The 72,089-nt window shown below is 40.4% G+C and overlaps 1 protein-coding gene across 3 annotated transcripts; it reads left to right on the top strand.

The window, feature by feature from the left end:
* The first annotated feature begins 25,104 nt into the window (after positions 1–25,104).
* SINHCAF (SIN3-HDAC complex associated factor) lies at positions 25,105–54,705 on the top strand. Of its 3 annotated transcripts, none has more exons than XM_082850666.1 (6): positions 25,105–25,216; positions 39,419–39,566; positions 40,856–40,955; positions 42,567–42,693; positions 49,044–49,194; positions 52,640–54,705. In XM_082850666.1, the coding sequence occupies exons 2-6, from the start codon at positions 39,439–39,441 to the stop codon at positions 52,797–52,799; spliced, it is 666 nt and encodes a 221-aa protein (XP_082706792.1). In that variant the 5' UTR covers positions 25,105–25,216; positions 39,419–39,438; the 3' UTR covers positions 52,800–54,705. The 3 variants fall into 3 exon arrangements, with proteins under 3 accessions (XP_082706792.1, XP_082706793.1, XP_082706791.1); XM_082850667.1 differs by lacking the exon at positions 25,105–25,216 and adding an exon at positions 33,513–33,977; XM_082850665.1 differs by lacking the exon at positions 25,105–25,216 and having other exon boundaries at positions 39,400–39,566.
* The last annotated feature ends 17,384 nt before the right edge of the window (positions 54,706–72,089 follow it).

Here is a 72,089-nt window from a genome sequence, read left to right as displayed (position 1 = left end):
TCACAACTACAATGACCACCTCACATCTGAGGTGCCGGGATTTAGGGCTTCAACATGTCTTTTGGAGAATACAGTTCAGCCTGGAACAGGCAGCCTCACTATTTCTGCCTGAAACACAGCATAGTGGACACTCTGATGTTGCCTTCCACACTCTTATTCCTTCTCCTGCTAGGGTACCTCCCTCCTCCTGTCTCCAGGGAGACTTTTCTACCAGTCCAAACCTGGGATTCCACACCCCTGGCCACACAGGACTGAGATGTCACCCAAGAAGAGCATGTGGCCAGTCAACTAAAACCCTTCCCTCAGATTTCTCTAAGTAGAGTTGGTGGGGGAAAGCTCTTCCCCCTGGGATGCGGGACTTGGGCATGAAACCCTAGACCTGCTGCGCTGTGTCCCCAAATAAGTGGAGAGAACTTGTCTGCAGTACGAGCAAATGAAACCGCCAGAGGAGAGAAGATGAGAAGAAGTGCAGAGAACCAGAGCTTGGAGGTTCCTTCTCCCAGCTTTCTCCAGGCTCAGCCCTGGCTCTTCCAGGGTCATGAGAACTAATCAGGCCTTCTCTGGGCTCAAACTAGTTTGAGTTGGGATCTATCACTTGAAAGGAAAAGAGTCCCAGGAGAAACATGTAGCATAGAGAAGACAAAAGACACAGAGCATTAAGTGGATCCTTGAGGGCTGTGCCATTTGGGAAAGCCCTGGGGAGAGCCCCTTGGGAAGGATAACGTCCCCCTAGAGGAGCAGGGGGGCTGGCTGGAGAAAAGAAGGGGACCCTGAGAAATACTCGGGGACACTTTGGGGGCTGAGGTATGTGGCTCTACAGGGGAGCCACCAAATCAGAAATTTTGGTGTTAAAGCTCAGCTGGACTCAGTTATGACCCTGTGGGAGGGACCTGAATATATTTGAATTAGAAATGAAAAGGCAAGTTATCAAAAGATTGGTTGGCAAGCCTAGAATCCTAGCAAGAGGCATTGATCCGAGCTGTATGACTTAACTGTTGACTAGCATCAAGCTCCAATATCTGTTTTTACAATAGAACATGCCTGCCAGATGTATATTAATTTATTCATTATTCAACAAATACTTATTAAGAGCATATGGTGTCCCAGGCACTTCAGTAAGAATGAGTATATACTGATACACAAAAGACATGTGATTTCCCCTCCCATGGAGCTTTCAGTCTATGGAGAAAAAAGATACTTAATGAATAAATATAGTACTAAATGTATAATTACAAATGGTAGTAAATGTGAAGGAAAAGTTATAAGAATTATGAGGAACCTATTTTAGATCGGAAGGTCAAGAAAGGCCTCTCTGAAAAGAGACTATTAAGAAGTGAAAGTGAGTAGAAGTTAGCCAGACAACGGTATGGGGGAGGCGGTGGTAAGGCAAGGCAGGAGAATCCACGTGAAGGAAACAGTGTATGCAAAGGCCCTGTGGCCAGAAAGAGCTTGACGAGAAATGAAAGAGAGGCATGGCTGAAGAATAACTAGGGTGGGCAGAGAGTGGCTTGAGAAGAGCCTAGAGAGATGGGCAGAGGCCCAATGTAAGGATTCTAGAGTCTATCCCAACTGCAATGGAAAGCCACTGAAGAATTTTAATTAATGTTCCAAGGCACCTTTTAAGAAAGAGAAGTGATTGAAGAAGGACAGAGAGAAAAGAGAGACCAATTAGGAGGCTGTTTGCAATAGTTGAGATGAGAGAAGACAATGGCTTGGGCTGGGTGATGACAGGGACGTCTGCATTGGAGACACTTGCTGACGGTAGAATTGATGGCGTGGGCCTGGTGTGGATATGGTAGGTGACAAGAGGGAGGCACTGAGAATGACTTTCAGGTTACTGGCTTGAACTTTTGGTGGTTGGTAGTGCCATTAACTGAACTGAGAAATAATGAAGAAGGATGTCACAAGGAAACAGGCAAGCAAGATCAAAGAGGGATTTCACTTTTAACATGTTTGGTCTAAGATTCCTGGAGGACTTCCAGGTGGAGATAGTAAATACTAGTTGGATATGTGAGTCTCATGATATAGGAAAGATCTGGGCTGGTGGTAGAAATCTGCGAATCACTGTAAAAAAGCAATCAGAATAGTTGAGACTGCCTAAGAACAGAGTATAGAACAAGAGAAGAGGAGAGCCTGGGGACGGACAGGAACTCCTTGCACTGAGTTGTTGGGTACAAGCCAATGTGTTAACAAAGGGGACTGAGAAGGCACAACCAGGCAGGTGGCAGAAGAACCGAGAGAAGGCAGTGTCACAGATTCCAAAAGGAGGGTGTTATGAGGAGCCACTCGTCACATGTATCAACTGCTGAGAAGTCCAGTAGGATGAGGACTGAAAGATGATGACTGAATTTGGTGGCCTCATCAAGAGCTTCCTCAATGGAGTGGTGGGGGCATAAGCTAGATGGAATGGGTGGAAGGGTCAATGGGAGGTGGGCAGTGGAGTCAGGAAGAAGTGTAGACAGTGCTTTCAAAACCTCTATTTAGGGAATTCCCTGGCAGTCCAGTGGTTAGGACTCTGCGTTTCCACTACCAGGTTCAATCCCTGGTCAGGGAACTAAGATCCCACAAGCTGCATGGCCAAATAACAATGATATCAACAACAAAATCCTCTAATACCTCGGAGTCCTAACCATTGGAGCAGAGAAATGGTACAGTGACCAAAGAGGAAATGGGGGGTCAAGAGGGGTAGGATTTAAATATGAAAGATACTAGAGCATATTGGAATGCAAATGGGAATCATTCCAACCAACCAGGAGGATAAAGACCAGAGGAGTTACTAGATGGAAACCAGGAAGTAGCTTGAGAGGATGCACTCTCCTCCGGACAGGGTAACACCTGCCTCCAGCTTTGCTCTGCTTTTGTTGATGACCTTCCCTCCTCATCCCGTTCCTTCTGGTTGACCTAAGAATGCTTCATTTCCATGAATATTTTTCACTTTCTTCAGAGTCTTTAAAGGTGACAGTACATCTTTGTGTTAATTCCGCTGTGTTTTGATTTTATACTTTAGTTCTTTGGGAAGAATTTTCATCTTTCTTAGATACTATACTGATGAGACATTTATTGTCCCAGTGTAGCCTAGGTGGTGTGATCGGAACACCTAGTAAAATTTATCCTTGCCCCAAAGTATCCTTTAGTAAGAACTAATAATAATTAAGTATAGGAGTTACCTTTAATGAGCATCCTGATTTCACAGATGTTACCTCCTTTCATCTTGGTTTTTTGTTTTGTTTTGTTTTTTGAGGTTTTTTTTGGCTGCACCACACGGCTTGTGGGATCTAAGTTCCCCAACCAGGGATCGAACTCTGGCCCTCAGCAGTGAGAGTGCGGAGCCCTAACCACTGGACCGTCAGGGACTTCCCTCCTTTCTTCTTTTTTTCTAAATTTTTTTTTTTTTTTTTTTTGCGGTATGCGGGCCGCTCACTGCTGTGGCCTCTCCCGTTGCAGAGCACAGGCTCCGGACGTGCAGGCCCAGAGGCCATGGCTCACGGGCCCAGCCACTCCGCGGCATGTGGGATCCTCCCGGACCGGGGCACGAACCCATGTCCCCCGCATCAGCAGGTGGACTCTCAACCACTGCACTACCAGGGAAGCCCTTTTTTTCTAAATTTTTATCAGAGTATAGTTGATTTAGACTGTTGTGTTAGTTTCAGGTGTATAGCAAAGTGAATCAGTTATACATATACATATATCCACTCTTTTTTCTTTTTTTTTTAGATTCTTTTCCCACATAGGCCATTACGGATTACTGAGTAGAGTTCCCTGTGCTACATAGTAGGTTCTTATTAGTTATCTATTTTATAAGAATTCTGTGAGGTAGTTTTCAGTATCTCCATTTGGAAAAGAAGAAACTGAGACCAGGAGCAGTTAAGAGATTTGCAAGGTTACAGAGCTAATAAATGGCAGATCCTGGGTAGTCTAAACCCAAAATTTCAAGCAAAGCTCTAGTTGGATCTTTACACATGTAGTTTCATTGCTCTTGAGGTTCATATAGATGAAGAAATAATCACAGATATTCTGCCAACACTCCCCAGCTGTCAGCCTCCAAGAACAAGGGGCAGGGAGCCAGAGTAGAAGCAGAAAAGCACAGATTTGACGTTCAGGTCTGAAAATGCCTCGTGACTGCCCTGAACCCATCATGTGGGGTATCTTTCACAGATAACCGTCATTCCACAGAATTCAGCTCATGTCCTCACAAGTTAAAATGAGACTGAGAAGTAATCTGGTTCCTGTGGACAATCAGACTGGAACCATGCATGTATTAACTGCAATTAACCTGGAGGAGGCTTATATTGTTACTCTTGTTTCAGCACACAAAGTGGAGGGTAGAATAAAGTTTTCCCACAACTTAATTTTCTGAGAATGGTGTTTGAAGTTGGGATGAGATAAGGGATATGAACTCTCTTGAAAAAGGTACTGCCACATTACTGTGTGATGCATTATTTGTGGTGGTGGAAGGGAATTGGCAGTTCACGGTATTATCCCAGAGCTCAGGGCCTTGTGAGCCAATGACCCTACCTCCTACCAGGAGGCGATGGAGGCTACCGTGCCTCCCCTGCATCCCCCAACTGTAGTGTTCCATTTATTGAATGGCCCATTGCTCTTCCATCACACCAAAGAGATTAAACATGGAAGATGGACAGTGTCCTTTAGAAGCTGTAAGGACAGTTCAGAAGCCCAGATCGATTCTTTCTTGGTTATGCTAAGTAAGCAAAGGTTTTGGGAAATGTCCACCATGTCGTTAAGCTGTAGGACACCCCACACACACTTAGTGATAGACAAACTGAGAAAAGCCATCCATTTTTCAGAAAATTATCCTATATAAACTAAGAAGGTAAAATGAGAGGTGCACTATTTGGATTCAGAAGAACCAGGGTACAATCCCATTTCTGTAACTTATAAGATGTGAGATTTTCATTTCTCTCAAGCTCATTTTGCTCAGCGATAAATTGGGTCTAATAATAATGCTTAGTTCCCAGTGGCAGTGTGAAGTAAAGAGATAAAGTGACAGACCAGATAATGTCGGTAAAGTTCCTGGTGCTTTGTGTTACAGCCATTGGTCTGTAGCTGAAATGCAGGAAGGTGGGCTTGTAGACGCCCTGAGGAAAGTACAAGGAATCAAGTGAGGTTTCGAGAACAGTTGCTCCAGAGTGGAGGAAGTGCTGGTCTGGAGATGTGGGAGGTGGGTGTGCAGGAGTTTGGGTGCCCTGGGGGCTGCAGAAAGTGGTCTGCTGGCTTAGTCAGATTTGGACTGGAGGTTATAAAGCTTTGTCATTTCTGACACATTAAATAAAGTCTGTCATACTGACTTCTAAATTGGAGGTTTTATAATTCACCCTGGAGGGTAAAAAGCATTTTGCTGCTAGATTCACTGCTTGGTTGTATTCTCTTTCCCGAACTCATGTGATTTTCATTTCTCAGAACCAGTTTATCAAGACTAAAGACTAATGCCTATGCTGTTGGCTTGTCTGGAGAAAACAAAGCCATTAATGATAGTTAACATATTAATTGCAGAATGTGCTTCTTTAGGTTTCTGTTGGCAACAAGTTACCAGTCTAACAGAGTAAGTGAAGTGCATCCAGACTCAATTTAAAACCTGGCCAGGCAGGGCTTTTAATCTCCACGCTTCAGAATTTCATTATTAGAGTTGCCAGAATGCCAAGCTTATAATTTACAAGTAGTACCCGTGTGTCACTTAGAAAGAAACCCAGACCTGAAAATAGAAATGAAACTCAGGAAAACACCAACCCAGATAAATGAATCTTATGTCAAATGCAGAAAGCTTGTAAACCGTGCTCAAGGTTACACTAATTGCTTAAATTTCGATGAAAGCAGGTACATTAACCAGTTAGTATGTCACTGCCCAGAGGAAAGTGGCAATTCGAGAGAATTATTTCAGAAAATTTTCTCACATCATTTCTTGCTCTTTTTTTCTTCTCCTGTCTGACTGATTTTTCAATTCTTAGGCAACAGAATGCTCTTTCTATAACAGCCATGGTAATACTTCCATTGGGATTACTTTTACCTAAAGCATTACCCCTAAAGGGCCAAGGTCATGGGTGATCCCTATACAGAACTTTGTTATCTTGCCACACACTGTGTCCCTAACCCCAATCAGTTGTTAGAAACGTATATGCCATTGTTCAGGGTAGGACAAGAGTTGAGATTGAAGTTAAGGGTAAAAACAGAGTACTCACTGTTAAGGGTAGGAAAGATGTGAGAAGGATAGTTGCAAACCATTGTGTCCAGGGCTAAAACCTTGGACCTCCTTTCTCTTTACCCCCACATTCCAGCCAATCACCAAATCCTCCTAGTGTTTTCTCAATTTTTTGTTTTTGGGTCGGGGGGTGGGGGGACATTACCCATCCTTTCTTTCCTTTGTGTGGTGGTTTGTTTTATATGTCAACTTGGCTAGGCTATACTACCCAATTATTTAATCAAACACTAATCTAAGTGTGGGTTACTTTGAAGGTATTTTATAGATGTGGTTAATATCTTCAATCAATTGACTTTAAGTAAAGGAGATTATCTTGTTAATGTGGGTCGGTCTCATACAACCAGTTGAAAGCATAGGGGAGGAAAAGCTTTTTCTCTACTCTCTTAGGTTGAGCGAATGGGAGCTGCAAATTAAAGTGACAAAAGACTGATTAACAGGAAGAGAAAATGGAGTTTATTTATGCAATATGCATATAGCAGCAGAACTCTGTGAGAACTCAAAGGAATGGTTAGAATTTGGGGCTTATATACCATCTTAATACTAGGTGAACGGAAGATGGAGAAAGGCACTTACAGGAAAACATTTATCTTTGTAAAGATAAATGGGTTTTCAGAACAAACAGGAGATAAGAAAGTTGGTGATAATGTTTGTCTGTACAGGTATGAGTAGTCTTTCCGACTCCTTCAGGGCCATAAAAAAACCCTCCTCTGTAGAAGGGGTAGCTCTTTTTCACATTTTCCCTTCTGGGAATAGATCTGCCTTGAAGAGGAATTTATGGCAGCCTAATTTCCCAGAAGTTGCTGCTTTTAGTCAGATAAGGGGAGCTCTGAGAAGGATATTTTTCTCTATCTGTTGAATTTCAAGTATCTTCACCTTAAAATAATCTTTATACCAATATAGGATTCTGAGTGGCTTCCCACAAAAGACTTTAGGAGCAAAAATTGAAGTTTCCCAGAGAGGAAGTAATTTTGCCTTAAGACGGCAGTCTCAACTCCTGCCTGAGTTCTAAGTCTCCAACCCGCTGTCTTCCCTACACATTTCAGTCTTGTCAGCCTCCACAATGATTAAGCCAATTCCTTAAAATAAATCTCTTTATATATACATATGTAATATATAGGCTCTGTTTCTCTGGAGAACTCTGAAAGATATACAGCGCCACTATCCCTAATGAAGGCCCTTATCTAATAATCGTACTATTGGAAACTTAACTAGTCTTCCTATTTGAAGTGTTTCTCTGCTCCAAAATCTTATACATCAACTTCTTCTTTTTTTTTTTTTGGCTGCATTCGGTCTTTGTTGCTGCTCGTGGGCTTTCTCTAGTTGCGGCGAGCAGGGGCTACTCTTTGTTGCGGTGCGCAGGCTTCTCACTGCGGTGGCTTCTCTTGTTGTGGAGCACGGGCTCCAGGCACGCAGGCTTCAGTAGTTGTGGCACGCGGGCTCCATAGTTGCGGCTCACGGGCTCTAGAGCGCAGGGTCAGTAGTTGTGGCACACGGGCTTAGTTGCTCTGCGTCATGTGGGACCTTCCCGGACCAGGAATGAAACCCATGTCCCCTGCCTTGGCAGGTGGATTCTTAACCACTGTGCCACCAGGAAAGTCCTATACATCAACTTTAAGTTTATCTTTCATTGGTTGCTCCCCCAGGCCTGCAGGCAACTGGCTCAACTAGTTCAACTCATTAAGGAGGCAGTCTATGCCCTCAGCACTTGGCGGACTCCACTGATTCAGCCTCATTTTCCAGCACTCTTTTTCTTCTAGTCTCCAGTTCCTGAGTATGCTGTGGGCATTGTCAGCTTCTCGCTATCTGCATTTTTTATCACCCATTTCCCCATTCCCTTGTCTTTGTTTATACATGTTCTACCATTCCTCCAAGGTCTAGCTTTTCTGACAAGTCTTTCGCTGCTTGTATTAGTTTCTTATTTCTTCTGTAACAAATTATCACAAACGTAGTAGCTGAAAACAACACATATTTATTCTCTTACAGTTCTGGAACTCAGAAGTCAACAATCAGTTTCAGTAGGCTAAGGTCAAGATGTCAGCAGAGCTGGTTTCTTCTGAGGGGGAATCTATTAACTTGCCTTTTTCAGTTTCTAGCAGGCCCCTGTATTCCTTGGCTTGTGGCCCCTTCATCCATCTTCAAAGTACATCACTTCAATCTCTACACCTGTCGTTGTCAAATGGATTTCTCTCTCTCTCATAGTAAAATTTCCTTCTGCCTCCCTCTCATAAGGACACTAGTGATGACATTTAGGCCCCACCCAGATAATCCAGGATAATCTCCCCATCTCAAAATTCTTAATTTAATTTCATCTACAACCTCCCTTTTGCCATACAAGGTAACATTCATAGGTTCTGTGGATTAGAATATCTATGGGGTCCATTATTCAGCCTACCACACTGCCCCATCTTTCTTACTTCCTTAACTCCAACCAGCATGGTTTATTGTTTAAAGCACTCTCTCCAACGTCCTCTACTTCTTTGTATTCATGTCTTCTCTCCCACCTATCCAGAAAGCCATTGTCTCTAGAACTCCTGAGTCCTTCTAGGACTTAGGCAAGTACAGATCAGCACCACTGCAAATTCATGATGTCCAATCTCAGCTAAACCCCTACACCCCCTTGACAACACTTTCATTTATCCTTTGAAAGCACTCTCTCCCATTCCACTCAGCAACGGTTCCCTCACGATTCTTCTCAATCACTCAAGCACAGGACTTTCCATCTCAAACTGACTAAACTTACTTCCATTTCACTGACAAAATCAAGGTCATCAAGCAACAGATATCTGAGCTTCTCCCACTCCTAGAAATGTGGCTTCATTTTCCACCATGGCTACATCCTTCCCATGGGTCTCAGAGGATGAGATATCCTTCTATTGCTCCAGACCAACTCATCTACTTCTGTCCTTGAGTCTTCTCTGTATTCTTTTCCCAGGACCTTGCTTTATCAGACATACTCTCTCTTTATCTCCAATGTCTTCCATCTCAACTCATTCTTTTCATTTCTTTCAACAAATATTTATTGAGTACCTACTATGCAGCATAAAATGCAATGCTGGGTCTCAGCCTACAAGTATGATCAAGTTATTCACACACTAAAACATAACAAAACATATAAACAAAAAACTTCCCTTGAACTTTCATTCCTCTTTAGCTTCTGCTCTCTCCTTCCCTTCCTCAAATCAGATCTGTTCATCTATTCCTCTAAACATGTTGATTTACCAGTTTTCTCAATCTCACTTCATGTGACCATTATCCAAATTAGAAAAAAAACACTTATTCTAGACTCCATCCTCTCCTTCATGTACATTTAGTAAAAACCAAGTCCATCTTATTTCCCTCCTTGAAATCTCCCAATCTGTCCTCTTCAGTTAGTTCATTTATATCCAATTATGGACCTTAATGATATATATTTTTTAAGCTAAAAAAATTTTTTTTTGGCTGTGTTGGGTCTTCGTTGCTGTGCGCGGGCTTTCTCTAGTTGCGGCGAGGGGGGCTACTCTTTGTTGCAGTGTGCGGGTTTCTCATTGCGGTGGCTTCTCTTTATTGCAGAGCACAGGCTCTAGGCACATGAGCTGCAGTAGTGGTGGCACACAGGCTCAGCAGCTGTGGATCACGGGCTCTAGAGCGCAGGCTCAGTAGTTGTGGTGCACAGGCTTAGTTGCTCTGTGACATGTGGGATCTTCCCTGACCAGGGTTTGGGCCTGTGTTCCCTGCATTGGCAGGCGGATTCTTAACCACTGCGCCACGAGGGGAGCCCCACCCTTAATGATATATTGCCTAAACTATAGCACTATAATCTTAAGTGATCAGTCTGCCTCCAATCTGATTCCCTTTTAATCTGTCCGCACTGAACCTAGAATTAGATAGTTAAAAACATGAATCTGGGACTTCCCTCGTGGTGCAGTGGTTAAGAATCTGCCTGCCAGAGCAGAGGACACGGGTTCGAGCCCTGGTCCAGGAAGATCCCACATGCAGCGGAGCAACTAAGCCCGTGTGCCACAACTACTGAGCCCGTGCACCACAACTACTGAGCCTGTGCACCACAACTACTGAAGCCCGCGTGCCTAGAGCCTGTGCTCCGCCACAAGAGAAGCCACCGCAGTGAGAAGCCAGTGCACTGCAATGAAGAGTAGCCCCCGCTCGCCGCAACTAGGGAAAGCCCGCATGCAGCAACTGAAGACCCAACGCAGCCAAAAATAAAATAAATTAATTAAGAAAAATAAAATCAAATTAAAAAAATAAAAACATGAATCTAATTATGTCATTTCCCTGTTTAAATGCTTTTAATGGCTCCCATTTCTTACAGCTTAAGTCCAAGCTCTTTATTAACATGGCTCACAGGCCCTTCATGACCTGACCAAACTTATCCCCCATTAATCCCAATCACGCACTTGACACTGTAATAATTCTGCATGTTCCTTCAATATGGCATGCATTTTCCCACTTAAAAGCTTCTGTTTATGCTGTTACTGCAACTTGGGAAGCACTGCCCATGTTTGTTCACCTGTCAACCTCACATTCATCCTTCCAGATCCACTCAAGCAGCATTTTCTCCAAGCCTTCTCTGAACACCAGGCTGTGCTAAATATTCCAACTTTGTGTTTCCTTGGTACCTTGTGCATACTTTATCATGTTATGCTGAAATTATCTATTTACCTATCTGGGATCCTTACAAGCTCCGTAAGGGCACAGACCATGTGAACTCATACAGCAGTAATGGGGAGTATGTTTTATTTAATACAGAGCTTGTATTATTTTGAGTATTTGGGTAATTACTTTTTATGCAACTGTTATGTCTCCCTTGTGAGGCTGGAAGCCCATTAAGGATAGGAAGTATATTTTATAACATTGTGCATCCTTACCAAATAGCAAATGTCCATAAAGATATTAAATAACAATTATTATTGTGAATATTATGAAAAACAACTCAAGTCTATACTCTACTACTTGTGGGTTAGCGCTATCATTCCTACATAGTAAGAGAAGTCCATTTGAGGTAAAATCTAATTACAACAAATTCCAACAAGATTTCTAAATTCTCATACTGATAGTTAATATAAAACATTGAGAGGAGTGAAGTGTCAGTTAATATTACACATACACACAAATTTTTTTTTGTTATTGTAAAAGTATCCAGCTAACAGGCAGAGATATCAACACAATTTGGCTACCTTAATAGATAATTCCTTAGGTAAGGAACACCATATTTTACACTGCATATGTAGACAGTCCTGTTCAACCACATTCTTGCTGTGATACCTTTAAGTCCCCTTCCCCACCCCAGATAAATTCACCTTTTTTCAAAGCACTGCCAGAATGATCTAGTCCTCTTTTGCTTTCTTACAATTTCAAGGGAATTTGGAAGAGTCAAGGCAAACATTTTTTTCTGTCAAAATATTTATTATTTCCACTTGGCCCACTGCTTGGGAGAGGGCTCCAGGGTGGTTAAAAGCTGCCTAGAGCACATGAAAAGACGCTCAACATTGCTAATCATTAGAGAAATGCAAATCAAAACTACAGTGAGGTACCACCTCACACGGGTCAGAGTGGCCATCATTTAAAAATCTAGAAATAACAAATGCTGAGAGGGTGTGGAGAAAAAGGAACCCTCCCACACTGTTGGTAGGAATGTAAATTGGTGCAGCCACTATGGAAAACAGTATGGAAGTTCCTCAAAAAATTAAAAATAGAGTTGCCATGTGATCCAGCAATCCCACTCCTGGGCATATATCCAGACAAAACTATAACTCGAAGAAATACATGCACCCAAATATTCATAGCAGCACTATTTATAACAGCCAAGACATGGAGAGAACCTAAATGTCCATCAACAGATAAATGGATAAAGAAGATGTGGTACATATATACAATGGAATACTGCTCAGCCATTAAAAAGAATGAAATAATGCCATTTGCAGCAACATGGATGGACCTAGAGATTATCATACTAAGTGAAGTAAGTCAGAAAGAGAAAGACAAATACCATATGATATCACATATGTAAAATCTAAAATATGACACAAATGAACTTACCTGTGAAAAAGAAACAGACTCACAGACATAGAGAACAGACTTGTGGTTGCCAGTGGGGAGGGGAGGTGGGGGAGGGACGGATTAGAAGTTTGGGGTTAGCAGATGCAAACTATTATATATAGAATGGGTAAACAACAAGGTCCTACTTGTATAGCATAGGGAACTATATTCAGTATCCTGTGATAAATCATAATGGAAAAGAATACGAAAAAGAATGTATATATATGTATAACTGAATCACTTTGCTGTACATCAGAAATTAACAAAACATTGTAAATCTACTGTACTTCAATAAAATAAAATTTTTTTAAAAAGTTGCCTAGTGGTTGCAGAGAGAATCTTCAGGCCAAAGGCCTGACACAAGGCGGATGCCAGAGGGGCTCCTCACAGGCCACCAGGCTCTGTTCTGGAGGTTCCTAGACGTGCTTGAGGGTAAGCTCTTTTGAAGAGATTCTCGCCCAGCCCAGTGTGGGGGCCTGCAGCCTGTGGAGCTTAGTTAGGTGGTGGCCGTTTCTTGATGAGTTTCACCTTTTCATCTAGGAAGTGGCTCTCCAGGAAGTCACAGAGATGGGGGTCTGCATGGGCAGAACCCAGGGCATGCATATCCAAAAGGCTGGTTCATGAGATGGTGGCTTTCCTAGTGTCCTGGGTTTCCCCACTCATCTTGGGAGTGCTTCTGCTTGTCTTGGAAGAGGGCTTAGCCGCCGTGTAGGCTTTGCATTCTCAAGAGATACTCACACTTCTGATGAATCTGGGAGTTCATCATGGTTGATCAGCAGTAAGGAGCTAAGCTCCATACTGTTGGCTGGTCCCAGAGGTTGAGGATGGCTGAGTGGTTGATTCTGAAGGTTGTGACTGGAAAAGAGGGTGGAGGGTGATAGGAGGCTAGAAGAAAGGGTGTCCCTGGGCCTTTTCTGTCCAAATACTGTTGAAGCAAGAGACAGATCCGTGGGACCAGGAGAGCAACGAAGGTAAACTCTTTATTCTTCCAATATAGCATAAACATTTTTATGCAAGTGTGATCTGGATAAAATAAGGATACCTTTCAAAGAACATAGCCATCATAAAAGGGCAGCATGTAGGCTGAGGGAATGACCTAAGAAGCCTGTTCTCCTTATTCCTTATGGCTATTTCCTTCTTAATACTTCAGGTGTGTTTGAGCACACCTTTGTGCACCAATTGTTTTACCCCTTAACCTCATTGTCCACTACTTCCCTAGAGCTTACGCCACTTGATCCTCACAGTGTTTGTATCACCCAATCACTTGGGCTTTTCTTCCTATAGAGGTATCTCTGATTCTACATTTGAATTTACAAAAATTATTAATGATTATGAGTAGCTTAACAAGTATTCTTAGGCAACTGCTTTTCACAAAGCACAATGGAAATTCACAGACAAATCAGGTGTGGATGATCCTGTGGATGTGCAGGGTTTTTTTTTTATAAATTTATTTATTTTTGGCTGTGTTGGGTCTTCATTTCTGTGCAAGGGCTTTCTCTAGTTGCGGCGAGTGGGGGCCACTCTTCCTCGCGGTGCACGGGCCTCTCACTGTCGCGGCCTCTTTTTGCAGAGCGCAGGCTCAGTAGCTATGGCTCATGGGTCCAGTTGCTCCGCAGCATGTGGGATCTTCCCAGACCAGGGCTCAGACTCGTGTCCTCTGCATTGGCAGGCAGATTCTCAACCACTGCGCCACCAGGGAAGCCTTTTTTTTTTTTTTTTTAAATATGCAGGCATCAAGGGCTTCCCTGGTGGCACAGTGGTTGAGAGTCCGCCTGCCGATGCAGGGGACACGGGTTCGTGCCCCGGTCCGGGAAGATCCCACACGCCACGGAGCGGCTGGGCACGTGAGCATGGCCGCTGAGCCTGTGCGTCTGGTGCCTGTGCTCCGCAGCGGGAGAGGCCACAACAGTGAGAGGCCCGCGTACCGCAAAAAAAAAAAAAAAAAAAAAAATGCAGGCATCAACTGCAGAAATTCTGATTCCATTGGTTTGTGGCCTAATACATTTTAAAATTTAACACTTCTGTTGATACCAAAATCAGACAAAGACACTGAAAGAAAAGTAAACTACAGACCAACTTTCCTTATGAATGTTGATGCAAAAATTCTCAACAAAATTCTAGCAAAACAAATTCAGTAGCATATTAAAAGTACCATGACCAAGTGGGATTTATTCCTGGAATGCAAGAATGGTTCAACATACCAACCCCCCCCCCCCAAAAAAAACACCAAAAAAATAAAACCACTTATATGATTATCTCAATTGATGCAGAAAAAGCATTTGGTAAAATTCAACACTCTTGTATGATTAAAAACACTCAACAAACTAGGAGTAGGAGGAAACTGCCTCAACATAATAAAATCCATGTGTGAAAAAACCCACAGTGAACATCATACTCAATGATGAAAGATTGAAAGCTTTCTCTCTAAGATTAGGAACAACACAAAAATGCGCACTTATGCCACTTCCATTCAACATAGCACTGGAGGTTCTATCCAGATCAAATAGGCAAGAAAACTAAATAAAAGACATCCAAATTGGAAAGGAAGAAGTAAAATTATCTCTGTTTGCAGATGTAAGGAAGGAAAAGATTTTCCTGAACACTCTTATCCCTGGCTGCGTCTGAATAGTAAATGGACAAAGACAGATTAACAGGAGAAAAGCATACAGATTTATTTGTTTTACATGACATGAGAGCTTTCATAAGGAAATAAAGACCTGAAAAAACAGTTAAAACCTAAATATTTTTATGCCAGATTTGATAAAGTGTAGACAGTTGTGAAAAAAAATGATAGGTCAGAATATGAGGGAAGGGTAGTAAACTGAGGGAAACTTATCAAGGCCTGTTTGATTGGATTTTCCTTGGTGATCCTTTATTTTTGGAGATAAGGATGCTCCTTTTCTCTCGGTAAAGGCAGGGCATCTCTCACATGAGATGAAACTTGTTGATGAAACAACAGGACTTGCTTCAGGGGAAAAGGGTTGGGGGGAAGGTCAAAATGATTTTCATGTTTCTGCCATTTTCTCAAACTTCTTCAGCTTAAAATATCTAACATATCAAGGTGCCATATTATGGGGTAGCATGTCTTGAATATCATCACAGATGATATGACCTTATATGAAGAAAACCCTAAAGATTTCACAAAAAGAACTGTTAGTACTAATAAATGAATTCAGCAAAATAGCAGGATACAAAATTAACCCACAAAAATCAGCTGCATTTCTATACACTAACAATAAACAATCTGAAAAGGAAATTATGAAAATGATTCCATTTACAATAACATCAAAAAGAATAAAGTACTTAGGAATTAACCAGTGAAGGAAAATTTGTACAATGAAAACTGCAAAATGTTGTTGAAAGAAATTAAAGAAGATATAAATAAATTGAAATGTATCCCATGTTTATGGATTGGAAGGCTTAATATTGTTAAGATGTCAATTCTACCCAAAGTGATCTACAAATTCAATGCAATCCCTATAAAAATCCCAATGATGTTTTTTTCTGAAGTAGAATATCCCATCCCCAAATTTATGTGAAATTATAAGCGGTCCTGAATAGCCAAATAATCTTGAAAAAAAACAAAGCTGGAGGACTCCTACTTCCTGATTTCAGAACTTACTACAAAACTACAGTAGTCAAAAGAGTGTGGTACTGACATAAAGAGAGATATATAGACCAATGAAATAGAACTGAGAGCCCAGAAATAAACCCATGCATATATGGTTAAATGACTTTTGACAAGAGTGCCAAGACCATTCAATAGGGAAAGGACAATCTTTGCAACAAATGGTGCTGGGAAAACTGCACCCACAGTTTTCCACAAGCAAAAGAATGAAGCTGGAACTTACTTAACACCATATACAAAAATTAACTCAAAAGGGATCAAAGACTGTAATATCTAAAACGTAATACCTAAAACTATAAAACTCTTAGATGAGAGAATTCCCTGTTGGTCCAGTGGTTAGGACTCGGCACTTTCACTGCCGTGGCCTGGGTTCAATACCTGGCTGGGGAACTAAGATCCTGCAAGCTGCATGCAGCCCCCTAAACAAAAATGGCCACCAAAAAAACCTCTTAGATGAAACATAGGGCAAAACCTTCATGACACTGGATTTAGCAGTGAATACTTGGATAGGACACCAAAAGCACAGGCAACGAAAGAAAAAATAGCGAAATTGCACTTCATAAAAATTAAAGCATTTTCTGCATCAAAAGAAAATATCAACAAAGTAAAAAGGCAACCCAAAGAATGGGAGAAAATATTTGCATACCATATATAAGGGATTAATATTCAGTATATAAAGAGAACTACTAAAACTCAACAACAAAATAACCTGATTCAAAAATGGGCAAAGAACTTAAATAGACATTTTTCCAAAGAAGATATACAAATGGGGCTTCCCTGGTGGCACAGTGGTTAAGAATCCGCCTGCCAATGCAGGGGACAGGGGCTCGAGCCCTGGTCCAGGAAGATCCCACATGCTGCGGAGCAAGTAAGCCCGTGCACCACAACTATTGAGCCTGCGCTCCGGAGCCCACGTGCCACAACTACTGAAGACCACACATCTAGAGCCCTTGCTCTGCAACAAGAGAAGCCCCCACTCGCCAGAACTAGAGAAAGCTCGCGTGCAGCAATGAAGACCCAACGCAGCCAAAAATAAATAAATAAAATAAATAAATTTATTAAAAAAAAAAGCTATACAAATGGCCAATAAGCATATGAAAAGATGCTCAGCATCACCAATCTTCAGGGAAATGCAAATCAAAACTACAATGAGGGGGCTTCCCTGGTGGCGCAGTGGTTGAGAGTCCACCTGCTGATGCAGGGGACACGGGTTCATGCCCCGGTCCGGGAGGATCCCACACGCCGCGGAGCGGCTGGGCCCGTGAGCCGTGGCCGCTGAGCCTGCGCGTCTGGAGCCTGTGCTCCGCAAACGGGAGAGGCCACAACAGTGAGAGGCCCGCGTTCCGCAAAAAAAAAAAAAAAAAAAAAACCCCTCCCACTTTCTTTCTCAATTCTATCTTCCTCAGAGATAACTGTGATTAAGACTGTGCTATGTCTACTTAAAATCACTTTTTATGTATGTACAACCACATTATATATATATATATTCCTTTTGGCCCCTCAAATGAAATCATAATTTACCTACTGTTCAGGAAACTGCTTTTTATCCACTTTAGAGTGCTAATATCTTCCTATGTCAGTATATATAAGGCAACCCTATTCTTTGAAATAGCAGCATAAGATTCCATTTTATGTATTTCATCATTTCTTCAATCAGTTACCTATTGATGAGCATTTGCATTATTTCCATTATGAATAATGCTGGAATGAGTATCTTTGGACGGACCTTTGTGCTTTGTATAAATATATCTTAGGGGAAATTCCCAGAGTGGAAGCAAACAAAATTTTCACATATCAATAGATAATGTTAAATTGGTATCTTAATGGAATGAATAATTTATACTCCCAATAAAAGAATATGAGAGTTTCTGTTTTCCTACATGTTCATCAACCCTGGATATTATCAAACAAATGTATTTATAATCAAATCTAGATAAAAGTGGTTGATTTTCCTTACATTAAAATTATTAATAAAGTTATAAAATTTATAAATAAAAATCTTATTATAAGTATGACTAAAGTTCGGCATCTTTCCACATGTTTATTGCCATTTATATATTTTTGGGTGAATTAACTTTTTTATATTCTTACTCTATTAAGAAATTATCTTTATTTTGCAAGATTTTTTCAGTTTGACTTTTTTTCATTGATACTATCATATTTTTACCCATGTACAAATTTTTAACTTTTATGTAGTTAAATTTATTAATCTTTGAAGTCTTTAGAGTCCCCTCACTCCAGGATTAAAAAATTATTTGATATACGTTTTAAATTCCAACATTTAATTGCAACATTTTTAAAAAATAATATTCATGATATGACAAACATAGGGAAAAGTTTATAAATTTTATCTTTTGATTATATTGCATCAATTATGGTAAAAGTTAACAGGAATATGTTTTGTTTATATTCAGTTTTCCAAATCAAGAATTTGGACAAAAATACCTAATTATTTAAAATATGGAGGCTTCCCTGGTGGTGCAGTGGTTAAGAATTCACCTGTCAATGCAGGGGACATGGGTTCGAGCCCTGATCCGGGAAGATCCCACATGCCATGGAGCAACTAAGCCTGTGTGCCACAACTACTGAGCCTTCGCTCTAGAGCCCACGGGCCACAACTACTGAGCCCACGAGCCACAACTACTGAGCGTGTGTGCCACAACTACCAAAGCTCACGCACATAGAGCCGTGCTCCGCAACAAGAGAAGTCACCACAATGAGAAGCCCTTGCAATGCAACGAAGGTAGCCCCCGCTCACCGCAACTAGAGAAAGCCTGCGTACGTCAACGAAGACCCAACGCAGCCAAAAATAAATAAATAAAAATAAATAAATTTATTTTAAAAATATGAAATTTATTCTAGTGCTACTGGCAACTGTTCTGCTTTGAAGAAGTGTCAGAGGTAAAATTTCAAAGAATGCATTTTGGGGCTTCCCAGGTGGCGCAGTGGTTGAGAGTCCACTTGCCAATGCAGGAGACGCGGGTTCGTGCCCCGGTCCGGGAAGATCCCACATGCCGCGGAGCGGCTGGGCCCGTGAGCCATGGCCGCTGAGCCTGCGTGTCCGGAGCCTGTGTTCTCGGCGGGAGAGGCCACAACAGTGAGAGGCCTCAAAAAAGAATGCATTTTTTCAGAAGTAGTTTCAAAGATCTGGGATTCCCTTCCACAAAGTCTTATTTTGTAAATTATTAATCTAAGTATAGATTACATTATTGGCATTACAGTAGTGTTTTAGTTGTCAACAACTGAGTACTAACACCCTTCCCTATTTTCAACAAGCTTGAGGATATGTTTTAATTCTATTCCTGTAAAGAAATTTAAATTATATTCATATACTAGACCTTGCCTGCTAGCAAAACAGTATGCAATGTTTTACTCTCCTCTGATGCCATCTTCTCTAACCATTGCCACAGATGCAATATGGTACATTCATTACCTCTGTTTCAACTGCTCTGCCTTGTATTTCCATTTCTGGAACACTAAAGCACTGCGAAATTAACAATTTATCTAGATAAACTATTAAAGCTTATATCATCTGAAACCTTGAAACCAATATCTCTTATTTGTTGACCTAAGTTATAAGATTGCATTCTAGTTTTTAAAATTCAAGTACAAAAATTCAAATTCTTCAAAATATATATTTAAAAAGTTAAAAAAATTAACTGTGAGCAAAATATTAAATTTTTCTAGATTCCTATTTTATTCCCAAAGTTCTTAGAAATGGCAACCCAGAATGTTTCTTTTACTTTTCTGTATTGTGTCTGCTTCTTCACTTGTTTAACTGTTGGTGATGTACTATGCTTGTCTTCAGTAATGATTTGAATAATTAGAAAAAGGGTTGTTCCAGGAAGTGGATTCTATGGCTGGGGGATCAATTTCTTATTGACATTTAGAAAAATAAACTTTTGCAGAAGAAATATATATTGATTATACCAACTGTAATCTAATCATAGGGGTTTGTCTCTAGAGTCTCTGCACTTTTGTGGTGCAACTACTTCCAACTCAGTGTAGGTACCAAATCCGGAGGGTTTACATTCTGATTTCTCTTAGATTCCAATACCTGACATGATCTTTTCACTCGAACAAGATTCATGTGTGACTTTTATTCAAAGTCATGATGCTTCTAGTCATGTCTTTCCCCACCACCCCAAGTACCTGGCTGTCTCTAAGAACTTTGTTCCTGAAGTTGCCATTGGTTCAACATTCTTTTCACCCTCCAATCCTTCATCTAATCCTGCTGATAATTCAGCTTCACCTCTTCAAAGATGCTTTCTCTTACCTCCAGATTACATCAGATCCCCTTGCTATACATGGTTAGGCTCACAGTTCCTTTTCCCTTTCATTTCTCACAGTTTGTAATTATATTTGTTTGGTTATTTGGAATGCCTGCCTACTGCATTCCATGAGGAACTGTTTCTGCATTGCTCCTCATTTTATTGTTAGAGCCTGGCAATTAGTAGATACTCAATAAGTATTTGTTGAATGACTGAATGAATAAATTCATGTCCAAACTCAAATCTCATACTCTCCAAAACAACATTCCTAACCTCTCCAGCCACAGTGATAGAAAAATCCCTTTCCTGAACTTAAGGCTCCTATTGTTTTTAATATTTATTTATTTATTTTGGCTGTGCCGGGTCTTAGTTGTGGCACGTGGGAACTTCGTTGCAGCATGCAGGATCTTCAGTCGCGGCATGCGGACTCTTAGTTGCGGCATGCATGTGGGATCTAGTTTCCCAGCCAGGGATTCAACCTGGACCCCCTGTATTGGGAGCTCGGAGTCTTATCTACTGGACCACCAGGGAAGTTTCCTTAAGGCTCCTATTGTTGATACCACTCATTTATCCCATGGAATCATACTGATAGATTCACAGAGTTCAATAGGAGTTTACAGATAGCAAGGTTTCTACTGTAAATAATGTAACTCATTGAAATAAAAGTCTTGGTTTTATTTTTGTGAATGCCATCATTAATGATGGGGAGTTGCCTTCTGAAGTATCCTGGACCATCCTTGGACTATTCATATGTTTAGAAATATTTCTGATATTTAGCAAGACATTCTTGTGATTTTCAAGGCTAATTTTGGTTCCTAAGTGTAAAAAAATAAGCCCATTGGCTTTTCTTTTCCTTTTTCTTTGGCTCCGCTGGGTCTTCGTTGCTGCTCTTGGGCTTTCTCTAATTTCGGTGAGTGGGGGCTACTCTTCGATACGTCTCACTGCGGTGGCTTGTCTTGTTGCGGAGCACCGGCTCTAGGCGCGCAGGCTTCAGTATGCGCGGGCTTCAGTAGTTGTGGCACACCGTCTCAGTAGTTGTGGCTCTCGGGCTCTAGAGCGCAGACTCAGTAGTTGTGCCGCACAGGCTTACTTGCTCTGCGGTATGTGGGATCTTCCCTAACCAGGGCTCGAATCCGTGTCCCCTGCATTGGCAGGCGGATTCTCAACCACTGTGCCACCAGGGAAGTCCATGGCTTTTCTAATGATGGTCCTTCAGATAGTCAAAGATTGCTCTCTTGCTCAACCAAAACATAACCCTTCCATCAATTATTGCATTTATGCTGTGGTTTCCAGACTCTTTCATCATCCTGATTTCCTTTCCTGTGAACTCATTCTAGTTTGTCAATGTCTTTCTTAAAATAAAATTACTTTTGTTACCGATAATTTTATTTTTTAAAGTATGCTATTCAAATGCCATAAGACTTAAAATTTCTATAAATTCAGAGGTTGCTCTTTCTAAGAGTAAATTTGTGACAATTCTTTAAGTCTTTAAGTTCAGAAATTTGAAAAGTTCATTCTGATTAAGTAATAGATACCTTTTTCTGGCAGCTGTCAACAGTTGCTGGAGGATTGCTTAGATCACATAACCAATTCCATACTTATAGGTTAAAATTATCTGACTTGCCCTGAACCACTAGCTAGTTGAATTTCAAAAGGATTTAAACAAATAAGTAACAAAATACTGTGCTTGTTTAGGCGTGAGGAAAACGTTTAGTCTTATAGCTATTACCTGCTAAGGAACCAAACCCAATGTTTACTAATAATAATCAGCTCTTTCCTGGGCTCAACAAAAATGTTTTGATGTGGTTTGTACCAGTCTCTGATGAGGGTATCAGCCTTCATTTAAAAAACAATCATTAGTTTGAGTTGTCATTACAAACCTTTCTAAATTGCTGATAATATCCTTCACTACCAAGCATGAATTGTCCTTTTCAGTCCTTTATATATAATTTTTCCTCCATTCCAAGATTATAATAAATTGTAAAATTGCTGACAATAGTTAATCCTCAAAAGAAGACAACAAAAGCTACAGAAGAAAAAGTAGCAAGTAAAATAGAATTATATAGAAATAAATTAGATGAGGTAAGAGGGGCTTGAGCCTCCCTACTTCTGAAACGGTTTTACTATCTGGAAGTTATGATCATTAAATGTTTGCTAAATGAACGAAAACATTTGAGAAACAGGCATAATTCTACAGCGGGGACAACAAATTATAAGCAAGGTAGTTGGCTTAACCAGAGTATCTGGTAACTTATTTTCAATTTCAATTTTTATTACATTTTCAATTTCAATATTTTTGATAACTCAGTATGACTTCAAAATAGCACTATAGTCATTAAAAATATCCGAATATTTTCCTAACATGGTGTAATTCAATCTCTTATAATCCAAATTTACATATTATAAATTCCTTCCTCCCTCCCTCCCTTCCTTACTTCCTTATGAAAAAGTCACTTAGGCTATTCAGGAAATAGTATTTTAAAGTAGCTCATAAATGAAGCTATTGGCCCTGGATAGAACCAGATATAACAACACGCTCAAGCAATGAAATGAACAAAAGAACCTGTGGAATGCACCTGGTTGTTCAAAAATAGCAGGTGCTTTTTTTTTTTTTTTTTTTTTTAAGATTCTAAGGAACTCAAATTTCTCTTTAAGGATTTCGTTGCTACCTTTCCTACAAAAATTACCCAGATTGCTTCTTGACCCCTACTTTGAGAGTAGAGGAAGTCTTACTGTATGGTATTAGCTCAGTAGCATAGTATATCCAAAATACTGTAATTCCTGCATTCTTTGCACATTTGGACCTATTTCATCCCTGGATTACAATATATATTCTTTTTTTTTGTATTGAAGTATATAGTTGATTTACAATATATTAATGTCAGGTGTGTAAGATAGTGATTCAATATTTTTATATTATACTCTGTTTAAAGTTATTATAAAACAATGGCTTACAATATATATTCTTTACATAAACTTTCAAGAGGAAAGGCATTCAAGGTGTGTATTTATATTTTATATAAATATATATTTTATATTTAAATAAAATATATAGATATATCCTATAAGTAATAATTGAAGTTTGAAAAATATTACTATACTTGCAATTTCCATACTTTCAGAAGCATATACTAATGTGAAATTATTTTTGGAGTATCTGTCATAAACCATATAAGTACTTGAGACAACCAGGGCCAAACTTAAAAAATCCTCTTCAGAAAGAAGAAGGTAGAAGTTTGCTTAGAGTCCATTTTGCCACCAAGCCCCAGAAATGGTTATTAAGCCTATTCTGCTTTACTTATGATAAGGACAGGCATTATATCAATCAAGGTGATCACTGTAACTTCCAAACTCATTTTAAGTTGAACACAAAAATTCTAAACTAAAACTGTTTTTATGTGAGATAAGTCTATAATAAATTTGAAAATGTCCATTGATTTATTACTTACAAGCAATTAGTCAGAGTTTATTATGTACTGTGCACTGTTTTTAGGCACTAGAGTACAAAAATCACTACAACATTAAATTCTTGCCCTCAGGGAGCTCACGTTTTAGTGAGAGGTGTCAGTTTTTTTCTCCTTTGCAGGTATTTAATATATCGCTTTCATATACAGTTACAGAAGTAGTATGCTACAGAGCTTAAAGAAAAAAGAAGCATTAGTTGAAGAATTCAGAAGTGGATTTGTCTTGTATGTACTAGGAATTGGCTGTCCTATTAAATTAGCATTTCAGAAGTATCTATTTAAATCCATATTGTTGACACTACAGTGAAAGCAGTGAAACTTGTCAGCAGATGATTAAGTTTTATGGTTGATGTCCACACTTTTGTATCCTGGGACCAATATCAAGTTTCTGGGAAAAACATCCTTCCTCTCTCCCCATGTCCCTCTATCATTAAGTCAGGGTCTCAACCTGTTAGTGTTAGATGTGTTCTAGGAATAAAGGTGTATCACAGTCATTTTTCATTTTTCACTTACCAATTTGAGAAGATTTTTTTCAGTTTTTTTCCCCTCCTGAGGCAAGAAGCATGGCTACTTTTTCAATTCCCAAGACCACCAGTTGGTAGTATTATTTCTGGGTGAGTGGAACACACTTTACCAGCAGCTGGAGATGGTATGCACGTCCCTAGATTACTGGCTTTCCACTAACTAGTCTTTTAGGAAAGCGACACTGTTCCCACGGAAATTAACAACAGTTCAACTCAGACTTGAAATCTTAAGGCCAAAGTGGAGAAGAAAATTGGTTTGTTATGGGTTGGGTTACTGTTTGAGGAGGGCAGACAGGAGTTAGTGAATGGATAGAGTGTCAAAATGGGACTTTACTAAAAGACTCATTAAAGACAAACCTCTTCTGGCCCCAGAAAATTAAAAAAGAAAAAAGATTCAAAAACCCATTTTCAAACAAAATTTAGCAAATGTGAGAAACGTATAAACTCAGTGTGGATGCTTGCAAGACCACCTCCCCTGTCACTTCAGGCCAGAAACCGGGCACAGGTGTGAACATTTTGCAAAAACAGCTTTCAAAACTATTTTTCAACGCGAAACGGTGCGCCTGAAAAGCTTCAGAGTGGAAAGCACTTCACGCAGTCTAGTGTTCTCCCTGGGTTGCTAACCTTTCCGCCTTTCCCATCCCGCCACTCCCCCTTGGCCGCCGCCTCCAGCCAGGAGGCGTTTGTTTACGTGACGTCAGCTGTAGTAAGCAGTCCCCGCCCCCATTTCTCTCTGGCCGCCGCGTTTCCCGCGCCGCGGCGCTTCTCCCCTTAAAAGGACAATAGAGGCCTCGGGAGCGCGCGCGCCCGCCGGGCCTTCTCCCCTCCCAGCCATCGACGCGCGCGCGCCCGTATGCAAATAAGTTCGATTCAGGAGAATTTTGTACCAGGAGCCGCGCGTGCGCAGAGGGAAAGCGGAATCTACACCTTCCGCGCCAGCGGTAGCAACTGCAGAACTGCAGGAGACAATCTTTCTAGACAAGGCAGTTGAGGAGGAGGGAGCGATTGGGAGGTGGGCTTGGCTTGGCGTGCACTCCGCACCTCGGGAACGTTATTGCGCGTGGAACGTCTGCTTTTGGCAGGTGAGTGACTCGAACCATTACTGTGGTGCAAAACTGTCTCACGAGGCATTGATTTGAGAGTGGCTCTTTTTCTCTTTTCACCTAACCTCACCACCTCCCCCTTCCTTACACAGACACACACGCACACATTTATATACACACAGGAAGTTTTGTCTTGGAGATGGCATTGCTGGGAGCGCTGTTTTCGTGATCTTCAGACCTCAGATTCTTTTGTATCTGCATGTTTAGTGAGTGCTTTTCAGTTGGGGAGGGTATCTGAGGCAAACCGAAAGTCTTGAGGTGGGGGAAGTGAGTGGAGCCTGGAAAGGAGTGAGGAATCGCCGGAGGTGAGGGATCCACGTTGAAGGTGACAATGACTTTTCTCAGCCGCAGTGTTCGCTGGCGACAAGGAGTTCGGTGGCTGAAAGGCCCGAGCGAAAAGGAGTTGCTGGCGATTGCGGAGGGGCCCCGGGTCGGTGCACCCGCGTGGGCGCGCGCCCGGGAGTGGCCGGCCGCCGTTGTTGGACCTCGTGCTTTAGTTTCTTGCGGCCCCCGCGCGTGTTGTGATGAGGGTGGACAATGAACGCCCCTCGCTCGAAAACTAAGTTGCCGCCTACTTGCGAGCTGTCGGGCGGAGGGCGTTTAAATCGGCCTTTCGGGTCGGTGCCGGCGTGGCCCGAGTGCACGCGGGTGGCATTGTCCGCCTAACTCTGGAGGGATGCGGATGCGACAATGAGCAACACGCGGCTGCTCGGAAGCGGCCCCGGCTAACAGACGCCTCTCCCCGGGCCGCGCCCAGTCAGCGCGGGCGTCCGGGGTGTCTGTGGAGCCTCAACTTTGGTTCGCAATTTATTCACCTGTAGCGTAGATGTGGGCGCCGCGGCGCTCTCTAGGGCGACCGTGCGCGGCTTAAGATGGCCAGTCGGAGCCGAGTTGACTCCGGGATGGAGGCAGCGGCGTTGACTGAGCCGGAGGAGTGCGGCAACTCCGGAGGGCACTGCTTTTTGTGCCGAGCGTGACAGACCACGTGCTGGGGCTGCGACCCGGCTTTGGTCGGGGGTCCGGCTGAGCGTCCGGCTCGCGGTCAGCCGGGAGATGCGGGCGCTGTCGGGGCCGGCCGGCAGGACAATGTGACTTGCTGATGATGGCGTCTTGCCAGTTTAAAAAGCAGAGTGAAAGTCGCCAACTCTCGGCCGGTGCGGGGCGGGGAATCCGGGCGTTTCTTATCAAGGACATTGCAAAACTTCCGATTAAATGGGCCTGCTGCTAGGGGAAGACGTTGGGACTAGCCCCGGAGTCCCAGGGCGCAGGGTCCGGACCCTTCCCCTGGGCGGTCGTCAAGTGTCTCCCCCTGAGATACAATCCCACGTCCCTGAGGCTGCACGTAGGCAGCGCCCGGCTGGACAGAAAACAAAGAGCTGCATGTGCCGGTGCGGGCCCGGCCGGCGCTCAGGGCGGCCGCCGGGCGGGCTGGGCCCCCCCTAAGTTCGGACGAGTTTCGGGAGGGGCTTTTTGTCTCTCGGGCCCTCGCGGGGAAACTTTGGCGGCGCTACTTGTGCGCGGTGCGGTGCCGGTGCGCGGGGGAGGCGGCGTGCTAACGCGCGGCGGGCGGCCGAGGGGCGGCAGTCGGGGCCCGGCGCTGGAGCCCCGGCGCCGGGTGCCGCGACGGCCGAGGGCCCGGGAGAGCGCGGCCGCGAGGGTTCGGCCCGCTCCCCGGGGCCGAAGCCTGCGTCTGGGAGGTCTGTGGATCCGCCTTTGAAGTCGAACTGTTGCCATGTTTGAATTACGTCAGGGCAAAGCCATGAGGAGGAACAAGCCCCGGCAGCGCGGCGTGCGGGAGGCGCGGCCTGCGGGAGGCGCCGGGCCGGCCGGGTGGGCGGGCGGGCGCGGGGCCCGTTGTTCCGGCGCAGGTGAGGGAGGCGGCGGCGAGAGACGCGCTTCCCTCCAGCCGCCGCCGCCGCAACCCCCGCCCCGCCCCGGCGGGCAGCTCTCTGCGGGAACTTTTCCTTCCGACCCCAGTTGCTGTGTTTACCCACCGATCCGCCGGGGAGCGGTTCTCTTTGCTGCCTGGGTGCTTCTGTCTCGGCCGTCGCCGCCTGCCCGGGGTGGGGTGGGGGGAAGCGCAGCCTGGGGCGACCGCGGAGAACCGGGGCGGGAAGGGGAGGCATTTTGCTGCTTTCGGGGAAACCGGCGAGCGCGGCGAGCACCCCTCCCCCACAGCCGAGCCGCGGCCCGCAAGTGCAGGGGGCCCAGCCCCGACGACACCCGAAAAACCACCGCGGGGAAGTTCGGGGCTCCGGTTGTCCTACAAAGGGAAGTGAGGACTGTGGGTGAATCGTGCGTGCAGCTCTCGTCTTTGTGTGTTTACGTGTGGGAGGGGGGCTGGGGCGAGGGCTGGTTTGGTTGGGGGGGTGACTTCTTGGGGGTGGTAGGGCGGTGCAGAGTTTGTTCTCGTAACTCTGACCCTACTAGGTTTCTTTGTTTTTGTTTTCTCGCTCTAACGTTCGATTACTCCAGGCACCCGGAAGACCAGGAATTACTGTTCAGTCAAACATCAACCCGGGGCGAGACAGTTTCTCCCCAGCCGTCCTTCCCCCCTCACTTCTCTCTCACGTTGTCCTAAGGAAGCTTAAGAAAACTACACCATCTCCTTTCCTACGAATAATTAAAAAAATGAATTTGACCTTGTCATTAAAAGTACTCTGAAAGCACCTGTTTTTGAACTGGAGTTTGCCGGACTTGAAAAGCCCTTTAATAACTTACGTTGCAAAGCCGAACACGTTTATTAGTTGCAGAATCTAAATTAAATTCTGGGAGTTTATTTCTGGTGGACTTGGAGAAAAGCCCGATGGCATTTAAAGTATTTATATACTGGTTTGGGGAAGGGGGAATCTTCCTTGGCCCTAAAGGTATGCTTGGCTCAATGTTCCGGGCGTTATCTTTGGACGACCTTGAAGAAGCTAGCACGTAGGAGTTAGGCCTTTCTTGGAGATTTTCTCTGGGGGCTGGGGAGGAAGCTGCTCAGGGGTTGACACAAGGTGATGGCTAGCGATCCCCGCTAGCTGCTTCAGAGTTCCTGTGAACTGGGGTTGACCTTCTGGTTACCCCTCTTAGATTTTCTTTCCAAGCTAACTTTTTTTTTTTTGGTATGTGGCCCCAGGCATAGCTCAGAAATTATGCTGGTTTGACACATGGATGCTTCTTTGGTATTTGGGGTTTGCCTGCAGTCTAGACATCCGATAAGCAGCACCACGTCTGTTGCTTCTTTCCCGATTTCTCCTGCATTTTGACCATGTTTAAGGGCTAGAATCTAAAAGTGGTCATTACCGAAAAATAATAATATCCTGAGATGCCATGCCCACACAAACCAAAACATCCATACAAATTAAAATCAGTTTTGTGCTGTCATTGTTTTGTTATTAAATAAACGTTTTCCCCAGGTTTTGGTTGACTAAATTACAAATACTTAAAGGCTACCAGTATTAGTAACAGTACATTTCTTAAGTGAATAGAAAGATCTTGTCGAGAGAATGAGAAACTTTGGATTTAATAACTTTTTGGCTTTGGGCAGTTGTTTCTCTGGGTCAGGTATTTAAAATGCATATGAGGCAAGGCACACTTAAAGCAAGTTTTACTTTTGGTTGTATTTTCTTTGTATATTATAAACATTTATTTAACTTGTTGCAGTTTGAAGTAAAAAAATTTCCAATATGTATGTTCAACAATAATCATTAGAATGTTTGCAGCATAAAAATAAATAAAATGCGTATGAAGAGCTTTGCAAATACACTGTGAAATTCTTTGATTTGTTTTTCTTAATTAGTATTTTATAGCCGAGTTACAGCTAGAATTTCAATATTCTGGGAAATTTCAAATAAAATATCTTAAGGGTTTTTTTTTAAATATAAGATGAAATGTGCAGTAGAAATTTGGTTTATAAAGGTAAATGAGTTGAGAGTGGGAAAGACACAGACAAGGTCTCTGCTGTCTTCCCTTTTTGCATTACTTTTGCAAGAGATTGGAGTTGAAAAGTTCAATACATAGTATATTCTAGAACCTTTGTGGGCCTCAACGCTGCTGTTGCACAGTACTGTTAATTCTGTATATCTGGAACCTGGATGATCAATTTTTTCCCAGAGTTGTAATCAGGCCCTGGGAAAACCTGGCTCATGAGGCTCAAATTCAGGCAGATTTATGTCAAAAAAGCAATTTGAGAATGATTTTCCATGTAAAATAAGTTTTTCACTGGGGAAAGCTTAAGCTTATTTGAAATCTAAACCAACTTCATAAGCTGTTGTAAGGACAAATTAATTTACTGTGCCAGGCACATAGTAGGTTGCTTTAAAAGTATTATGTTTTCTTTTTTTCCCTAAGCAGTGTTGGGAATATAATTGGCTAAGAATGAGGGGAACACATTTGTTGAGGCACTAGGTTAGTTGTTCAAAAGCCTCTGGGGTTGAAATGCCTAGGTTCCAAAGACTTGATCATCTTAAAGATGTAAGTCATTTTGTAGTCAAATTTTGTCACCTGCAGAATAGCAATAATAATAATAATACCTGGTTCTTGGGGATATAAATAAGCAAATCATGTGCTTGGTAAATACTGACTATTGTCCTGACAACTTTGGGAAGTGGACATTTTACAGAAGACAAAACTGAGGCCTGGATCAGTTTCCTTGCTGGAGGAAGTAATTCAGTAAATGATGAGTGGAAAGAATGAATGTCTTTGGCCTCTCTCCCACCTTCAGGAACTGGTTCTGGGAGTACACTGCCTTCAACTCCTGGTTGCCAATCCAATTCTGATTCAACCACTTTACATCAAAAAGTCCTGTGGAAATCTAGAATATGCTATTTTCTTTCTTCCTGATTTCTCTTGTCCACAAGAGTGTCCTGTTATAAAGTGAAAATATTTTATTGTCTTTTGGTTCTCCAGTTTCTTTCTCTCTTCTTTGTCAGTTTCTCTTTTAATTGAATCTGCAGCTAAGGTTTTCTGTATTATGGAAATGATCTGGAAATGCAGCTAATGCATAAGAAGGGGGAGTGTATTTTCAAGGGAGCGAAGTTTTCTTTTTGTATTAGAAATACGGAAGTCACAGGCACATTTGCTATTATATATTCAAGTACAAAAGTTGCAGTTGAACTAAACTAATTCATTTCTAGCTTCATATTTAGTTGTTTTCACGTACTATAAGTTTGTTTGGATTAATGTTTTTTTAAATTTGGTTGGTGTTAATGTATGCTGAGTTTAAATAGCTCTCATTTTGCGATTCATTTCTCCGCACAGTATTCTCCTAATCTTCCCTTCCTCTCCACGTGCCTGCTTGAAATCAGCAAGAAATATTTCTTCTACCAGTTGTTATGAAAGCATTGACTTGTTTACTATTAATCTTTTCTAATTAAAGTAATTCATTTGGTTTACATTTCCTGGAAATCTTTAAAGCTCACAATTTTTTTCCACAAAAGTCAACAGACTAAATGTTAAAGAAAAATGACACCATTCAAAACATCAGTTTTTTAATACATGTTTTTATTATGGACACCATTCCTATTTCATGCCCTTAAAAACACTGTTCAACACTATTTTGGCCACCCCGCTCTTCTTAGCAAGTTCCACCCAGTTTTGTATACTTTGTACGTTCAGCACCTGGTTGTAATGTAAGACTTTCTGCCCTGTAACAGTTTATCATTGAGTAGAGGAAATAATACATTTAGTTTCTGCCCTGTAACGGTTTATCATTGAGTAGAGGAAATAACATATTAAACAAGTTCAGGTGTGTTTGTTAGCTATGGAAAGGTTTTGTAAAAAGATATAATCCTTAAAAAATTTCTCAGGTTAAGGGGATGGAGGAGAAACCATCTTGGACAAAAATAGGAGCCTAAGTAGAGATGCGGCTAGTTATTAAAGTTGGTTTGACACTCCTGGAATATCAGAATTCTAAGTTGGGAGCAGCTGGTAGCCAGGACTAGATCCTGAAAAGCTTTGAATTTCTTGCCAAGGAGTTTGGATGTATCCTGAAGCCAGTGTTGGTACCTTGGAAGGGATATTAACATTTGAACTTTAGGAAGATACCACCTGTTTGAAGGGTGCAAGGAAGTCGGTTATGAGGCTCTGACAGGTGTTCGAACACCATAATGAGGGACAAACAGGCAATGGGGATGGAAGGGACATGAACCAGAGAAGTGAAAGAAGAAGCAGATTTTTCTAAGGATTTCATCGTGGACATGGTGGGGACCATGCAGAGGATGAGAAGAGAGAGCCTAGTTGACTTGCAGATTTTATGTGTGACTGTATGGATGATAACCAAGATAGGTGAACACAGGAAGAGCGTGTTTGGAAGAGAAGACTATATAATCAATTTGGGGCATTTAAAGGTTAGGACTGCCAGTTCTTGTATTGGTGCTTCAGAGAGCTTAAGGAACTTTCCTGAGGTTTGGGTTAGACCAGGTGTGTGCTTTCTTCACATTTTTGTCAAACTTGAAAATGGGAGAACAAGCTTCACTGAAAGGAATATGGTCTAGTTTCATGAACTTAAAAGTCTCTCTGAAAATGCTAAGTTTCTCTTTTCCCACAAACGTGGTCTTAAAAGAAAACCTTCAGAAATCAAGATTCTACCTTCATTTTAATTTGTTGTGCGTGCCTTGGGACAGATAGAGTTCATATTTCTATAATGTGCAAGTCTTATAAATTTAAGGAAATAAATGATGTACATACACTGCTATCTTCTACTCTTGCTTCACAGCGTCCCTGGAAAGTAGAAGTGAGGTTTCACCCTAATATTACGAAGGGAGAAGTTAAAATTCTAAGTGATTTCACCCTAATATTACAAAGGGAGAAGTAAAATTCTAAGTGACTTCGTATTTACTTGTAAAGACAAAAGCAGAAATAGACTCCAACTTGCCTCATAGCGCCTTCTTCACCACACTCACAATAGTTACATGTCTTACTGATAATGATCTCTTAAAAGCAAATAAATACTATGTTCCCAACCTTTAACTTTCCCATCCACTGGAATCTCTCTTAATCTGGTATTGGGATACCCAGGTTTTTTTTATAACACTGTCAAAATGGGATTTTTTTATACTATCTAAAACTCAGACCTGGATTTGTGATTTTTATTTTTAACCTGTGCTACTTCAGCTGAACACTTATTTCTGAGTTTGACCGCTTTCCCGTAGGAGGAGTTCTAGATTCTGCTAACGTGGATTCCATAGGCACCACTGTATAAATATTTTACCATGTAATTTCTCAGGCTGGATACATGTTTGGAGAAGCTATTGGCGAACAAGTGGGGATCCATCACCTCTTTTTCGGTTTTCCTCCAGCCAGGTTTAAATTGTTAAATTTCACTTAAAAAAGTGAATCAGTAAATTCAGAACCTTTGGTGTTGGGATGTGGGTTGGTCTCTACTAGAAGCAGGTGAGAGGAAATAGTAGTGTTTAATTGCTCCATGGCTTTCCTTAAGCCCTGCCGAAACATGTCTCCTTGTAGGGGAATACTGCATCCAAGTGGCCTAGCAGTAGGAGAACACAAAACACTCAGTCCTGTTTGACCCTTTGTGAAGTGTTGCTCCAGTTACACTGTTAGTGTTTACTGGATCCTGTACTTATATGTGATTAAAGATAGCGTACTGTTGACTAAAATGGTGTTGAGGGTAGCATTACTAGTTCCACGAACTCAAGGTTGCCCATAGCTTTTGATCATGAGTGTTTTTTCGTATTTCTCTTCATTTCCCATCATCCTGCCGTTTAAAGTTCAGGTCTAAAGAATACATCTCCTTCACTTCAAAGTTGTCTTTGGTTGCTCGGTTCCTTTTGTCTTTGTTCACCACTGCTTCCTTCCCACTTTACAAATCTTTTGCTTGTCTCTTCTCTGCAGTTTCCTTCCCATTCTGTTCTGTCTGTTCTGATTTTACTAGTCTATTCTGTACTCTCTCCTGTGGAATATATTTCCTAATGTGTGTCTCTGTCCGTATGTCTTTGAGGAAGTTTATTTAAACTCTCTGGGAGTTTTCAGATTCCTCTTTAGTTAAGATATGTGATGATAACTAAGGTTTTGGGGTGTGGTGCACTTGATTAAAAAAAATATCAGTATAGAAGGGAGTAAAGTGAAAGTAAGCCTCCTTCATTCTTGCACCCTTCAGAGGCAACTGCTGTTTACTAGTTTTTAAAAATCTATTTTAAAAAGCCAGTTTGTGTATTTAAGTTCTCATTAAAAGCATACTATGGGATTATACTGTATAACAAGATACCTTGGATAAAAGTTCCCTCCCTGCACATGTCGTAGAACTACTGCCATCTTTTGAAGGGCTGAAAGGGTATTCTGTATTATGAAGACACCATATGTAAACCAGTCTGAGAATCCATGGACATTTAGGTTGCTTCCAATTTCTTCTGTATTTTTTTTTTAAAGGTCTAGGTCATTTGGATTTTAGAGAGAAAAAGTGATGATTAGAAGCTATAGGGTTTTGGTCTGTTGAAAACTAAGATAACTTTAATTGAGGAATATTTTAATTTGGGAGGTTGCACCCCTAATTTGTGCATCAGAATTTCACTTCTCAAGATGGCATGGACAAGTTGTGAAGTTAACTGTAAAGCTGATTTATCATCGTTGGCATACTTACTTCTCTCTGTTTTCTTCTATCTATCTAGTCCATCCAGTGGCATTTTGAGTTTTGAAAATAAGAAAGACTTTACTACCCAGAAGGAGTCTAGAAAGTAAAATTGGGGAAGTTATTACATTGGAGGAACTATTGGTGTCCTTCAAAGCATACATAACAACTAAGGTGAGCCTAATACATGTTACATTTATCATAATAAGGACCCTCTCCATTTTCCTAAATGTTAAAATCACACCCTTATAAGATTTGAAAGACAAGAAAATACTCTGCAGAATTAAGTTCTTCACCTCACTGTCTCCTAATTCCATATTAAAAAGGGTACTAGAAGCTCTAAAATTTGCATTTCACGATTCTTCATACTGTTTCTTAGTTGGAACTTAAAATCAGGTATTTGGTATTATTAAAAATTGTAAGACATCGCCTTCGAGCTATTTTTCAGAAAACTTTTCTTAAATAGCATCCCTTCACTATTGGCTGTGAAGATTTCTTTCCCATTTATATTGTATTGTACTTAGTAAACTTACCTTATGTGTGCCGAATTAAGTGTAGTAAGACATCATCCCTGCTCCTTGGCTTCATAATCTCATTAGATCAGATTAGAATTGGCTCTTTTGTATCTTGATAAACAGTGGTTACTGCAGCCTTTCCTTGTCCAACAGTAAGGTTGCATTTCCCATCCTTTCATTAAGTTGATGATTGAATTCTTTTTAAAGGTAAATTTATTTATTTATTTTATTTTTGGCTGCGTTGGGTCTTTGTTGCTGCGCGTGGGCTTTCTCTAGTTGCGGCGAGTGGGGTCTACTCTTCGTTGCGGAGCGTGGGCTTCTCATTGTGGTGGTTTCTCTTATTGTGGAGCACGGGCTCTAGGCGTGTGGGTTTCAGTAGTTGTGGCACGTGGGCTTCAGTAGTTGTAGCACGCAGGCTCAATAGTTGTGGCTCACGGGTTCTAGAGTGCAGGCTCAGTAGCTGTGGTGCACCGGCTTAGTTGCTCCACGGCATGTGGGATCTTCCCGGACCAGGGCTCGAACACGTGTCCCCTGCATTGGCAGGTGGCTTCTTAACCACTGTGACGCCAGGGAAGCCCGATCACTGAATTTTTACGATCAACTTTTTGGAAGTTTTAAAGTGGAAGAAACCCCAGTAAATCAATCAAAACAAATGTTTAGAATTGATTGTTGCATTTAAAAAATTCACATTGTTGTCTATGTATGCTATTTGTTCATGTAATTATAGTTATTTCTCTTATGGCTTTTGCTGACTTAGCTATTAACTTTAATCTTTTTAATTTGGGGCGATTGAATTAAATTGGACGGAACAGTAATTTCAGCATGGTTGATTTGTCTTTAACTGTTACAGTATTGAAAAAAATTTGTGGCTTTTTGGCTGACAGTAGATAAAGAACTAATGTCAATGAAAGTGCTTTGTAAAACATGAAGTGCTATACAAATGACAGCTTTTTAAAAAAGTTTAATCAACACATTTATTGAGTACATACCACACGATTGGCACTATTCTAGGTGCTGAGGTTACAAAGATGAATAAAGACAAGAGAATTCCCAACCCAGTCTATTTTTATTTTTAAAAACAAGCTTATTGAGATATAATTTATGTACCATAAAATTCACTCTTTAAAGTGTACAATTCAGTGGCTTTTAGTGTATTTAGAGTTTTGCAGCTATCACTGCTATCTAATTTTAGAAGGCAAATGATGGTTTTTAATCAGCATTTTACTTCTTTCTGATTTTTGCCTTTATCTCAAAGGTAAATTTTCTTCTGCCTTCTGCAAATACATGCTTAAGGGTGAGATTGTACGGGGTACACTCTCATCTGTAACTATTCATCAATTAGGAAGCAGATGGTATTAGCTTCCTTCTATTAAAACACTGCTGAATGATGTGACACCTATAAGAATAGATGCAAAAATCACAAATAATTTGAACAAATAAAATAGATTGTTCTGGAGGGATCATTTAATATTGCACAAATGTGGGATTAGGAAAGAAATACTCTTTTTTTAAAATTGAAGTTGATTCACAATATTATGTTAGTTTTGGGTATACAACATAGTGATTCAGTATTTTTATAGGAAAGAAGTATTCTAAAGAACCACCCGGTTTGTTGAGAGAACAGAAATTCCAAGTTTAAAATCAAATGTGCCATGCTCACCCACTACCTTCTCAAATATACAAAGTAACTTGGTTTCAGAGCCAGTTTGTGTCCTTAGTTTTTTCTCAGAGATTAGGTAAGGTTTTTTGTTTTTTAAAACATTAGTGGGTCTGTAGATTTTGTGAAAATATTTTCAGTTAATCTCTGTGCTCCCCAAAGCTCAAAATGGCTAAACACCAACCACTGCTTAACTGGGTTGCTGTAAACAGAGCCCAAAATGAAACGCCTGTGTATTTGCTGCAGATGCCCAGGTACCTCTCAAGTGCAGGAATAAGCTCAGAAAAGGTTTAATAGGTTTATTAAGTAATCATCCGTTAAAAGGCTCACGCGCTACTTGTGTGCTGCATTAGGACAAGTGCCTGCCTCCTTACTGCATTTAGCACTGCTTGGAAGAGGGTGAACCCTAGGATTTAGACCCCACTCAGATGTTTAGGCAGAAGAATTTTGTCAGGAAAAAAAGGTTGCAGAGCTACATAAAAGATTATCAATCAGAAGACATCAGGCTATTATATTTTTTCTGATGTCTAAGAAGACTATCCTCAAGCTGAAGAATGGATTGTTTCACTGGTACTATTGGGTAAGTTTTGTGGAGATCCCCAACAACAACAAAAATCATACTGAAGATGAACAGTTGATTCACAGTAGCTGCTGATGAAAAGGAAAGCCTCAGTACCTAGCGGTAGCCCTAGTATTTCTTAGCAGCTTGCCCCCATGATAACTGGCACAAACTCTGGCTTCTTGGTCAAATCCAGCCTCAGGGAAGGTAGTTCATATATTGGAGATGATCTGATTTTTGTATAGTTTTGATGGCATGTTTATTTGTGGAGAGAAGGGGATTGTGAGGGTAGAGATAGGAGTCTGTCTGTTGTAATAGGATTTGGTCTGTGTGTTAATGGAATGAACTGGCCTTTCTTGCTGTACTTCCTTTATCCTTGCTGAGAAGAGAGGTTGAAGTTTCCTAGAGCTATTGATGAAGCTGGTGACTGCAAGAGAAACTCTGGACTTTTGACCTTGATGGTAATGGAAGGTGTTGGGGGAGTTTGGAGAGCCCACAGGTTGGTGTAAGGACTAGAAAGTTATGTTACATTTTTGCCTCAAAACAGAAATATACAAATTAAAGCAATAGCTTCTACTTTCTGAGTACTTATTTTAATAAGTTTCTATAAACCTGTGTCATTTGACGTGTTTTTTTCCAAAGCAGCACATGGCCATTTTCTCAGGAGGCAATTTTCTTTTCATTCATCATATGGGTTTGTTAGATGGAAAAAGAAATCTACCTCATTTCACAGGTCTGTGCCTTTTCCTACTATATACAGAGCACCTTCCTCATTTTTTTCCTTTCAAAAAATCTCATTTAATGAAAATAATTAACTTAATCAACTAGGAGTATTTTATTTTCTTGTTTTAACAATTCTTAAAGTAACTGTTAGTTTAGGCTTAATTATTGAAATGCATCAGTGTCCTTCTGCCCCATTGCACCTCCCTTTTTGCTTGCCTCCCTCACCAACAAAAACATCAAAGAACACTTAATGAACAGTGGCCCCTGTTTAAAAGGAAGACTTAAGTCTTTAGTTATTTACTGATAAAATATTTTCTTAAAAACAAGTTATAAATCATTTGTTTATATTTCAGAATCCCTGCATCTCAAACACACACACACACACACACACACACACACACACACACACATGACATCCTGGATATTTGGTTATTTTTCTGAATCACTTTCATATACTTGCTCTGGTTTGGCTAACCAGAAATGGAATGGAATGAGGTTAGGCAAGAGGTCATCCAAAGACAAACACCAAAATTTTTGTTTTACTTGTATATTTGAGTGTATTTCTAAAAGAACTTTTAAAAGGGTGGTGTTCTGTAGTTATAACTCCTAAAACTGTGGGCACAAATCTAGCTGGTATTAATAATTTTCTCTTCTTGATGCTTTATATGATGGTTTTGTGATAATTTGTATTTGGACCTTTATACACACACACACACACACACACACACACACACACACACACACACACACACACACACACACACACCCTGCTCTGGATTTGTCCCTTGGGGTTTAGTTTCTGTTCATTACCGTTTCATCACCTCTCTTAGTCCAGATGTTCTGGTGAAGTTGGTCCTTGGTTTGGATATTCTAAATTACTTACAAGGTACTTGTTTACTGCCAGCTACATTTTTGTTGCATCCGGCCCTGGAGCTGAATCTGTCTTCCTTGCTTGATGTTGAGATTTTTTTGATCATGGAAATCACAGTTTACGTTTTTGAACATATGCCTCCTACTATTACTGTTCTAAGGCACAGCACCTCATTGAAAAACTTCAAAAACCTCTGTAACAGCTGTGAGGGGCAGACCACTGGGCAGGCAACATGAGCTCATTCTTAATTTATCTTAATGATTTATAAAATTATTATTCTTAAATTATAACCCTGGATTTTTGTGTATTTTACGTCCTCCTTTCAGTAGTTTCAATTCAGGAACAACTTGCCTTAGAACTTCCCATTTATCACAGAAGAAATCCCCTCTGATTTCCCGTAGGGCAAAGTAGTGTAGGTTGATGCATATTGAGCTACTTTTGTGCTTAGTATCAAATAGTGGTCCTGTAGTAAATGCTCAAAACTTTCCAAGAGGGGGGAATCACATTAATGCAGAGATGCAAAATAGAAGGGGGTGCCTTAGCTTAAATTTTAGGATGTGTCCTCCATTGTGTATGATTCCATTACTTCACAGGATAGTGGGGAGAGTTTGTTGTATTCTCTACTTAAAATCTTGAATTTTAGAAAATGCCTCCTTCCTGCAATTTTATTTTATTTATTTTTAAAAATTAATTAATTTATTTATTTATCCTTTTTTGGCTGCGTTGGGTCTTGTCTGCTGCGTGCGGGCTCTCTCCAGTTGCGGCGAGTAGGGGCTACTCCTCGTTGTGGCGTGTGGGCTTCTCATTGCGGTGGCCCCTCCCGCCGTGGAGCACGGGCTGCAGACGTGTGGGCTTCGGTAGTTGTGGCTTGTGGGCTCTAGAGCGCAGCCTCAGTAGTTGTGGCGCACGGGCCCAGCTGCCCCGCAGCATGTGGGATCCTCCCCGACCAGGGATCGAACCGGTGTCCCCCGCATTGGCAGGTGGACCCTTAACCACTGCACCACCAGGGAAGTACCCTTCCTGCAATTTTAGAATGAGTGTTTGCCAGGAGGGGAGAAGGAGGTAGTAGAAGCCTTGTTAAATACCTGAGCTACTTTGTGTGTTTTAGACACTTGCTATGCTCGTGTGCCTAGAATTGAGGTGGGTCCAAGAGGTTTTCACCAGTGCCCTCCTCTCTCGGTCATGTAGTACCGCATTGCTGGGGGTAGGGTGGAGCAGAGAGTTCGCTTTTAATGGTTTCTTGTTATAGCCCTCAACAAAGCTGTGTCATCAATTCCCTCGGCTTTACAGACTATTGCCCAGAAGAAAAGATGTTTGGTTTTCACAAGCCAAAGATGTACCGAAGTATAGAGGGCTGCTGTATTTGCAGAGCTAAATCCTCCAGTTCTCGATTCACTGACAGTAAACGCTATGAAAAGGACTTCCAGAGCTGTTTTGGGTAAGATCATGTGATGTTTGTACCATTTTTGGAGTGAAAAAGATCACAGTATACAGAAGTATTTCTAAGCAAAGGGATTGGAACAGTGTGCTAATAATTAAAATCACTCATATTCTAATCTAGGTTATTTCATGGCACTTGCTCTTAAATCAAACAATACTGACAGCCTTCCTTTTTCCAGATTATGAGGAACTACCAAATTAATTGTGAAGCCCTTTAGAAGTTATAATCAAACAAACCCTTTTGTTAACTTCAGGATGTACAAAGAGATTTTTTAAAAAAAATTACCCTTATTCTCTCTTACAGTAATTGTCCTCCACTAGTTTTCTGTCCTTTGTATTGTTTTTCTAAATTACAGAAATATATTTTAACCCAATCTGCTGAGGATACTAGCAGGACTTAATGTACTGCCCTGAAACCTGTCAGGCTATGTTAGCTTTTATTTTATAATTTCGTTCTTTATTTATCTTTTGACAATAAACCTCTGCTTAATAAAATGGAAATTACTTTCCAACAAATACTTGGATGAAATAAAATACTTAATGTTGAGCCATTTCCCATGTTAGAAATTAATTTCACCGCTGTTCTTTCTTATCAAAACATTTTGTGGATTATTTATTGTTAATCCTAGACTTTGTACTTAATTTTGAAGGTTGTCAAAGAGTCTCCACTAACCAACCTTGCCTTTTGAAATTACATTTTTCTCCTAATGTCTTTATTTCCAGTTGTATATATAATAAATGTTATTAGTATTTTTCTGTGTATTTATAATACAGGAAAAGTGTAGTATATGAAAAATTCCTCAGAGAGACAATTAAAAAATAGCTTGGTAACCATAGATTTCTTTCCCCCATGCAGATATATTCATTAAAAAAAAAATTACAGTGCCTCTCTGGTTTTGTTTGTTGTGAAACTAGAATATCACGGCACACTATTTTACTTAAAGGGTCGTGTTTTATTGCTTATGAAGTATCTACACATTTCAAGAAAGATTAATTGGACAGCATTGTTTAAAACCATGGTGACCAGGATCTTCTCTAGGTCTTAAATTTTGCTATTGTTTTAAAAAACATTCCTTATTTTAAAATGACCAAATGGAATTGATTCATTGGATCTAGAAGTTAATTATATTTCTGAAATATTCTACAGAAACAATGGAACTGGATCACTCCAGACAATTAGAAATAACATCTATAAACTATAAATAGTGTTATTTCTAAAAGAAATGTACTTGTATGAGTTCTTTAATGTAAAGGAGACTAATAAAGGTTTGATTGTTTTCTTATCAGGTTACATGAGACTCGTTCAGGAGACATCTGTAATGCCTGTGTCCTGCTTGTGAAAAGATGGAAGAAATTGCCAGCAGGATCAAAAAAAAACTGGAATCATGTGAGTTCATCTTTCGTCTTTCTCAATTATACCTCTGTTATATTTAAAGTAACATTAATTTTTCCCCCTAATTTAGGAAATAATATGTTCCTAGGGTAGAAAAGTCTGAAAAGAATAAAGAAAAGCACTAGTTGCTGCTCAGATATAATCACTTAACATTTTGGCATTTTGGGGAGCAAAATAGCTTGGTATGGCATTTCTCTAAGGTTGTATCAAATATACCCATTTTTGGAGATCCACAGTGTACATTTCACATATTTTTAGGTTTAACCCAGAAATTCCTAGAGTTAATTAGACATGGATCCTTTTTTTCATCTCCTAGGATTATGTATGTCCTAATTCATGTTGGTACTAATGAGCACATTGGTTTATAATCAGAACTGGATTTAAAGCCTGCCTTTACCACTTACTAGTTGTGAACTTTGGGCAAGTGACATTTATTTATAAAGTGCAAAGATAATAGCTGTCTCACAGAACTGTTGTAAGAACTGAATGAGATGATATATATAAAGTATAACGCATAGTAATCACTCACGTAGAAGCTATTGTTAATCTCTATATTAAATCTAGTTGAGATCAAACTGGAATGTAAATGTGTTTTCTATTTGCATTTCACTTTATAACGTCACTAGAATTCTTTAGAAAATATTTTCAATAACCAGAACGACACCGTTAGGTCTTATTTAATTTTTCTGTATGCTAGCTTTCAGAAGATTTATGACATTTATACAAAATGTTTGTTTTTAAGCGGGCAAAAAATATTTGTTCTTTACCTTTTTTCTTACACTAGCCTTACACTGTCCTTTGGTGACAATGTTTCATTATTATAATAGGTTTCTGTGGGTCTGTTAACCTATAAAAATGTGAGTTTTTCTTTAATTAATAGCTTACCTGGAGAAGATCCAAATTGTGATTTTGAAGGTGATGTCAACCTTTTACATAAGGGTAGAAATCTGCAAATAGCCAATGTGAGTGAAGGCATGAGAAATGAGACCATATGGGGCTAGACCAGTGGCCACGCTAGGCTGTGGAAGAACATGCCATTGCCCTCACGTGGCTGACCTCAGGGATTAAGGGTGTGTAGTAAAAAGAGCATAAAGCATAGGTCTGAAAACCCTGATTTGCATCTGGGCCCCTTCCCCACCCACCCTTGCCCATTTACTAGCTTAGTGAAATAAGGCAAAATACATAGTTGAATATCTCTTGTTTTTCTTTACCCTAAAACTGGAGTAACAAATTACTGCTTACTGCTTTGTGGTGAAGTTAAAATCAAAAGTATATGAAAACTTTTTGTAAACTGCGGAACATCATCCTATAGAAATGTTAATTGTTGTTAGGTTTGGTTTTTCTTAACCTACTTGGGTCATTTTCACCATATATAAAATCTATGTAAATTTTTTGCCCAGCAGACTCCTGCTATTACTTCAAAGGAAAAAACCCACTAGATAAATTATTCTTTAATACCATGTGATGATTAAAAGTGCACATGAGCTCTCAAACACTGAGTAGGAAATTCAAATTTGGCTCCTTCAAATAAGCATTCGTCTGAACCAAGGGAATACAGAGGTGTCATTTTTAAAATGGTATTAAATATTCAGTATTTTCTTCCAGGTGGTAGATGCAAGGGCAGGACCCAGTCTAAAGACTACCCTGAAACCAAAGAAAGTGAAAACTCTATCTGGAAACAGGATAAAAAGCAACCAGATCAGTAAACTGCAGAAGGAATTTAAACGTCACAGTAAGTTTGATATTGAAACATGAGGATTTAAGAATAGTTGTTTTTATTTTTGTCTGGGGTGGCACATGGCATGTATGGACCATATTTTCTTTTATTGCTTTTTAAAAAAAGAGTGGGAGGCAATGTTGACTTGGGAGAGATATTTTATTTCTATGAAATCTTCGAACTTCATCTTTGATTTTGGTGTCTTAAAAGTACTTTCACCAGCCACTTCTTCAGATTGTGCTAAGAACACAGAGCATTCTGATCTCTTTATTGACATCTTAATTTTCTAGAGGATGAACTGTTCAAGTTTGTTTACTTGATTTTTATTCTTAAGGAGTTTGAGGCCTGGAGATATGTAGAAAGGTATATAAATAATTAGTGGACAATCTGAGACTAAAGCCCAGGTTCTCTGGAGCGTAATTTTGGAAATCATAACTCAGATATCGCAGTAAAAGCCAGCCTCAAGACCTTTAGGTTTGAGGGGGCTTGGTGTGTTGTGTGGGGTGAGAGGATGGGAAGGGAATGATAAATTAATATTAAGCTCGTCTACTTTTATTGGAAGTCATTGGGGGTAGGGGACCTTTTGTGGTACTTCTGTATTTAGGAATTTAGATTTCAGATTTTTTTTTTTTTGCGGTACACGGGCCTCTCATTGCTGTGGCCTCTCCCGTTGCGGAGCACAGGCTGCGGACGCGCAGGCTCAGCGGCCGTGGCTCACGGGCATAGCCGCTCCGCGGCATGTGGGATCTTCCCGGACCGGGGCACGAGCCTGTGTCCCCTGCATCGGCAGGCGGACTCTCAACCACTGTGCCACTAGGGAAGCCCTAGATTTCAGATTTTGAAAAGGAAATCCACTGCATATAATGTTATTATGTTATTTATTACACCCAGGGGGGTCTGAGGCAGCACTATTGAATCAAACACATTAGTGTTTCTGTGGGAAAAATGTAGGCATATTCATATAGGTGGAATAAACTAACTGTAAATAAGCTAGTCAGGTTTGCTTACCTAATTATAGTCCAGGTCAGGCCAGATTTTGTGACCAAAAGGGTTAGGAATAAACTTTTGTTTTGAGAACATTTTCAGAATTGTAGGTGGACCTGTATTGGAATTTTCAGGATTAAAAAAAAAAACAAACCTGGGGAATTCCCTGGCGGTCCAGTGGTTAGGACTCTGAGGTTCCACCGCAGGGGGCACGAGTTCCATCCCTGGTTGGGGAACTAAGATGCCGCATCCCGTGCAGTGCAGCTAAAAAAAAAAATCTGTAGGACCTTGTTAGACAAAGTTTTATCAATCAGTGCTTGTTTTAGAAAAATGGAAAAAGACAAGTTACTGATCAGATAGAATGAGAGGAAGGAAGGAGAACTATCATCTCTTGAGCATTTTGGTATATGTACCAAGCACTTTACATACATAATTATCCCAATGATTTCTATTTTAGAGATTAGGATAGGAAGTACAAAGTAATGATTTCACCTTGACCCGAGGTCACTTAGTAAGTGGTAGAGATAAATTTGACCTGGGGTTTGTCTAATTGCAAAGCCCTGTGCTGTTTCTACAATATCATTCTGCTCTCTGGGATAGTGTAACTCATGCCACAGGACTCCAGAGTCTTTCCAGATCTGCTACTAACTCTGCTCTCAGGTAAGTTGGTGTTACCAGTCCATAGTTATTCTGTTAATATATTTAATCTTTGGCTAAAATATTTTAATACATCTATAGTAAAATATTTAGGCAACATCAAATATGTGTATATTTTAATTATACATGTTTGTTTCTTAACCAGCTATCACCAAGGGGGGAAGAAAGACTGACTCTACCCTTTATTCTCTTTAAATGTTTTAGTGAACATTTAGAAAATAGTAATTTTCTTTTATAACTTGAGGGGTAGAGAAATTGATATTCGTTGTATATTCTTAGCGTCTCCCTTTAATTATAGGGAAAGTGACATCTGACTAACTTTTGCCTTACCTAAGGGAATATGTCCAGTGTAATTTCAGATTTTTGTGATAAAGCTGTGCTGTGGAGGGGTTGGAAACTGAAAATAACTGGATTTTGGAAACTCAAGAGTGAAACATTATTTTCCCAGGTGCATTGTGAATTGCTAGCAGCTGTGTGCACCATAACAGTTTTGAGATATTTGAATTTTTATACATCACCCACTAAATGGTTTCCCTGTCTCTGGTTATATATTTGCTTCCATGCGTCTTGCATGTACCTGCCCTGTATTCCTCTTCCTGGGACATTCTTTCCTTTGTGGTGTACTGGAAAGGCATTGGACTTAGGGCTTGAAGATCTGGATTTGAGTTACAGTTCTTGAACAAATATGTAACCCTGGTGTTGCTTAACATTTAACCACAATTTCTTAATCAGAAGTGAGGATAATCAAGTAAAAGGGGTTTTGTAAAACAAAACAAAGCGAAATAAATTCCCATATAAATGTTAGCCATTCTTTTTGTCATTCTTCTTCCTAAAACCTGCAATGATTCTGGTTGCTGTAGAATAAAATGGAAAACCCCTAGCGTGTCTTTGGATGTACCATTTTAGGGAAAGGGTCAGTTCCCTTCGTGTGCATAGTGTATTCTGCTTCCAATTTTACTCATCATCCCCACCTACCCCAAGCTATCTAACTAGTCTTTTGTGCCTTTCCAAATCCTACCTACCTAATGTTTAAGACTTCAAAAATTTCAGTTCTTTGAAGAATTTCCTGATTTACATTCTAGAAGAGAGTTTTTTTTTTCCCTAACTGCGATTCTATATATAATTGTATCCTAGTGTCCCAGGTGTTAGATTGAACCATATAAAATTGCCATTTTTATAGGTAGACATGGTCAAATAACTGCAATTTCAAATGGTTCATAGATATTAAACACTTCCTAGGATAGTGATGACTATCACTAGAGCAGCATAGAGATGACTGCTATTGCTGTTAATTATTAGGGAAGTCTTTTGTTTTTTTTTCTAAACACACACCCTAGCAGTGTATGTGCTGTTTATTTATTTAGTTAGTTAGTTTGCACTGGGTCTTAGTTGCGACGTGTGGGATCTTTAATTGCAGCGTGCGGAATTCTTAGTTGTGGCATGTGGACGACTTCTTAGTTGCAGCACGCGGACTCTTATTTGTGGCATGCAGGCTTGTCATTTGTGGTATGTGGACTTCTTAGTTGCGGCACACACGCAGGATCTAGTTCCCCAACCAGGGATCGAACCTGGGCCCCTTGCGTTGGGAGCGCAGAGTCTTACTCACTGGACCACAAGGGAAGTCCCAGGGAAGTCTTTTAAATATTCCTGTAGACTTATTCCTTTAAAGCCTGCTACTCCTTTTTCTTAATTTATTTTTTTATTTTTTACATTCTTTTTTTTTTTTTTTGCGGTACGTGGGCCTCTCACTGTTGTGGCCTCTCCCGTTGTGGAGCACAGGCTCCGCACGCGCAGGCTCAGCGGCCATAGCTCACGGGCCCAGCCGCTCCGCGGCATGTGGGATCTTCCCGAACCAGGGCACGAACCCGTGTCCCCTGCATCGGCAGGCGGACTCTCAACCACTGCGCCACCAGGGAAGCCCCATTCTTTTTTTAATATTCTTTTCCATTATGGTTTATCATAGGATATTGAATATAGTCCTCTGTGCTATACAGTAGGACCTTGTTGTTTATCCATTCTATATGTTAAAGCTTATAGATGCTAACCCCACCCTCCTACTTCCTCTCTCCCTCAGCCCCATCCCCCTTGGCAACAACCAGTCTATTCTCTATGTCCGTGATTCTGTTTCTGTTTCATAGATAGGTTCATTTGAGTCATATTTTAGATTCCACATATAAGTGATGTCATATGGTATTTGCCTTTCTCTTTCTGACTTCACTTAGTATGATGATCTCTAGTTGCATCCATCTTGTTGCACATGGCATTATTTCATTCTTTTTTATGTAAAGCCTGCTACTCTTGAGAATTTTGTTTGGTTGTTTTTTCCTGAAGTTAAGCTATTCATATATTGGAAGTAAATGAACATATTAAAAACACCAATTGGTGCCTTCTTTGTTTTAGATACTTAATTTTATGCTATTGTATATAAACTTTTGTTAATAGAAAATGCTTGTGAACTCTATTCAAAAAAGTTTTCTTTAGTCTGTTTCTTCCCATGTAGGATATGACACAGGGTTTGATGTCTAGTGGATACTTAATAAATATTTGATTAGTTCTGTGAATTGGAGGATTATTCTATCCACCTATCCTGGGGGGCGGGTGGGGAGTCTTTAGCCAAAGGTAAGATGTGTGGTAGGCTCAACCCCTGTCTGATGTTGCTGTTGCTGAGAATAGCAGTATGATAGCTTTATAGCTCAGTGACTATCAACCAAAAGATTTATTTTCTGGCTTGTAAATTTATATGAAGTCTTCTGAGGGCAAAAACACTAAATCATGTTTAGCTTGTATCTGATGAATTGCCTTTACTCCTTATTAAGTCAGGATCTATTGTTTTCCCTTTATGGGTAAGGTATCATTTTTCTTTGGATGCTTTCAAGATTTTTTTCTTTTTCTTTAGTGTTCAGAAGTTTAATTATAATGTGTCTTGGCATTGATTTCTTTGGGTATATCCTGTTTGGGGTTTGCTCAGCTTCTTGTATCTATAGGTTTATGTCTCTTGCCAAGTTTGGCACGTTTTCAGCCGTTATATTTGAGTAGTTTTTCACCTCCGCCCTCTTTCTCCTCTTCTTCCGGGACTGTAGTCACATGAATGTATGTTTTCTGTTGTAGTTCCACAGGTCTCTAAGGCTCTTTCATTTGTTTTCTTTGTATTGTACAGGTTGGGTGATTTCTGTTGTTCTTTCTTCCAGTTCACTGATTGTTTCCTCTTTCCCCTCCATTCTGCTGTTGAGCCTGTCTACTCAGCTTTTTATTTCACTTATTGTATTTTTTCAGTTCGGATTTCAGTTCCTTGGTTCTTTATAGCTGCTTTTTTTAACTGAGGCCTACTTGCTGAGGCTGTGTTTTCATTTATTTCAAACTTGTTCATAATGGCTTATTGAAGCATTTTTGTCATAGCTGCTTTAAAATCTTTGTCAGATCATGCTAACGTCTCTGTCATCTTGGTGTTTAATAGATGCTTGACTTTTCATTCAGTTTGAGATCTTCCTGGTTCTGGATATGGTAACGATTTTTTATTGAAACCTAGACATTTTTAAATTGTGTTGTGAGACTTGGAGTTTTATTACTTCTGTTTTAACTGGCTTTTTTTTTTCCAGAAGGGGAAATGGGGGGGGCACCACCTTGTTACTGCCAAGTGGTGTTGAAAGTCAGGTTCCCCCTGACTTTTAACCTCCTTTCCAGCCTCCTTTGGTATCTGAGGGAGGAGGAGCTCCTGACTGCGGCTGGGTGGGGGCGGGCTGGGAATTCAGGCTCCCACGTGGTGAGGGTGCTCCTGTTCCCGGTGGGCCACAGTGAAGGCCCCGACTCTTCAGAGGGCTTCCACTGACATCACCCTGGTGGAGGTGTTGGGGGGGCCTCCTAACAGTCTTGGGAGGATGGAAACCTAGGCTCCCCACTTGGCCTTTGCTCCAGTGGGTGGGGGTGGGGACCCTTTTTTTTTCTGTGGTGTTTGGCTGGAGTAAAGGGGTTATTGTTGGGCTTCCCTGGTGGCGCAGTGGTTGAGAGTCCGCCTGCCGATGCTGGGGACACGGGTTCGTGCCCCGGTCCAGGAAGATCCCACATGCCGCGGAGCGGCTGGGCCTGTGAGCCATGGCCGCTGAGCCTGCGTGTCCGGAGCCTGTGCTTCGCAACAGGAGAGGCCACAACAGTGAGAGGCCCGCGTACCGCAAAAAAAAAAGGGGGGGGGGTTATTGTCTCCGAAAGGATTCCTCTCTCGCTAAGCTGCCCCTTTCCTGGTCCTTTGGCTAGAGAGGGCAGGCTTCTGTTGTCTGTGTGTGTGTGTGTGTGTGTGTGTGTGTGTGTGTGTGTCTGCACCCATTGACATTTCTGAGTTGTTGGCTTCTTCAGCTGCAAGACTGGGATTTAGGAGACAAAAAGAAAATCCATAAAAGCTAGGGAGCTCACCCCTGCTTCCTTCCTTAAGTCTTGAGCTCACTAGCTGTTGCCGACTTTCAGAGTGTTTAGTTTTGTTTTATGTGTTGTGTCCGTATCTATTTTTAGTTGTACTTATTAGCAGGAGAATAGAGAAAAGTGTGTCAGATCTTCATCTTATTGGAAGCTCATTTTCTTTTAGATACACTTTAGTACAAATATCTTCAAATGTCAGTAGTGCATAGAAAATAAATTTTTTCTTTTTTTTTACTATCTCATTCACTGTGTTTTATGCTGAGGCTTAGTTGCAGCTGCATATAGTGAAATTATAATTTGTTTTCACTTTATTTCAGATTCTGATGCTCACAGTACCACCTCAAGTGCCTCTCCAGCTCAATCTCCTTGTTATAGTAACCAGTCAGATGATGGCTCAGATACAGAGATGGCTTCTGGCTCTAACAGAACGCCAGTGTTTTCCTTTTTAGATCTCACATACTGGAAAAGGTAAAAGCAACAGAAAATATCTCTCTAACCAGCAAACCTTCTTAATTATAGGCAACGGTTTCCCACTTCCTTAGCAATTAAGTGGCATTTGGCACACAGCTGGTAGCGTATGTGTTTGGAGGTGGATTAGGCAAGAATGGAGCTGAGAGTGTGGATTTTGTGTGTTTTTTCTATTAAAATTGATTTAAAGTAGAAATCATGTTAAGAAATCTAAATTTCCTATGATGGAGTATACTAGGTATTCATTCTGACCAACTCTCCCACTGAAAAAAAGTAAAAGGGCTAGAAGTATATATATTTTTTGTGTCTTTAAAAATGGCATCAACAAGTAGACAAGTTAATAAGGAATAATCAGAGGCCAAATGCTGAGTGAATGAGGGACCCCAAAGTCAAAAAAGAGATAATAGACTAAGAAAGAGAATATTTAAAGAGAAAGTGGTTAAGGATTTTCTAGTTCACAGATTTGGGGATACTAACAAGTTAAAAGCAAGGTAATAAGCAATTATCTTATGGGTGAAGAAGATTCACCCATAGATACATCATAGGGAAACTATGGAACATGGGAGGCAAAACAGATTTTAAGTAGTGAGAGAATAAAGACATTATTTTCAAAGGAACAGCAAACCTACAAGCTGAATTCTCAGCATGAACAACGGAAGCCATAAAACAATAGATTAATACCTTCAATGGCCCAAGAGATAATAGCTCTCAACTTAAAATTATATATATGTAGCAAAAATATCTTTCGTAAATGAGGGCATAGGACTTTTTGACTAGAAAAAGAAAATTGAGAGTTTGCTGCCAAACTGACTCAATAACAAAAATTCTATAGGCAGAAAGAAGAGATCCAAGATTGAAATTCTGAGAAGGATAAATAAATATTTGTTGCCTATAGGTAAATTTAAACAAACACTGAAGGCTTAAAATGATAATAGATGGGAATTTTTAAAAAAAGAATTAAATGACAACAGTAACATATAAGTCAAAGTAATAGAAGTGATGGGAGTTAAAATGTCCTAATATCTTTGCATTGTTGACAGTAAATGTATTGAATAACTTTAGAGTTCAATTAATTAACTGTATAACCACTAAAAGAATAAAAATAAGAATGTAAAACCTCCAGAGAAGAAGGGAAGGATGGAGAGTTTTAAAATATACCTAGCAGAAAAAAAAAAAAAAAAAAAAATACCTAGCAGGACTTCCCTGGTGGTGTAGTGGTTAAGAATCCGCCTGCCAATGCAGGGGACATGGGTTCGATCCCTGGTCCAGGAAGATCCCACGTGCTGTGGAGCAAGTTAGCCCGTGCACCACAACTACTGAGCCCGCAAGCCACAACTACTGAAGCCTGTGTGCCTAGAGCCCGTGCTCCGCATCAAGAGAAGCCACCGCAATGAGAAGCCTGCGTGCCGCAACGAAGAGCAGCCCCTGTTCGCTGCAACTAGAGAAAGCCTGCGTGCAGCAATGAAGACCCAACGCATCCATAAATCAATCAATCAATCTAGCAAAATAAAATGATGAAAACCTCCATATATTTGTAAATTAAGAAACCATGGGTTCAAGAAGAAAGTATAAATTAGAGAATCCTTATAACTAAAAAAAAAACTGAAAAATACCACAAATCAAAACATGTGGTATGAAGTTAAAGAGGTAGAAGAAAAGTTGCCTTTAATGCTTCTTACAAAAGAAAGATTTAAAATAAATGAAGTTACATGTATCCAATTTAAAGATTAATGAAGCTCAATATAAAAAAAAATAAAAGCAAGGAAATCCTAAAGATAGGAGTAGAAATAAATGGAGTAGAAAATCAATATGAATGGATAGTATCAGTAAAGCTAAGAGTTGGTTCTTGAAAAACATAACCAAAAAAGTTACTAGAGATAAAGCAGGTCAAGAGAAAGAGATGGTATCCATAAGCATCTTGGATAAGAAAAGGGAGATTCAACTATAGAAAAAGCAGAAGTTTAGAAGACAATAGGATATTAGAAACAGCTTCATGGCAATAAATTTGAACATATGGGTGAAGTGGATACATTAGTAGAAAAAGACACTTCACCAAAACTGTCTCAGGAAAAAGTAGAAAACCTGAATTGTCTCATAATAAAGGAATGGATTCAGTGGTCAGAAGTCTTCCCTCAAAAAATCCCAGGCCTAGATAGACAAATTCTACCAAACATTCCAGAAACAAATGATTCTAATCTTGCACTGGCTTTTCCAGATTATGGATAAAAGAGGGCATAGGCTCCAAGCATTCTATGAGGCTAACATAACTTTGATATGTTATAAACAATATATCATAACTAGATTAGATTTATTCTAGGGATGTGAGATTGTTTGAAGCATTAGAAAGCCAACTAATATAATTTGACAGTTTCCTAAAGGAGGGAGAAAATGCTTATTGTATTAGTGGTATATTGAAGATGTTTGATAAATTTGAACTTTGCTTCAAGGTTTAAAATAAAACCTTTAGCAAAATAGGAATAGAAGGGAACCACATTGATAAATAATTTGCATTTTCGAGTAAAGTTGAACACGTTCCCATTCCTATAGCCCAGCAACGTAACCTAGGAAAACACCTTCAGACCTGTGCACCAGTATGTACAGCATGTTTGTAATAGCAAAAATTGTCCCATCAGAAGGAGAGTGGGTAAATTGTGGTATATTCACATGGTGGAATACCGTACATAAGTTAAAATGAAATAAAGCTCTAACAATATGTATGAACCTCCGTCACTGTTGAGCAAAACAATTGTAGCGTACAGTGTGAGTCCCTATATATGCATTTCTATATATATATTTTATTTTATATATTATACATATGAGATAACAAGCAATATGTTTAGAGATGCAAACGTTGTATATAAAGAAAAAACAGAGTGATAAACCTGAAATTAAGGAGGAGAGAATGAGATTGGGTGGAGTGGGATTGGAGAGGGGCATACGGGGGACTTCATAGGAAATAATAGTTTTTTTTAGAGTGTGTGAGCCATGGATGATTTGTTGTGTTGTCATTTTTGTATGCCTTTATGTATATTTGATAATATGTGTATATATTTTTTGTCTGCTCAGTATTGAAATAAAACCACCAGCTGTATCGGCCTGTTTATGGTGGCTGTTTTCTTTAAGATTGGGTGATTTTTGGAGGAAACTGTTTATAACTTTAGGAGCAGCCTCTGAAACTGACTGCTGTCTCTCAGATTGCCTTCTTCCCTCTTAATATTTGATACGATTCCAGTGTGGGATTTAAGGCGCCTGGGTAATTCCCATTACCTAGCAAATTGGGGTCACTCTAGGAGCCCATTCATTAGGAATGTGATGAGATTGTGGAAGTAAAACCTTTGATCATGCTGTACTAGTTATAATGATAAGTAGATGTTTCCTTTTTCTGTATTCCTATTTTTCTGCCTTATTTAATATGTTTTGTTGTCCCTCCATTTTTTTCTTTTAGACAGAAAATATGCTGTGGCATTATCTATAAAGGCCGTTTTGGGGAAGTTCTCATCGACACACATCTATTCAAGCCTTGCTGCAGCAATAAGAAGGCAGCTGCTGAGAAGCCGGAGGCTCAGGGGCCAGAGCCTCTGCCCATCTCCACTCAGGAGTGGTGACTGAGGTTGATGTAGAAGGGGAACAAAAAATGAGTTAAATTTTGGAAAACACCAACAAAATGACCCTCCTATTTTTAACTTGGATACCTGTTATTCTGCCAAAAGATGATTTCTAGAATAGTTTTGAGTGGGTTATTCTCCCTCCAGTTCCACAAAGTCTGAAGCCAGTATCTAGCTTACTAAAAGGAAAAAAAGAAGTGTACATAATATTTAAGATGCTGAGTATTTCATAGGAAAGCTGAATGCTGCTGTAAAGTGCTCTTTAAGGCTTTTTTAAAAAAATCCCCTTCTAATGAATGAAATTAGGGGAATTTCAGGGGACAGAGATGGGATTTGTTGTATGATAAACGTATGTAGTTTTAGTCTTTCTATATTGAGAAGCAGTGGTTGGGGCATTTTTTAAGATGGCTGGCTACACTTGTTTTCCTTCGTTATAATAAATTTGTCATAACTCAGTAAGTACAGACTTGCCCCTAGAGGTAGTTGTTAATAACTTTGAAATATTACGGTGTTGCCAAGGTTCTGATGATTCAAACCTGTACTACTGAATATTAAGCGGGACGGACTAAGCTCTCTAGTGCGAATATCTTGAAGGAGTAATTTCTAAATATACAGAGGTAACTTGACTGTATATGTTGCATCCTGTGTCACCTCCCTCCATATTGATATTTGATAAAGTTTTTAATTTATATGAAACTTCTAAAGCAGAATCAAAGTTCCTCTTGGGGAAATGTCAAATCTTTAGGATAGGCAATCCTATATGAATAGTACCAAAGCATTACCCCTTGGTAGAGAATGCACTCTATTAAAATGTTAAATGATCTGAAAAATAAAATGTGCAAGTCTTCAGGATGGCACATGAAAAAAACAAAGGTTAATGCTTCTTGGGGCACATTTCTTAGAGGGCTTGCAAGTGTGTAAATAATTTGTTTATGTTACATGACTGGTGACTTCAATGAAAATCTGCACAATTCAGTTTTAGCTCTGGATTACTTCGGTTGACCTTTGTGAAGGTTTTATCTGTGTAGAATGGTTGTTTGACTTGTTTTAACCTATTAGGGTTTGGGGTTTTTGTTTTTTGTTTTTCATTCTATATTAAAGTAAAATTCTACTAAAAGAAAAGAGGTGTGTGTTAATGCTGAGTGGGTTGGTTTTGGTTTGGTTTCTTTTAGTCAGGCTTTCTGAACATTGAGGTGTTAGATGATACATCCTAAACGTGGAGCTCTTCAATTGTAAAACCTTCATTAAAAGCCTTTTACTTGAACCCAAACCAAAGTACTATCTATTGCCTCTTTTCTAAAAGTTCAGGAAGAATATATCACCAGTTCAGACTGTTCATAATGCGGGAGGATCCTTTGCCTACCTTGTAATAACATGACTCAGTGCTTATTTTTAAAACTGGATTTTAAAGATTGGATAGTATAAATAACAAGAAGGAGTGAGCCAATTTTTATGGGTACCCTATAGTTTTATAGTTCTTAATCTAAACTTAAAATTTTATATTTCTTCCTCTGGAAAAAACTACAAGCCACCATATGCACAGACTACATAGTGAGTTGGGTCAGCTCTCCCACAGACTTTGAGGTGTGTTACAAGAATCCCAGCCATTATCATCTTCCTCCTGAGTTATTTTGAAATGGTTTTTTTTTCTCTCTTTTTTTTTTGTACATTTTGGCTGCAGTATTGGTGGTAGAATATACTATAATATGGATCATCTCTACTTCTGTATTTATTTATTTATTACTAGACCTCAACCACAGTCTTCTTTTTCCCCTTCCACCTCTCTTTGCCTGTAGGATGTACTGTATGTAGTCATGCACTTTGTATTAATATATTAGAAATCTACAAATCTGTTTTGTACTTTTTATACTGTTGGATACTTATAATCAAAACTTTTACTAGGGTATTGAATAAATTTAGTCTTACTAGAAAATAAAAGAAGCTGTTTTGTGGCTTTGTCTGAAAGGTGTTCTTAAGTAAGAGTAACTAATGTTTTTAATCCTCACAGATACTCAGTGTAAGCCCTTAGTATTATAACAAGCCATGAAGGAAAGAAGTCCTCTTTACTGAGAAATACAGACTTTAAAATACAGATCTTCCTCCACTTACCATGGGGCTACGTCCCAATAAACCCAAAGTAAGTTGAAAATATTGTAAGTCAAAAATGCATTTAATACATCATAGCTTAGCCTAGTCTACCTTAAACATGCTCAGAACATTTACATTAGCTTACAGTTGGCAAGATCATCTAACACAAAACCTATTTTTCATTAAAGTGTTGACTATCTCATGTAATTCATTGAATACTGTACTGAAAGTGAAAGCAAGAATGGCTAAATGTACTGGTGGTTTACCCTCCTGATCGCGTGGCTGACTGGGGTCTGTGGCTCACTGTGGCTCCCTCCTGCCGCTGCATCACAAGAGTGTCATATACTGCATATTGCTAGCCTGGGAAAAAGATCACAGTTGAAGTCTGATTTCTACTGAATGCATATCGCTTTTGCGTGATTGTTAAATCAAAAAATCCTAAGTTGAACCATCATTAAGTCGGAGACTGACTGTAAAAGACATTTTTTTTTGTTGTTGACAGGGACAAGAAAGTAGGGTTTATTGGTGGGCATGGGTAGGGAGGGGGCAGCGCCAAGGCTGTCACGAGTGCAGGGCGCGCCATTTGTCCAGGGGGCCACGATTAGGGATGTACTTGACCCCACAGCCATCTGGGATGAGCTGCTTTCTGCCACCATGTTTTCAAATTCATCTGCATTAAACTTAGTAAATCCCCACTTCTTGGAGATGTGGATCTTCTGGCGGCCAGGGAACTTGAACTTGGCCCTGCGGAGGGCCTCAATCACATGCTCCTTGTTCTGCAGCTTGGTGCGGATGGACATTATGACCTGGCCAATGTGGACCCTGGCCACTGTGCCCTGGGGCTTTCCAAAGGCACCACGCATACCTGTCTGGAGCCTAGACTGGGGACAGCATGTCAGTCATTAATGTCCGCTGGAAAGGGCTGTCTCCAAGGTCCCTTAGGGCAACCCATACAGGCAACAGGCTGCATACACTACCGAGGAGGCTGCTGTTTGCAGCTGTTCCGCACCGGGCCCCCACGGGGAAAAGAGCACAGTCGGCTTAACTGGCTGCAAATGTAAAAGACATTTTTTTTTTCTAAAAGACATTTTAACTGATGTGCACAATAATTAACCTAGTGGATAAGATGATTTTAACAGTGAAGGACAAAAGGTCTCCAGTGTTTCAATGTCTGTAATATGGTTTTATTAGTATTGTCTATGGACATAGTGGGAAGCATCATTGAGACTTTAGAGAAACTATAAAAGGTGGTTATAGAGAAAGGTAGATTTTGGGGATTGGGGTCAGACCTGGGTTCTCTGATTCCTGGCTCTACCCCCTTATTAGCCATTTGAGTCACTTGACTTTTGTGAGTCTCTAAACTTCTGTTACTTCACAGAATTGTTTACTTTGCAGATTTATGATGAATCCAAAGAGGTATAATTCATACCAAAGGTTTTTTTTCTGTGCCGTGCGGCTTTCGGGATCTCAGTTCCCCAGCCAAGGATTGAACCTGGGCCACGGCAGTGAAAGCCTGGAATCCTAACCACTAGGCCACCAGGGAACTCCCATATATCAAAGTTTTAAAAACAGTTTATTACCTGGGAAAGGTAGATCCTGTGGGTCAAACTTCTTATACTACAATTAAATTAGCTTTGGGATAGTCTAGGTGATTTTGCCAGCACCTAATCTAGTTACTGTGAAGCTACTAAGTTAACCTAAGTAGTGGAAAGATGACAGCACCTACATGATCTGTTGCTGTTTAATAAAATTACCAAAAATGTAGTGGCTTAAGAGAAATTGATCTCAGTTTCCATCTAGGTGCAGTGTGGCTGGGTCCTTTGCTCAGGGTCTCACAAGGCTGCAACAGGTGTCAACTCGGTTGCATTCTCATGAGGTGACTTGGGAATAATTCACCCCAAATTCACTTGGGTTGTTGGCAGAATTCATTCCCTGTGTCTGTAGGATGGAGAGCCCAGACTACTGGCTGGAGGGCCCCCTTAGTTCCTTACCACTTGGGGTCTCCCAACATGGCACTCACTGTACCCAGCCAGCAGGTCTCCAGAGCCAGTCACCTAACAAGACAGTCGTCTTGTCCACATTCAAGTTACACAGTGAACACAAGAGGTGGTGTGTGGGGACCATAGAGTTTTGTCTGCCATAGCGCCTCTTCTTTTTCTTATGTGAACCACTTGAAATTGGGCCTCTTTGTCCTAAAATACAAGCATTTGGGTGTAGCAAGTAAAAAGAAAAATAGTTCCCCTATTATGAAATACCTACTGTGGTGGGCTTGGCACCTGTAAACACTGTTTAAACAACCTTGCAAAGTGAAAAAGCAAAACAACCTGTTTACAGGTAGTCAGTGAAGGGGTGCAAGGGGGGCCATATAACTTAAATAAAATCAGCTTTCCTGATTCCAAAGCCTGTGCTCTTCAAACTGGACCCTGTCCCTGCTATAGCAATGGTGCCTTCTTAACCTGCATTTTGGGTGGTCACCTGGGTCTCTTCCGAAGGATGAAAACGAGGGGCAAGTTTCACCCTTGTGCAGAGGTTGAACTTTGTCTAAATCAGTTAATCAAATGTTGTTAATTTTGATGTTGAAAGTACATATTATATACTGTCTTTTTGTGGAGAAAATAGTCTCTAGGAGGTTTAGTTGAAACAACGGACTCTTCTAAAAATAAATGAAGGTAGCCAGAACTAACTGCTTGCTCTGTAGTAAAGAATGGAGGATACCGAGGGAGCCTCTTGATTGACCGTCCCTAGAGCAGTTTCCCAATCGCCCAGATTTAGCATTGTGCTGCCCTGGCAGTCATTTTTGTGTGATGTTCAGTGGACTGGGAAGGGAGGAGAAAGCCCAATTGGATCAAAGTTAGATAATTTCACAGGCTCATGTTCTCACAGAAAGGGATCTGAGGGTTCTAACAATTTCTCGGGCTATGGAGTTTGGTTACTTATTGTGGTCATGAGAATGCTTTAGGTTTCAAATATCTTGCACCCTGGTTAGAAACTGCTTGTTATTGTATGTCGAGTAGGGGCTTCTTAGACATGCTTAGTTGCAGGCTTCAGTGTAAAAGAGCTTAATCTTTCAGTTTAGAGAGACCAAAAAGAGTTTTGGCAAAGCCTGCCCTTTGTCTCAGTGTCTGAAAGTGGGGGAAATAGTTTACTCTGTTTGAGAACTTCAATTCTCTACACTTCCGTAGCTTACATTAACTTTAACATTGTCCAGGTATTGTTTTTTTGTAACTGCAAGGAGAGTGGTTGTTTTATGTTTATCCTTACCTCTCAGGAATTAAGACAGAGGTCTCAAGATTCTTCAGCAAGTCACGGGTAGAGTTAAAATAGGAACCTGAACAGTTATTTTTTTTTTGAAGGTAACAGGTGTGTTCTTTGCTTCCAATCACCTTTTCAGTCCACTCCAGTGTTGATTTTGCCCCCAACACTCCAAGGGTCACTGATGGCTTTCTCATGGGGAATTCCAAAGCCCTCATTTTACTCATCCAGCCTCTCAATAGCACCTGATAGAATTGATAGTTTCTTTTTTTGAAGCATTCTTGGCTGGTAACACTGCTGTTCCCAGGTTTCCTACTTCAGATGCTCATTGGCCCAGGGTTCACCTTCAACCCTCTTCCCAGACCATCTCCATTCCCACGGTCCCAAATACTATCTAAAATATGCAGACATCGCCCAAGTCTCTCTCCAGAACTTTTTATTAATCAGGGTGCCAGCAGGAAATAGATGGCTTACTGACATTGGATAATTTGAGGAAAGTTTAATAAAGGAACTTTACAAAGCTATGCATATGGTGTAGGGAAACTCCAAGGGAAAGTGCAGTTCTCAGGACTGGTAACATTGGGGCTAGTAATGTTAGGGTGCTGTTACTACCCCTAGGTCTGAAGGGTTGGGGGTCGGGAGTGGTCAATGGAACCAGGAGACAGGCTATGTAAAAAAGGGTGGGGGGCTGGGGGAAGCCATAGGAATAAATATTCCTGTCGCTCTCCAGATTGACCCAACTCCATCATTAGTAGCTTTACACATACTGTTTGTTCCCTCTGACCCACTTCCCCACTATCCTATAGCTAGGCAACACCTACTTATCCATCAGGTTTCAGCTTAGGCACCACTTGGGGAAGGCTTCCAGAACAACCACTACCCTCCCCAACACACACACACACACACACACACACACACACACACACACAGAACTGTATGCTAAGTAGGTTCCATGAAAGCAGGAACCATGTCTACTTTTTACTACAATAGTTCCCAGAGTCTAGTGCAGTGGTTTTTAGCATATAAGTAGGAGCACAATAAATATTTATTAACTGACTGATTACAACTTTGTATTTTCACAAGTCATGATCATAGAAGAGTTGAATTTATGCTAATGGTCTTGATGAATTTCAAGAATTTAAAAAATATTTTGACTTTGAACATTTTTAAATATGCAGAAAAGTTGAAGGGATAGAACAATAGTATAACCTCTCCCTAGATCCACCAACTGTTAAATTTTACCACAAGTACTTTATCTGCTTTGCTGAATCATTTGAAAGTAAGTTATGGCAATATGACACTTCATCCCTGAATACGTAAGCATTCATCTCCTAGGAATAAGGATATTCTACATCCTTAGGTGTGCCGTTGCCACGCCTGAGACGAATAGCTCAGTAATATCTAATATGATAGATCTGTATGGAATAATTGCCCCTGTTGTCCCAATGTATCTTTTAAAACTTTATTCCTCATCCAGGATCTAGTCACAATTTATATGCACATTTGGTTAATGTCTCTCCTCTTTTAATTTAATCAGTAATAGTCCTCCCTGCCTTTATCTTTTCATGACATTGAACTTTCTCAAGTATCAGAATCGGTTGTATAATGTCCTAAATCTTGGATTTTTTCTGGTTGTTTTCTTAGTAGATTTAGATTACACTTTCTGGTTGTGTGGGGCATCTCTTAGTGCATCAGCAGAGGCGCACAATGTCAAGTTGCCCCACTGTTGGCGATGTTAAGATGATCACTTGGTTAAGATGGTGACTACCAGATCTTTCCATTTTAAAGCACGTTTTTCCTTTTGTAAATGAATAATCTGTGGGCTGATACTGTGAAACTTTTTAAACACCCTTTCATTCAAGTGTTCATTGAGCACCTATGTCCAAGACCCTACTAAGGGTTCTAAATAGTCCTTCGATGCTTGAGAAATCATGTAATCCTTAAGTCCTTTGAGAATCCTGGCTCACTAAGGTTCTTTTGCTTATTCTTGCCATATACTTGCATTTGACTTTTATTTTCTTGATTTCCTTGTGGTTCCCATTCAGAAGTAAAGGTGTGATGGATGGGAGTAGGGTTTATGTTTAGCATGTGAGCTTATTAGTTAATAGCACCGTGGCATAGATGAATAAACAATGGAATTAAAGTTAGAAGACTTGAATTCAAATCTTGGTTTTGGTATTTAATGGCTTTATGATCTCTGATAAATTTTCTCTGAGCTCTTTTCCTTCTCTGTAAAGTGGAGGAAATAATAGCAACCCGAGTTGTAGTAATAATAAAATGAGTAGGTGCACAGTGAAGGTTTGCACCATCATTTGTTCTTTTTAGCACTGGGGTCTAAATACGGGATACAGGAGGAATGAAAACTTTTTTATTACCTGTAGTTGTGGTGAACACAGCAAAGGTCGTCAACAGTTCACATCGACACCTACCTCCTTCAAAAACAAAAACAAAAAAAACCCCCCAAAACCCTAAAGCTTTCTTAAGTTTCAGTGCTTAAAGAAGAAAATGTATTCACTACCAGATGATTACGCTTATGGCAGCACATGAATCCCAGGATTGGGAAATTGTATAGAGGGCATGAAGCGATACCAAATATAATTACGCTCTACAAAAGTGTGCTGAGATCCAGGGAGTGGCCAAGATAGGCTCTCCGGATGAGGTTTTTTTGTTTTTGTTTTTGTTTTTTTTTTGCGGTATGCGGACCTCTCACTGTTGTGGCCTCTCCCGTTGCGGAGCACAGGCTCCGGACGCGCAGGCCCAGCGGCCATGGCTCACGGGCCCAGCCGCTCGCGGCATGTGGGATCTTCCTGGACCAGGGCACGAACCCGTGTGCCCTGCATCGGCAGGCGGACTCTTAACCACTGCGCCACCAGGGAAGCCCCTCAGGATGATTTTTGAAGGGTAAAGTTTGGCTGAGCTGTAACAGTACGGTGGAACCAATTCATAAAACATGCTGAAATAGTACGACATACCTCTTAGCCTCAAGGCCTAAATCTCCAGTTTAAGCCAGGCCAGTTGCCTGCTTCGGCCAACCTAGACTCCTGGAACAACTCCAAGGGCACACCATTCACATCCAACAGAAGTGCTGTCCCTTCCACCCCTCCCCCTCCCCGGCCTCCCCCCACTCCCGCGTTATGGTAGCACTGAAGATAACGGTAGTGGAGTGCACGAATTCAGGGATGCTTTTGGCTTTAGCAGCTTGAGATTCTGCTTCCTAAACTCCATGAGACAGAGTTCAGGTCTCTTTGTAATGTTTTCCTTCTTTCTCAAATAAACCAGTGTTGAGGGATGCAGTGGGCATATCTTTGGCTGTTTCTAGAGCATCCTGGTGATATCAGTCTGTCATTGTTAAAATAAGGAATCTGTCATAATTAAAAATTCTAATTTTCATTTTCTTCTGAAGAACTTAAACCATTTCATTATTGAGGAGGCTGACATCTAGAACTACCAGGAAAAACTAAGCCCTTTACTACTGTTTTAACCAGCAGCTTTTTTATCTTGGCTACGAAGCTTCCCTTGGTACTATATGAATGTCCACAAGGTGGTGTTAGTCACACAAAATACTCTGAGAATGTTTTAGGCTCATCCAGTTTAGGGCGCTCATTTACAGATGGAGAAACTTACCTAATGATCACCTAGCTCATTAGTTGCGGAGCTAAAACTGGAGCTAATCCCTTGTTGAATCCACAGTCAGCCAAACGGTTATTTTAGCTTAAATGTAAGTCTTAGAAACATATTTAAAATGTCTGGAGAATCTATTTCTATTTCCTTTTGACAAAGATAAGTTTAATCTTTGTTAAGAACTAAAAGCCAAGCTTTACTGCTTTCTGCAGTTAATTTTAAATTATCACAAAGGAGAAAGAAAGCATACTTGTGTTTTCCTTCTCCAAATTCCCTATCCCAGAAGACTGCCATTGTGATAAACACATGCTACTGGGGAGTCAATTCTTGAATATCGCAGATACTGTGGCCATAGTCCTAAAGGATTAGGACAGCCTGGATGTCTGTCCAGTGTACATTTGGAGATTAAGCTGTTGCCATACAACTGAGACCAGAAGTTACCAAGCCCTCCCTAGAGCCTCTGATTGATCTGGTTGTTAAGGCAGTGTGCTCCCACTGTCTGTACAGGTGTGGTTTCCAAGTAGTGTGCAAGGCTGGTCCTTTGGGGTATACAAAATAATTTCTATCTATTTTTCTCATTCTTTTTGTCTCCTCCTTTTTTATTGAAGTATAGTTGACATATAACATTGTATTAGTTTCAGGTGTACAACAATGATTTGTTATGTGTATACATTGTGAAATGATCACCACAGTAAGTCTATAGTTAACATCCATCACTGACATATTGTTACAGATTTTTTTTCTTGTGATAACTTTTAAGATCTATTTTCCTTCTATGTTCTTATGTTTTTTAAGGTACATAATATTAGCACAGTTTAAGGTACATAATATTAGCACAATGTATGGAAGAAACGTATTAGGAGTATATACTCATTTTATTTTTTCACTAATTGGAGAGAGATCAGAAAGGTTTGGAGAGAGTTGCATACTTCTCTGTATGTGTATTACATGTCAATAAGAAGTTTACTTTTAAAATATTTGAAGTTCATTGCTCTAGTTGCCACATAGTGATGGAGGGTTAGGGGTAGGAACTGTTTATTTTCAAGTCCAAGAGATTATTTTGGTGAAATATTAGAGAAAATGGTTTATGGACCTTTCCTAAATTTGATGGGGAAGGAGGAATGACAGTTGCCAGAGCTGGTTTATGTTACATGCTTATCAAACGGTTTCCTCTCCCGCGGTGTAATATTTCCTCTCCCCTGCCTTTATCACCAAGAGTGGAGTGTTTTTCAGAATGGCATATCCTCCCTCGGGAGTAAAGTTATTAAGTGTGCCTTGTCATTGGTGGAAAGAAAAAAAAAGCCTGGGGATTTCTAGTTTCTTCCTTTGCCTCCCATTCAACTGGATACCCACAATTCCTAGCCCCCAATTATTTTTTCTTAATCATATTGAAACTCCATAGAAAATAGAAATGACCGCACTGGCTTATTAGTCTCTACATTTGCCAAACAACTGAAGGCACTGAAATGGGCCAAGAGAGATAAAATTATGTGCAAGCCTTTTTAAGGGAGGTTGAGAGTGGAGGGTAGAAAATCAGTTATTTAGATTTAGCAGTTGTAAAATGAAGCTCCACAGCTACCCAACATGACAGGTAATGAAGAATATGAGGAAGTAGTAGAAAGAGGTTCTTTTGGAAGAGAATCAAGTCAGAACATTTTGAGAGAAATTATTAGTGGATGGTGGAAACTAAGAAAACTTGTTTCGGGGAAAACGAATGTGATTCCATAATTTAGCAATAAAATAATAGATGTTGCAAAGTGTCAGAAATTTATTTATTCAATCATCTATTTAGTTAATTCATTCATTTATTTATTTATTTTTGTGGTACGCGGGCCTCTCACCGCTGTGGCCTCTCCCGTTGCGGAGCACAGGCTCCGGACGCGCAGGCTCAGCGGTCATGGCTCACGGGCCCAGCCGCTCCGCGGCACGTGGGATCTTCCCGGACTGGGGCACGAACCCGTGTCCCCTGCATCGGCAGGCGGACTCTCAACCACTGCGCCACCAGGGAAGCCCTATTTAGTTAATTTTGAGTTCTTATTCCACACTAGCTGCTGAACGAGGCACTGAGAAAATTATAATGGACTACACACTACCCCTGCTCTCAAGTGTCTCATAGTCTTGGAAAATAGTAAGAAATGCTTAGACAGGAGTAAGCACTGGTGCCACGTTAGCACACGGAACAGCCCCACTGGTTTAGGGGAAGGTATTAAGTGACCATTTATTGAGCATTTTGTGCCAGGCACTGTGCTAACAAACACTTTAAAAATCACATTGGCTTTTAACAGCTACTCTACTTTTAAAACTAGAGTTTTTAATAAACTCTAGTGTTGTCTTCATTTTACAGATGAGAAAATAGAGGCTCAGAAAGACCAATAGTAAGAAAAAATTTTGATGCCAATACCAAAAATTCTGTAGAATTTTTGTAGATTTAAGTAGAAATATGAGAAAGTAAAAATAATTTGAAAAGTATTAAAGATAAAAGAAACAATTCAGTCACTAAAATTTAAGCTTCCCTGGGTACATTTACTTTCAAACTTTTCATTGAAGTATAACACAAAAGGCTAGGGCACTATGGTAAATGTACAGCTGGATGAATTTCAGTAACGGAGCACACCTATGTAACTTGCATCCAATGTAAGGAACACAACATTGCCAGTTTTCTAGAAGGCCCTCCTATTCCTACCTCCCATGTCCCTTCCTAGTCACTACTTTCCCCTGACTTCTAACAATATAGATTAATTTTACCTGTTTTTTAACTTTATATAAATGTAATTATATAGCATGTACTCTTTTCTTTTCTTTTCTTTTTTTACATCTTTATTGGAGTATAATTGCTTTACAGTGGTGTGTTAGTTTCTGCTTTATAACAAAGTGAATCAGTTATACATATACATATGTTCCCATATCTCCTCCCTCTCGCGTCTCCCTCCCTCCCACCCTCCCTGTCCCACCCCTCTAGGTGGTCACAAAGCACTGAGCTGATCTTCCTGTGCTGTGCGGCTGCTTCCCACTAGCTATCTACTTTACATTTGGTAGTGTATATACGTCCATGCCACTCTCTCACTTTAGCATGTACTCTTTTCTGTCTGGCTTTTTTTTTTTTTTGCTAGCTCTGTGAGATTCAGCTATATTCTTGCACATAGTTTTAGATCATTCATTCTCCTTACTATATAATATTTCATTATGTGGATGTACCATACATTTCATAGATACTTGGGTAGCTTCAATGAGCATTTTAGTACATGTCTTCTGGTGAACATATAGATGCACTTCTGTTGGTTATATACTAGGAGATGTGTATGTTCAGTTTTAGGAGATGTTGGCAAATGATTTTTTAAGTGCTTTTACCATTTTGTAGTCCACCACCAAAGAGCTCAGAAAAGCAGCATTGCTTGGGACTTATAGAATATAAAGTGAAACTGCAAAGTATGCTCTACAGAAAATACTGCCCACTTGACTCTTACTGTAGTGCATACTCCCAGTATTAGCTGTGCCAGGCAGCTTGGAGAACCAAGCTGCTTAATTTTTAACTCATCTGAGGGAGAGAGATTTTAGACCTCAAATATCTTCAAACCCCACATTTTAGTTATTTATTTTTTTCACATTGTGGGAGAACTCAGTTACTACTTGGTTAGATACAGGTATCTTCTTTTATTGATTAAAATTTAATGCATATTAGATGAATAAGTTCACACGATTTTCCTTGACAGTGGCTATTATAATCACATTATGTAGGATGCAATGGGTGCATTAACCATGACCTTCTTTACCCGAGAACAAATAACCATAGTTAAGAAGCCAAAATTTCTGGCTTTAAAAACATGTATTCTTGTTGTAAAGATAATGGAACATTTTTTTAAACAAACTAAAAAAAAAAAAAATCACTTATAAATCCAGCTCTCCATTCCCAGGCCCAGTACAATAATAGCCTTGATCTTTTGTCTTCCACTCCAGATCCTGGTGTCTAGGTCCTGCTCTTTCCCAGTTGTGGTTTATGTTCCACTGCTACACAAGCAGTTTTCTAAGTCTGTAGATGGTGGAAGACTTAAGGAGGTTTTTTCTTTACAGCTTTATCAGCACTGATGAAATACTGGCAGGGAGAAGAGATGGGAGCTTCCATTCTTTCTATTTTGTAGCTCCAAGGAAAGAAAGTTTAGGGAAAGAGGGGTAATTCACATTTGGAAGATTAGAGGATAAAAGAAAGTCTATTTTCTTAGATGAACAAGGGTTGATAGTCATAAATGGTTTCTGCAGGTTCTCATGTTTGTGAAGAGCCTTGTGTATCCACTCACTCCATGCCATCTCCTCATGTACCGTCTTTAAAAAGAGATGAAACTTGCCCATAGTGATCTAGAAGTTAAGGTCCCAAATGAATTCTCACAGTGATGGTTCTGACAAGCACCAAACAAAAGTAATTAAGATAGTAGAGGTAGCAGACAAATAGCAATAGAAAATGAGTTAGGCAGTGATCCAATAATTTCTTGTTGTTGATTTTAGTCCTTTGCTCATAAAGAAAATTAACATAATATTTTATTCGAGAGTGCACTCTTGCTTCTTTTATCTTCATTGATGATGGAACTATCACTGGAATTAGAAATCCAAATTCTGTGTTCAAAACTAAAGCATTGTATGTCTAGGAATCTATCCAATGTAAGTGACTAAGATTGTATGTAAGATTTAGCTACACGAAAGAATGAATTTCAACCCTTACCTCATACCATATAAAAAAATTAATTCAAAATGGATCAAAGACCTAAATGTAAGAGCTAAAACTATAAAACTCTTAGAAGAAAACATAGGTATAAATCCTCATGGCCTTGGACTTGGCAACAGTTTCTTAAATATGACACCAAAAGCCCAAGCAATTGAAGAAAATAATAGATAAATTGGACTTCATCAAAATTAAAAACTTTTGTGCATTAAATGACACAGTCAAGAAAGTGAAAAGACAACTCATGGAATGGGAGAAAGTATTTGCAAGTAAAATATCTGATAAGGGCATAGTATCCAGAATATATAAAGAACCCTTACAACCAACAATAAAAAGACAAACAGCCCAATTAAAAAATGAGCAAAGGATTTGAATAGACCTTCTTCAAAGAAGATATATAAACAACCAATAAGCACATGAAAAATGTTCAACTTCAATAGTCATTAAGGAAATGTAAATCAAAACCACAATGAAATACCATTTCATACCTACCAAGATAGTGATAGTACTAATTTTTAAAAAGGAACGTAACAACTATTGGGGAAGATATGGAGAAATTAGAACCTTTACACACTGCTGGCGGGGATGTAAAATGGCACAGCCACTGTGGAAAACAGATGGGTGGCTCCTCAGAAAGTTAAACATAGAGTTACCACCTAACCCAGCAATTCCACTTCTAGGTATAAACCCAAGAGAACTGAAAACATATGCAAAAACTTGTACAAAAATATTCATAGCATCACTATTCGTAATATGTCAAAAGGTAGAAACAGTCTAAATGTCCATCATCTGATAAATGGATAAATAAAATGTGGTGTATTCACATGATTGAACATTATTCAGTCATTAAAAAGGAATGAAGGGACTTCCCTGGTGGCACGGTGGTTAAGAATCCACCTGCCAATGCAGAGGACATGGGTTCAAGCCCTGATCTGGGAAGATCCCATATGCCGTGGAGCAACTAAGCCTGTGCGCCACAACTACTGAGCCTGTGCTCTAGAACCCGCGAGCCACTACTACTGAGCCTGCGTATTGCAATATTGAAGCCTGCATGCCTAGAGCCCGTGCTCCACAACGGGAGAGGCCACCGCAATGAGAAGCCCGTGCACCGCAGTGAAGAGTAGCCCCTGCTCACTGCAACTAGAGAAAAGCCCACGTGCAGCAATGAAGACCCAACACAGCCAAAAATAAATAAATAAATTTTAAAAAACAGGAATGAAGTATTGATACATGCTACAACATGGATGAATCTTGAAAACATTTTGATAAGTGAAAGAAGCCAGACCCAAAAAGCCACACGTTGTATAATTCCATTTATATAAAATGTCCAGGATAGGTAAACACATAGCGACAGAAAGTAGATCAGTAGTTGCCAGGGGGTTGGGGGCAGCAACTGGGAGTGATTGTTAAGAGCATGGGGTTTCTTTTTGAAGTGATGGAAATGTTTTAGAATTAGATACTTGCACAACCTTGTGACTATACTAAAAACTTCTGAATTGTACACTTTAAAATAGTTAAAATGGTAAATTTTGTTTTGTGAATTTTATCTCAAAAAATTACCGGGCTTCCCTGGTGGCGCAGTGGTTGAGAGTCCGCCTGCCGATGCAGGGGACACGGGTTCGTGCCCCGGTCTGGGAGGATCCCACATGCCGCGGAGCGGCTGGGCCCGTGAGCCATGGCCACTGAGCCTGCGCGTCCGGAGCCTGTGCTCTGCAACGGGAGAGGCCACAGCAGTGGGAGGCCCGCACACCGCAAAAAAAAAAAAAAAAAAAAAAAAAAAAAAAAAAAAAAAATTACCAAAAAATTTGGCTGCAAGGGTATTCACTAAATTCCTAGCTTTTATATAAAGAAAAAGAAGGAAAAGAAAAATGTTAAATGTTCAACTATGGGGTGTTCTTTGAATGAATTGGACTAGAGCCATAAATTTGTAGAAATTAATTTATTAATGTGAAAAGATGTTCATGATCTTGAGTAAAGAAAAAAGTTATAAAATAATATTTAAGGAATGATTCTACATTTTGAAAAAACAACAAAAAGAAAACCAAAATACACTAGAGAGTGAGAGACTGGAAGGGTTTACACTACCATGTTAGAGAGCTCTGTGTGGCAGTTTTCTTCCTCTTTCTGCCTGCTAGTATTCTCTGGTTTTTCCACAATTCCCTTCGTTCCCATAATAGATTATGATCAAAGAATCGGCTAAGATGTAGGAATTCTGAAGATTTGGGCCACCTTGACTCTCTGGCTTGCCCAAAAGCTGGGTTTTCCTCAGAGTCAGAAAAACATGAAAATTGAAGGGGAAGGAGAAAGTTCTCCAGTTAATAAAGAAATCGTTTTAGAAAATGTCATTAGGCAAATGGTACCTATAACTGTTAGACTGCCTGCTGCTTGATAGTTTCCCCTGGGCCTTCATATCCCCCTGGTGAAGGAGGTAAAAAAGACCAGTGTGTTGGCAATAAAATTGTTATGGCAGCACCAGGGAGTGCTACTGTAATTATGGGGCTCTGAGCACTTTCCTGCAATTCCAGTTTTCAGATGTTTAAAACTATGTTGTAAACTCTTCATCCACAATGAGACTTAGCACCTTTGACTACTGCTGCCCAGAGATTTAATTGTTAAAAACAGCAACACCTTTTGATTGGGGAGAAAAGAAAAATAAGACTAAATACTTCTGGAACTTGGAATGTATTCTTCCACATGATTTTGCTTTTTAAAACGAAAACTTTTACATTATAGTCTTTTTGTATACTTAGCAGGTTTAAAAACAATGTAAAACACTTAATATTTTAAAAAAGCCTTTTAAGATGCATTGATGAAAGTTGAACATTTCTAAAAACTCCAATAAATTATAAAGAAATGTTTACTTATCGGCCACAAGGAAAATAGGGGACATTTACTAGCTCTTTACTAGTTGTGTAACTTTGGGAAATTTATATAACCTCTGTGCTTCGTTTTCCTTTCTAAAAAAACGGGAATCATAATAAAACCCACCTCTTCGTGACAGCCATGAGGTACAGCAATCAGATCTGTCTTCAAGAAAGGACTTGTGGGCTTCCCTGGTGGCGCAGTGGTTGAGAGTCTGCCTGCCGATGCAGGGGACACGTGTTCGTGTCCCGGTCCGGGAAGATCCCTCGTGCCGCGGAGCAGCTGGGCCCGTGGGCCATGACCGCTGAGCCTGCGCGTCCGGAGCCTGTGCTCCGCAACGGGAGAGGCCACAACAGTGAGAGACCCGCGTACCGCAAAAAAAAAAAAAAAGACTTGCTCTTGAGTTCTAAGGAGTGTTAGCACCTTCAGGATCTAGCTCAGATTTCTGAGGTAGATCATGATCTGGGGCAGCCCCCGGCCAGTGGTTGAGCTCAGTGGGGTATGGGCGTAGTCATTGCAGCCCAAGATGAGACTCCTCTAAAGGGAAACATTGCTCCAGAGTTTCTGATGGCTAAGACTTTGTCAGACTGCAGCGCGGTCTGAGGCTCACCCGTCCCAGCCTGCTGACTCTTTAACGTGTCAGATCTGCAGTGTGGTCTGAAGACCCTGTGCCAATCCTGATTTTCCAGCCTTTTATCTTCCACAGGCGTCGTCCCCCAATAAACCTTTTTCATTCCTAACTCCATCTGCTTCCCAGAAAACCCAACTGACACGCTCAGATTTGTTATAACACTTAAGTGTGATAGTACATGATAAATCCTAGTCAATGCCTAGCACACAGTAAGCCCTCAATAAATGTTTAATATTACTAGCATTACATAACTGATTTTAAAATTAGTTTTTATTTTTGGTCACCACTATTTTCTCATTTATTCTTGATTTGGTTTCCACCATCCTTTTCTATTGGCATATAAATATAAGATTGCATACACTAATTTTTTTTAATGTTTTATCATTGCTGTTCTGTGAAGAGAAAAATTTAAACAAATATTGACTAGTATTTGGCAAAAACTTAAAGAGAAGAAGATAAGATGTGCATGACATGAAGATAATAGATTATGAGGACAGATATTTTTATTTAATATTTAAACAATGTTATATGGCATATTCTTTGTTTGTTTGTTTGTTTGTTTGTTTGTTTTGCGATATGTGGGCCTCTCACTGCTGTGGCCTCTCCCGTCGCGGAGCACAGGCTCCAGACGCGCAGGCTCAGCGGCCATGGCTCATGGGCCCAGCCGCTCCGCGGCATGTGGTATCTTCCCGGACCAGGGCACGAACCCATGTCCCCTGCATCGGCAGGCGGACTCTCAACCACTGCGCCACCAGGGAAGCCCATGGCATATTCTTTTAACCACTCACCTGTTCCACCCCTGCCTCGTAAGAATTCTCTGTCAGCATTTAGAAAATTCTTTTTTTTTTTTTTTTTTTTTTTTTCGGTACACGGGCCTCTCACTGTTGTGGCCTCTCCCGTTGCGGAGCACAGGCTCCGGACGTGCAGGCTCAGCGGTCATGGCCCACGGGCCCAGCTGCTCCGCGGCACGTGGGATCTTCCCGGACCGCTGCACGAACCCGTGTCCCCTGCATCGGCAGGCGGACCCTCAACCACTGCGCCACCAGGGAAGCCCAAGGAGATTCTTTTTTAAAAAATTTAATTTGGAGTATAGTTGATTAACAATGTTGTGTTAGTTTCAAGTGTACAGGAGTGATTCAGTTATACATATATATGTATCTATCCTTTTTCAAATTCTTTTCCCATTTAGATTATTACAGAGTATTGAGCAGGGTTCCCTGTGCTATACAGTAGGTCCTCATTGGTTATCTATTTTAAATATAGCAGTGTGTACATGTCGATCCCAAATTCCCAATCTATCTATCCATCACCCCCACCCCTCCCCCCGGAAACCATAAGTTCATTCTCTAAGTTTGTGAGTCTGTTTCTGCTTTGTAAATAAGTTCATTTGTATCATTCTTTTAGATTCTGCATATAAGTGATATCATATGATATTTGTCTTTCTCTGTCTGACTTACTTAGTATGATAACCTCCAGGTCCAACCATGTTGCCACAATGGCATTATTTCATTTTTTAAATGGCTGAGTAATATTCTATTGTATATATGTACCACATCTTCTTTATCCATTCATCTGTTTGATGGAGATTTAGGTTGCTTCCATGTCTTGGCTATTGTAAACAGCACTGCAGTGAACACTGGGGTGCATGTGTCCTTTCAGACCATGTTTTTCTCCAGATACATGCCCCGGAGTGGGATTGCTGAATCATATGGTAGCTCTGTTTTTAGTTTCTTATGGAACTTCCATACCGTTCTCCATAGTGGCTGTACCAATTTACATTCCCACCAACAGTGTAGGAAGGTTCCCTTTTCTCCACAGTGTATGGAAGTTTCTTATGGAACTTCCATACCATTCTCCATAGTGGCTGTACCAATTTACATTCCCACCAACAGTGTAGGAAGGTTCCCTTTTCTCCAGTATTTATTGTTCGTAGACTTTTTGATGTTGGCCATTCTGACTGTTGTGAGGTGATATTTCATTGTAGTCTTGATTCGCATTTCTCTAATAATTAGTGATGTTGAGCATCTTTTCATGTGCCTCTTGGCCATCAGTATGTCTTCTTTGGAGAAATGTCTATTTAGATCTTCTGTCCATTTTTTGATTGGGTTGTTTGTTTTTTTGATAT

This window comes from Leucopleurus acutus (genome assembly GCF_964270905.1).
Source record: "Leucopleurus acutus genome assembly, chromosome: 11".
In the NCBI taxonomy this organism is placed as follows: Eukaryota; Metazoa; Chordata; class Mammalia; order Artiodactyla; family Delphinidae; genus Leucopleurus; species Leucopleurus acutus.
Note: the sequence above shows the minus strand (reverse complement) of the source record. Positions and strands in the feature narration are given on the sequence as shown.

Excerpts from the sequence above, each read along its gene's own strand:
- SINHCAF (XM_082850666.1), top strand. The coding sequence starts at position 39,439 with ATGTTTGGTTTTCACAAGCCAAAGATGTACCGAAGTATAGAGGGCTGC. Across the intron at positions 40,956-42,566 it reads CAAAAAAAAACTGGAATCAT|GTGGTAGATGCAAGGGCAGG; the intron begins GTGAGTTCATCT and ends ATTTTCTTCCAG. Across the intron at positions 49,195-52,639 it reads GATCTCACATACTGGAAAAG|ACAGAAAATATGCTGTGGCA; the intron begins GTAAAAGCAACA and ends TTTTTCTTTTAG.